The 72,089-nt window shown below is 33.3% G+C and overlaps 2 protein-coding genes across 2 annotated transcripts; both read right to left on the bottom strand.

The window, feature by feature from the left end:
• Positions 1-19,585: 19,585 nt before the first annotated feature.
• LOC110038715 (myb-related protein 308-like) lies at positions 19,586-20,600 on the bottom strand. The gene is made up of 2 exons (XM_020743613.1): positions 20,227-20,600; positions 19,586-20,133 (listed from the first exon to the last, which is right to left on the bottom strand). Exons 1-2 carry the CDS (start codon positions 20,487-20,489, stop codon positions 19,647-19,649), a joined length of 750 nt encoding a protein of 249 aa, XP_020599272.1. The 5' UTR covers positions 20,490-20,600; the 3' UTR covers positions 19,586-19,646.
• Positions 20,601-31,421: 10,821 nt separating this feature from the next.
• On the bottom strand, positions 31,422-66,751 carry LOC110028768 (synaptotagmin-2). Its single transcript, XM_020730755.1, has 12 exons — positions 66,181-66,751; positions 50,437-50,535; positions 50,294-50,344; positions 49,813-49,936; positions 40,630-40,748; positions 40,164-40,265; positions 40,000-40,074; positions 33,249-33,325; positions 32,902-33,148; positions 32,177-32,527; positions 31,866-31,994; positions 31,422-31,788 (listed from the first exon to the last, which is right to left on the bottom strand). Exons 1-12 carry the CDS (start codon positions 66,289-66,291, stop codon positions 31,660-31,662), a joined length of 1,614 nt encoding a protein of 537 aa, XP_020586414.1. The 5' UTR covers positions 66,292-66,751; the 3' UTR covers positions 31,422-31,659.
• Between the last annotated feature and the right edge of the window lie 5,338 nt (positions 66,752-72,089).

Raw genomic sequence — 72,089 nt, 5'->3', positions numbered from 1 at the left:
ATCTTCTCCGTTCGAAGCCACATATTCTCCGTTCGAAGTCGTTGCTTCCTCGCTCTCGTCACCCTTCTGTATCCCGGCTTCTCCTTTCGAAGCCGGATCTCCTCTGTTCGAACTTGTTGCTAGACGCAGAAGGGAAAGGTCTTGCGGATCCCGGCCTCGCTTCGATTGCACACCGTTGAGGTTCTTGGTAATGTTGTTTGGTTGAGTACTACATATGTAAATGCACGAAGAATTGGATGGCATGCCTGCAAGTGTGTGTTGAGGTTCTTCTCAATCTTGTTTTATGGAAATCTGAGAGAATATGCTCATTATGTGGAAAACTGAAATCTCTATTTATTGGGTTGGTGAAATTATGAAGCTTATGCTCATAATAGCTGTCTTGATGCAGTCATTTTATAGAAATGTGAAAATTTATTTTGTTCCACTTGCGAAAATATGAGAAGTGCATTTGAAAGTTGCTACTTGGAATTTGGAAGTCCTTGAAGTAGTTCCTTTAAGCAGTTTACACGCATACCACATAAATTCTTATATATTTACATGTTCAAAACATAAACTTCTATTTTTACATACATGCTACCTCTTGGATGAAAAGGCATATTTCACTTTTAAAGTTAAAGTAGCAGTTTACGGTAAGAAAGATTTATCTGGAATTTAGGTATTACATATCTAAGCACATATGGGTTGGATAGTAAGCATGCAAACATCCGGAATTTGCTCGTGCTACAAACTCACATTTGCGGTGTTGTACCCATATAGTCGACAAGTTGTTTTGCTGAAATTATCATCATATGAGATTGGGACATTTGTGCATTGATTTACGAATCTTGAATTTCGTTTGATTGTTTCTTGTTATAATAACTCATCAATTGCCGCCGAACTCATTTTTTTTTGGCATACCACCTGTCTCTATGTGCTTACATATTTAATATCTAATTCCTAAAAGTTGATATTCATATTCATGTGTTAGATGTGTAAGTAAATGAGAATATTATGGTAAGTGAGTAATTTTCCCCTCTATATGCATAGCACCTTTCATGTGCCTTGTATTTTTTTTCAACTAACTGCTTTGTCTTCAAAAGGTAACAGTAAAAGATATTTTAAGAGTTTTGAAGTTGTAATTCCAATTACAGGTTTAACATAAATTTTTTATTACAAATAAGGGATGTACCATTTGCTAAATTGTTTAGGCAGAGTTTTGTACCATTTGCTAAATTGTTTAAGAAGAACAGATTCTGCTGCACAGATTATATAATGAAAAAAAAATCCAAATAAGCTGTTTACAAAACGCACTAACAAAACAACTAAACTGCTTATTCAGAACAGGGGCAAAATGAGAACAGGGGCAAAATATAAGCGCCAACCAAACAGTCAGACAGCTTATCCGGATCAGCTGCTCATCAGCAGATTATCAGGATAAATTGCTTATCAGCAGAAGCTGGATAAGCTGCAGCTGCCCCAAACAGACCCTTAGTGGGATAAAGGCTTGTTGTGTTGTTGTTGTTGTTGTTTTAGAATGAGCTTCTATTAGGAGAATAAATGGGTGTCTTTGACTTTCCATATTGAGAGAGCCATTACAATTTGTCTTTGTAGTTGGTAATCCTTGGAAAATTTTGTTGTCCGATATTGCATCATGGATTTTCATATTTTGGATATGGATTTTCCATTGCGTTGAAGTTTTCAACTTTTTGTCTGCTGGTTTCTTCATGGAAGTTACCAATGTCTTTTTTCTCAGCAGGATCTTTTATGTATATTTTAGCCGGCCTTCACACACGAAGATTGGCTTTCACTGTTTGTGAAAACTTACTGGTTTAGAGGAGATTCCATTTTGAAGGATTGTCAGCCTCACTTTAAGTGCTTAAGCCTCTAACACCATATTAAAAATTAGAATAATAAGATTGAACAGTAGAAAATGAGAGATTTTATGACCGAATTTTATTTTCTTACTAGGCCTTAAGAAAAAATAAGTTGTATTTAAATAGGCGAATCAGCGGTTATTATGGACATAAACAAATCTGGAAATCATCAAGGAATCCATAATCAACTTCACCAAAAATAGAATGCTACCATCAACATATTTGATTGTTGTCAATAAAAGGCTGCTTTCCATAAATCGTTGGATTGCTGTAGTTGAAACGTTGTTGTCCATGAATTATTGGGTTGTTGTAGATAGAGACGTACTGATCATCGATTCAATAATATTTCTACACAGAAGGAAGTACCTGAACTTTTTTTATAAAATTTTATATAAATGGATTGGATCACTGAAGCTTTTGAGTTGCCTCTTTTTATTCAATTTTTTTTTGCTTTAGTGACAAAAATGCCAGACTATTTCATGACTATTTGTAAACATGCCTTTGGATTATAAAGTGAATTAAATATTGCTTCATGTTGTGCACGTTATTGTAATTATCATTTTTATTATAATAATTTTTATTTTTGCATATTTATGTTATGCGCACATTCATGATTGTTATATTAGCTATGTAAAAGAATCATCTGCCTTTAATGTTATGGGCATGTTAATCAATATCCTTTATATTTGAAGTGATATCATGCGCCATGAAGATTGAATTTGAATATTGAATGTTAGGTGCTCTTGCATGCCATGTCTATTTCTGTTATGGACATATTAATCGTTCTGATGATTGTTATGTCAGCCATGTAAGAGAATCCTCCATGTTTAAAGAGATACTTTGAATGAACGTGAATGTTTAAGTGTTCGTGCATGTAACCTCTTCTTTCTTCTCTCCTATTTACTTTTTAGAAGTTAAAATAGCGGTATTTTTTATGTGACGTGAAAGATTTGGTTTGGTATTAATGTAAAAATTTGAGTGTTAGATATATAAATACATACGAATTGAGCAGCATGTATGTAAATACCACTTGTATTTTTTCATGAGCTTCAGTGCCTGAAACTGGGCAACCGACACATCTGATAGTTATGATATTTTATTTATGCTCAGGTGGTTGAGAGTGGAGGTAAGAACATAGAGGTTGTTGTGATGGCAAAAAGAGCACGGTCTTCGCCGAGCGGCGGACCTCGTCCAGAAATGCGTGCAGTTCGATCTTACGCAAGGATAGAATCCCCGACCCGAGGGACTTACATCAAAGGTTGTAACCAATGAGCCCTCAGCTACCCTCATATTCCAAACCACTCGATCACGCATTGCATGGTAGATGTGCTCAGCTGGGATCGAACCTATAACCCCAGGAGACTTACGCTAGGCCGCACTACCAAAGAATTATGATGATCGGTGTGCACGCACACACCAAAACGAGTCGAACGAACAAATCTTTGTTCATGTTCGTCTCGTTTGTATATCGAGCGCAAAAAAATGTCTTCGTGTTCGGCTCGTTAACTTTGCGAACGAGTCGAATATGAGCTTCTTAACGAGCTGAACACAAGCTGTTCATGAACAACGAACCGTTTTTACAGCCCTAAAAGCAAATCTTTATTCTATATACGAAGAACTAAAATTTGATTTAATTTAATATAAATTAATTTTAAATCATGTTTTAATTAAATTTATTCACAAGCTTTAAATCATGTTTTAAATGATCTTATTCACAAGCATTTAATTGATCTTACTCCTGAACTTTAAATGAAACTATTCATCGAGCTTCTTAACGAACTTATTTGTGAACTTTAAATGATATTTTTCATAAACATAAATTAATTGAACAAAGAATTGTTTAAGCTTTGTTTATTTAACACTTAAAACATTTACAAAATTGCTAAAATTCATTCACTTGTGATTGTTAAGGATTTTTTTCTGGTTCTTATTTTTTGTTCATGTTTTAATTTGAGATGGAAACATATTTGATATATTATAATTTATTTACTTTATATTAAAGACACCCCCAAATAAAAATTTAAGTTTTAGATGGTAGATATGTAAATACATAATAAATAATGTTATTCTTTCTTTTACAAAAGCACATCTAACTTAACAGCTTTAGAGACTGAAGGTTTAATTCTAGACCATTACTTCATGACTTCATTGGTGGGTTGGTAGCCATTGCATTTATCTCTTTTGTTCGGCTTTGACGTCTCCTTTCCTTTTCTTATTCTGCGAAGGATTCCTTCAGCTGATTATATATTAAAAATAAGAATTTTACACAGAAGTTGATATATGATTTAGTTTATTATGAATCAATACAGTCATAGTGTAAGACAAATGAAATGAGCCGAATGTGTATGTGAGGCCATTAGAGGTTGTCTGCCATCCCAGCTTCAATTATGTTAAAACATATAGATGTATGGGGAAATTTGCATAAATGCCACATAATTTTTTATGTTTTTTTTTTTTTTATATCTAACATATAAAATTTGATATTTACATTTATAACATTTTTTTTTTTGGGATAAACTCATGCACAGAAATGTATGTTCGCTTTAAAAAGTTAATATTGGTGATATGATTTAGGTAATCTAAGTTATTTAGTGCTATTCTTGGAAATGTTAAAGTTTAATTGTTGTATTTATAAATACATAGCTGATGCGTGTTGGAAGATTTGTGGTTGTAGATTAATAATTTAGCGCCTTTGCGTTGGGCGAAGATTCAAGTCACAGATAAAAGAGAAGTAAACAATAAGGACACGTCGACTTTTTTAATTGGAAAAAAAATCTGGAAATGAGAAAAATTCATGATGTCTAGCCCAGTTCTAATAATCTATTATGTAATTGTGTGTACATAGATGCACTCTTTTTCATAATTAGAGAAGATAAAGTTAAAAAAGTTGATCATCATAGATGTACAATAGTAATTTAGTAATAATAGTGATGACGAGTCGTGAAGGTCGTAGTCAATTGTTATGGAGACAGTTGTCGACCATGAATGTTATAGACGATGATTGTAATGTCAGCTTATCGTAGAGATCATAGTTGAAAGACGGGGTAGTAGCTGGTCATGTAGGTTGTAAGTGCTAGCTTTAAGAGCATCAGTTCGCCACAACAACAGTAGTAGAGAGTTGCGATAGCGTTTGCATGCTACATAAGCTAGAGTTGGGAGCTGCATCAGTCATGAACTATGTAGGCCATAGTGGCGAGTTGTAAAAACAATTGTGGGTCGTTGAGGACAAAGTTGGGAGTTGCATTAGTCGTGAGCCATATAGGGCACCGTAATTGGTCATATAGCAGGTAGTTGTAATAACGTTCATAGGCTGTAAAGGCTGTGTGAGCTGTAAGCTATATAGACTGTAGTTAGTCACATAAGCCATATAGGTGAGCTGTAGTAGTGTCAGTTGGTTGCCAAGGCTGTAATAAGAGGATGCAGTTGTAGGAACCACATAAGTGGTAAGTCGTAGTAGGTATGGCTATGAATTTATCCTAAAGATTGTTAATCTTTTGAAAATCAAATCAAATTTTGGCTCGGATCGAGATCGAATTGAAACAAATGAGTCGAGCATTGGCCAAAACATTGGATTTTTTTTTTTGCGTTATACATGGAACAGCTTGAATTGTCTCGAAGTATTTTTTTATTTATTTAAATAATATATAATGCTAAATAAACTTGAATATAACGATCCATGAGCCAATTTCATGCCGATTTCAAGCTGGAATATATCCAAATAACTCAATTTGAGCCAGCTAGTTTCAATTTTGAGCTAGATCAAGTTTATTTCGAGCTTAAACAAATCCAAATAACTCAATTTGAGCCAGCTCATTTCGATTTCAACAATCATCTAGCTCGATTCAATTTTGACCCGAGCTTACTCGAAATAGAATATAACAAACCATGAGCTGATTTCAAGCCACACTCAATCCATTCAAGTCGATTTCGAGCTAAGCCCAGCTCGGATCAAAATCTGACCGTTAACAACCCTGATAATAGGGAGCTGTGAGGAATTAACATCAGGAGTTTGAAAAAGGTCATCATGTTCCGAGCATGACAATTAGGGCTGTCAAAACGGCTCGTTGTTCGCGAACAGCTCGTGTTCGGCTCATTCGCTAAGTTAACGAGCCGAACACGAACAACACAAACAAATATTTGGTCGTTCGTGTTCGGCTCATTTTGGCTCGAAATACTACTAATCAATTATATATATATCTTTGATGAGTAGTATCTTAAAAAAAATTAATTGACTATAAGGCTATAAAGATTTATAATCAATTAAAAGTATTAATTAAGAAAATAAAATAAAAATTATTATATTAGATTCAAGTGATGTTTTAAATCTTATCTCAATCCTTAACATCTTATGACTACGCCATTAGGGTTGTCAAAATGACTTTGTTGGTTAAAGGCTCGGCTCGTGTTCGGCTCACTAAGCAAACGAGCCGAACACGAACACACTTTCTGAGCTCGAAATATAAACGAGCCAAACAGGAGCTGAGCCTGGGCTCGCTCGTGTTCGGCTCGTTTACACCCCTAATGACAATTATAAACAGTTTTTAGAGGGAGTTATACCATTTTCGAGGTATATCATTACACAATCTTTAGCTGCGTCGTTATGTCATCTTCCAAGTGCGACGTTACATTGTCTTCGGGTGCGTCATCTCACCATCTTCGAGGTGCGTCGATACACCGTCTTTTAATGCATCGTTACACCATCTTTGGGCTACTTTGTTACACCATCTTTAGGTTTGTCGTTACACAACAACGTGCGCCGAGATTCCATAGTGTACATATTGATTTCGTATGGGGGTTTCTTGTGACAAGCAGGGGGCGACTGATAGTGGTTAATAATAGTTGGTGAGCAGTGCTCGACTGTGGTCGGCAATTGCATGAGTGAGTGACATTCGGTGGAGTTCAGCTCCTTCTCGTAGCCCCACTCCAAGTTCAAGTTTTTGTCTTCTGTTATGAGTGGGTAGGGCTTTATTTATAGAGTGTAGGAGATGCATCCTTACAAATAAAAAAGAAATTCAGACAACTACATCGGATGACCCAGAGAGGTTCTCTCGATTGAACGATATTCTATATACATTCGAGCACCTTAATAATGTTGAAATTGAGTGATCTTGGGCTTTTTGGATTTGTCTCATCGAGACACTCTATTAAATTTTAAGCTTATTAGATTTAGAATCCATTTGATATTCCAACTAACCACCCGAAGTTTTGAAAACTAGTTTAATGGCTTGATTTTGGCTTGATCACACTTAATTAATTGAACTTAGAGAGGGAGAGAGAATTAGATAGTAATGAATAATGCATATTACATTTTTTACATTTTTTCACCTCGGCTTGGCGGGGGCAAGGATTCGTACTAGTATATTTTCTAGTATTTTATAATGTGGGCTCCAACTGCATTCTAGCCCTGCCTTCAAGTTTAGTTGATTTCGTGTCAGTAGGATCAGCTTGGTCCACTGAGCTTGGCCGGTATGGTTCAATCATCTAATCTAGCCTATTTGACTATCTGCGATCTCTGGTGAAGAGTTTTTGGGGTCTCAACGAGATGTTCTTACGATACTTTGAAGAATTAGATCTTCCTTTGAATCAGCTCTACTAAGGGATAAACTATTTCATCAAGCCGGCTTTCTTGCAGTGCATGTCTCGATGCTCTCTTGTCTTGTTTCCGATTGAACGACTCAAGCTCAGATCAATCGGTCGTCTGTTTGTCCGCCTCGTGACTTGATCGGTTATGATCTTATTGGCTTGGCTTGTTCGGTTAGGTGGGGTTCACTTCTCCCTACACTGGGACTCCATTCGTCATATTTTTCTCTTCTGGACCGTTTGATCTCTTTAAGATCAATACATACATATTTTTTATATACAATGATGATATTAAATTTTATGTAAATAAGTAAAAATTATGTAGCATTTATGGAAATTCCCATAATCAAGGAAGATGAATGTTTAAAAATTGGGGAGATTTACATAAAAATTTTCATTATTATAAATAAATAAATAAATAAATAAGCAACCAATGGTAAGAGTATGAAAATAACCGTATGTCGGGGTATGTCAACCTGTGATTCTGCGCATCCTCTGACATCAAAATACTTCATTATTATCGATGATGTGGACGTATCGATAGCCACTCTATTTATTATAAAATATAAAGTAAATAAACCGAAGTTGGTTCAACAACCCGCACATAGCATTACATGTCTTTTTCGCCTCAATTCACCGGGACAAATATTTAATTTCTCTTATATATATATATAGAGTTAGAATTTGTAATTTATAAAATACAAGCTCATGACCCAAAATTCATAAAGTTAAATAACCAAGATCTTTGAGTTTATGATTTTCACATACTCATAAATAAGATATACGTAATTTCTCTCTCTAATCCTTATTTCTTTCATTATTTTTCAATGGAGAGAAAAAATACATTTCATCTTGGGAGAGGGATAACTCTTCTTTTATTTATAAGAGAAAAGACAAGTCTCTTGGGAAGAGACACATATTTCTCTTAATTATTGATTATTAACCACCATTCATCATGATGATTATTGAACAATATGATTTATGATATTTTAATTAATTAATTTAAGTGAAAGAATAATATGTCTTTTGGGAAGAAACATGACTCTTCATTTCGGATAATTGAATAAATTAATTAAAACGAAAAGATGCGGTGTCTATTGGGAAGAGACATTACCCTTTTTTTTAATTAATTAATTAATTACTATATAAATAAATTAGAGTGGGCCACATAAATAAAATAATGAAACACTAATATATATATATATATATATATATATATTGACATTGACCTTCATGATATAAGATCCCTCATATCGAAGGTTCGAATACACTCACGCAATTGGGCTGAAGGAGGTGATAATCGAATTGTTAGACTCATTAGATGTGATTGGAGGCTTGTATAATAACTTCGGATCATTCTTGATATATATATGTCTGTGCATTACTACTTATTTAAATTAGTGATGGTATTATTTTTAATGTGATGCCAAATATTTGAGCATTAGGTATGTAAATATGAAAATTAGTGTTAGGTAAATATTTAAGATTGTGTGGTATGTTTGTAAATGTCTATTTTTTGCTTGGTGATATATATGAAAATTAGTGATATATATATGTTGTATGACGTGCTTCTATTTTTTAAATAATTACTGTAATTTTCAAAAATTAAAAAAGGATATAAAATTTTGTGTTAATTTGCATTAATAATTCTTTTTCTTTGTTTATTATGATAATGATATTTATGTCATATATATTTTCAATTTGGTGAAGTTTGTTTTTACTTGAATTCGGGTCTGTTTGGGGCAGCTTGTGAAACGCGACCCGCGGGAGTCGACCAATGGCCTGCGTTTAGTGTAAAAAACCTAAACGCGACAAGTATCGTTTTTAAAAACGCCGCCCCACTTATAAGCTCTCCCAAACGGGCCCGAAGACTTTTTATTTTTGCTTTTAGGGTTAAAATAAATGTGTATGCAAATTTGATTGTTTAAATTCATAGCTTGTGAGTTCAAAATAAAATTATTATTATTTATTGTTAGAGTTTAACATATTAAACATAATACTTAAGAATATCACTATTATTAATATTTTTTAAAGTGAAAAACATCTTTTCATGCATTAGTGTTCATGTAAATACGTTACAAATGTAAATATCAGAGTTTGGAGTTAATATGTAAATACGTAACATTGTGTAGTATCTATGTAAATTTTCATTAAGTTCTCTTTCAACTTAACTATTACCTTTAAAAGAGATCATTAACATGCATTATTAATGATCTTCTATTTTAAAATAGTTCTTATATGGAAGATTAATATAGCTTACTGCCAAAATCATTTTCATGTTTAACTCATTCTTATAATTACCAATGATATTGAGATGCATTTTGATGTTTAGGAATTGTCCTTTTAAAGGTTTATAAAGTTTTTTACATGGAAAATATGTCAAAGCTGATCTCGAGGAGATCTAACAGTCCAGAAGGAAGAAATTACGATAAAAAAGGGACCACCGATAGAAAATCAGGAGGCTCGCTTATTCAATTCCATGCAACCGCCAGAGCCAAGGTCAAAGGCTGATCGAGCAAGGAGAAGGACAAAAAGATGACCAATCAATTTGAATCCAAACCAATCAGAGTAAAACAATATAGATAAACATTCAAGCTAACCAGTATAAGAAAACTGACCAAAGACAACAATTTGCTTTATGGCAGCTTCAACCTAAAGGCAGACCCAATTTCTCAATTCACCAACCGTCCCACAGATGTCGCCGAGGCTTTTCATCAAGAGTCAAGAATTGAAAATACAATAGTAATAATCATCCCATCATTTTTTCTCAATGAGGAACGAGCTACCTGTTAGGTTATGATGATTCACCCTATATCCGATAGTCTAATCTCGCTCGCTGGACATGAACTCCTCATTCAGGGGTCGAGGATGATACACCAAAATAACGTGTCGTTTTAAGTATACGTTTAATGCTTATTTTTGGTGATATTGCACTTTAAAGAATGGTAGTTTCATATTTTTGTTGTAGGTATATCAATTTTAGGCATTTGGAGCAAAAATAACAAAAATGACGAAATTTGGAGCCAAAACAACGAATTTCATGATTCTAAAACGCCACTTTACAGAGAGCTGGCGCCTGAAGCGCCACTTTACAGATAGCTGACGCCTGAAGCAGCAGATTTAGCGCCTGAAGCTCCAAAACCCAAAACAACGCATAATTAAGCAACTTGGCACCTGAACTTGAGGCGCCAAAGACTACTTTTTATGAATCAAGGCAATTCAGGACGAATTTTGCATGAATTTCGAAGGGACCACTTGTTCTAAACGCCCTGTGGAGTGATTCAATTTATCTAGACACTTTGGAAGGTTCTTTTATGAAGGGATATGTCTCTTGGATCAATAGACATATATGTTAGAATTCAAAAGGGTTGTCTTTTAGACAAAATTTTGGAGGGAATTTTGAATTCTTTTTGGAGGGAGGCAACCTCTAATAAAAGAGAGCCGAGCCTATGACATGGTGAGAGATTTCTTCTTAATTACACTTCTAAGAGAGAATTAAGAGTGCTTGTAAAGAGGGAAATTGCTTGAAGAGAACTTCTAGGATTTGCTTGGGAAGGATTGTGATATAAGTTGTGTCTTTTATTTCTTTATTTTTGTAAATTTGTTTTTATATATGAAATTCGTGTTCTATTGTTTCCTTCTCATGAATTCTGAGTGATCTTCTTTATCCTTCTCAATACAATGAAATTTGGTTTTGTGAAGAATTGATTTTGTTTTTATACGGTTTTAAAAGTTAATAATTTATGATGATTTGAACTTTGATCTTCATTTACTTTTCGATCTATCTATTACTTTTCGATCTAGCCAATTGAAATATTAAAATGTGTTGAGAAACATATGATCTGAAAGGGCTATGATTTCTACAACATAGTGAGAATCACATTCGATCCCATGGGAGATGATGTCATCAATGGGGTTGAATGCAAATAAATAAGGAAATATACCTTGTTGGATGCAGAATTCGAGATTTTAAGGTGACAGATTAAAATCCCCAATTTGGTCTAGTGGATTGGAAACTAATATTTGGAAACTAATGCGAGATTGTTAGCCCTCAGGGGAGGGAGTAGTGAGAGCTCTGGAGTGGCAGCCGGTATTCTCCTAGCATAAACACGAAATTAGGGACCAAACTCTGGATTAGTCAATGTTTTTTATGCACTTGAAAGAGGGTAAAGAATAGAATTGTTCCTATTTGGAACAAAATAATTTTTATATATTTTAAAATGATTTTAATTTCTTCACAATCCATATACTCATTGTAAAAAGGAATAATGCTTTCTTAAATTTGAACTCTTCGTCATAAAAACTTTGTTTAAATTTCATAAGTTTGTTTTTGAAAGTTTAACAATTAGTTTAATTAAACTGGTTCCTTTTGTCTGCATTTTATTTAGCATACACTTAATTATTTTAGATTAAAATTTCGTACTTCTGTTTCATAGTTTGAATTGTGTTTTACGTTATAGTCATAAGAATTTACCTATAAGCATTTCCAACTTCATTGTGGGATTGATATCTTGAGCGATACGTGTACTTACGTTATTATTAGGGGATTTGACATTTTAAAGATTCTTAAAATATATAATTAATTTTATTAAAGTTATTTTTGTTGGACTTACATTGCATATTTATTGTTATAACTGCTATGTGTATTTTGTAATACTGAAAAATATTTGCAAAAGTAAAACACAAAAATTCGCCTTATCAGAGGGTCAACAATCAAACTAGATCAATCAATTGAGAAATCATAATCGATCAAATAAGTCCTATCAATCTAAAATCAATAAAACTTAACCAATCGACAACGTTGGCTCAGCTTACCCAAGGGGATCAACCACACTAATACGATAACAAACAAGCTAAGTCGACCGAGATAGAAAGCAGCTGAGTGATGGGCTTATATATGTAAAATGCCTAGAATACTCTTTATAACACAGATTAAAATAGGGGCAAACTGTAATATTATTATATTGTACCCACTTCCCAATAAGGAGATCATTTTATGAGAAAGAGATTAATAAAATGTATTATTGTTCATTATTGTTTACTCCTTTATTTATCTCTCTCTATCTCTATCTCCTTCCTTACATTCTATTCTCTGGGGAGTGATTCAGGTTCAATCAAAATTTAGCATCTCAAAAGGTGTCGCTAGTGTAGATCATTTCACAGTCAAGAGAAAGAGCATCATATGGAGAAGGAACTCATAACAAAGACAATGACAATGTGGAGTGCACGAGAGATTTTGTGAACCATCAAATCCAGGAGCGAAAGGATCGGATGTTAGATGTCATTCGAGAGAAATTGGCTCGAGAAAAAGGGTAGTACACTACAGGAAAAAAATTTTAAAATCGACCGCAAAGCTCACGACTTACCTTTACGTCGCAAAAAATGTTTCATTTCTAAGGTTATATCAACATTTTATGATTTGGGTTTTTTGTCACGGCTTAATAAAATTTTTCCCGGCGATTTTACTCATTATCGACGCTTTATGTCGTTGGTCAAACGTAAATATTAACTGACGACCATATTGTGTCAGTTATCCATGAACCCACCATTTGATGGGTATTAACCGAAGCACTTTTTTAATAAGTGGCAGTTTTATTTGTCAGTAATAATGTAAATTGCTGACGGTCTAGCGGCAGTTTATGTTTGAGTTATTTGCGACATCATATTTATAGAAGACCACGACCATAACATAGAGGAAAGCCAACCCCTCTGAAGTATAATTGATTATTTGATCATGGCTTGAAATATTAAGGAGTTGGTAGCTCCAGGAGCAACAAACCAGAGGCAAGAAAAAACTCTGGTATAAGAAATTTTGGACGAGCTAGTTTGAGCCCACGTTGTTTATATTGATGGTATAATTCCTGCGGCCCTGCCATCTTCAAAGGAGAAGGAGACTCAATCCATCGAGCCAGTATGAAGAGTCTTTGGTTGGGAGAACTTTGCATAACCACCGTCGTTCCTAAATACAACTCGCATCCTCCTTCACCTTCACCGATGAAGCTTTGCTCCTCTGGACCCTTACAATTATTCCATTGTTATCACGATCAACAAGTACCATATTGGTAGCATTCTTATCGACACTGGCAACTCAATGAACATTTTGTTAAAAACAGTGTTCGATGATATGGGACTTAGAAATGACCAGTTGCCTGCAATAACAAGCCCGTTCTATGGTTTCTCCAGTGAGAGGAAAGAAGCTTCGAGAACTATCACCCTACCAATTATGTGGTGGGAAATTGATAAATAATTTGCAAATATTGAGGAATTCTTAGTGGTTGAATCACCACCCACTTATAATTCCATCTTCAACCACCCATTGCTCAACTCTTTTAAGGTTGTTACCTCGATGTATCTTGCAGGGGTGAAATTTCTGGGTGATGGGGAAGTAATCACCATTCGAGGAAACTTGGAGAGATCTTGCACCTGCTATCTCCGAGCCCTTGTAAGTGTTGAACAAGAGCCATTCTAGCTTTGAAATTTGTAATTTGTTTGGTGGGGGGGGGGGGGGGGGGGGGGGGGGAGCAATGAGACCACTCATCAAATTTTGATGACCGAAGATGAGCTCGATAATTTCTTTCTAATAAGTGACATTTTTTTATGCATGTTTGAAGAATACGTTGAACATAACTGCTTGATTAGTATCCCATTGTTGTTCAAACATCCTACATTGTGAGACTTAATTAGTTTCCCCCTTGATTATTCTTACACTTATTCTCAATTCACTCAAACTTCTTCTTGTGTGCGTTGATAGTCTCATATGCAATGATTTAAGCTTCAACGTGATGAATGAGATCAGCATATTAACGATTTTTCTCTCGCATCAATGATGAGTAGAAAAGTCCTTGTCTCTCGCAGTGATTTAAGCATTTGGTGTCGGACCTCACATAAGAGTTGAAAGATCTTATGTTGAGACTCTTCCATCCCACACACTTGATCCTTCAGAGAGAGACCTAAAATGTCTTTGACGGCGAGATAACACCTTTCAAGGTGGGAAGAGGTGGAGACTTGACATCCTTGGCTTCACAACTACCCTTGGAATTGTGAGTGTTTGAGTGGAATGATTCATTGTTGTGAATGTTATGTCTGGTAGCAATTTAATAAGTTTCACAAGTCATTTAGTGGTGAGATTGCCTTTCCAAAAGACGAGACCAAATTGATGTGTGTTGGAAGATATATGACAGTAGAGTGATAATTTAACATCTTAGCATTAAATGAAAGTCCACTATACAAATACGTAACTGAAGTGACATATAGACATCAGAAGTTTTTATATGAAAAATCAATAATAATAATAATAATAATAACATTATGATATCTAGCCTAATCAAAATGATATAAAATAAGTTGATGAGTACACGTTCAAACCCTTGTCCCATAGGTGAGAAAGAGTTACAATGTTTCTCGAAGTACAACAATCGTATGCAAAAGCATACGCTGCCCAACGGTCGAAAGCAATTGTATTTGTGATTAGTTGTTGAAACTTTAGTACATTGTCCTCGAAATTCATTGTGGTGCGGTTTTCAGTAAAATGAACTGCATTTTAAGGTGCCTCATTACTCTATGACGTTCATCTTGACTCCACATAGTTTTTCGCTACTCCACAACATTTGTCGACGTGGCTCTGCATGTTTCTTTCTTACTTTGTAGAATACATCACGACTCTGTGAGAGGATTCGTTGTGACAAGCAAGAGAGTCAAATGGTATTCGTTGAGTGGTGGTTAGCGGTTGCAGGAGCGGGAAGCATTCACTGAGCCTTCGATCTGGAACGGCACTAGAAGTTAGCTCCTTCTTCTCCCAATCCAGCTCTTCCTACGGTTCAAGGCCTAGGTATCCTATCTTGAAGGAGGTAGGACTTTATTTATTGAGTCCGAGAGAGGCATCCCTACAAATAAGGAATGAATCCAGACAGCTCCATCAAAAGGCCCAAAGCGATTCTCTTGTTTGAGTGATTTTAGGCTCGTTGGTTTCTTCTTATCGAGATACTCAATGTAGCTATAAAAACTTATCAAATTTGGAATCTATTTGACCTTTCAATTATACATCGAAAGCTTCAAGAGTAGCTTAACGACTTATTCCAGGCCTGATTTGATTCGGATTGGGTTAATTTTGGTGTCATTTGGTCTGTCTCATCGAGCCCGTCCGTTAAACTGTAAGTTTGCGAGCCCGTCCGTTAAACTGTAAATTTTTTTTTTTTTTTTTTTTGAGATTGAAGTTATGAATAATTTTAAATTTGAATTTAAATATTTTTTATTTACAAATATTTCAAAATGTATGTTATATTTCTTAAGATTTATGTCAAATAATAAAATTTGTTGATGATATATTAGAAATTATATTATATCCACTCAATTAGGTCCATAACTCACACTATCTTATATATTAAAAAAAAATGGACTGTTATGAGTGAGTGATAGTAGATATACTGATTTTTTAATATTAAAATTACTGCATTAATTAAATTTGTTATTTTGGAAAAAAAAAGTACCATATAATATAGTGGCTCTTTTGTTATATTTAAAATTATTGATAAAAAAAAACTATGATAAATCGTTTGGGCAAATATTTATTGTAAGCAAAGTATTTTCAGTATTGTCTTAATCGCCAAATTTTCGCCTCTATATTCTTAAGCTCCTTAGCTGGGGAAAAATTTGCGTACGTAAGACGTACGCAATGCTGAGTACATAATGGAAGTTATATTCACGTTATATCCGTACTACATCCGCATTATATCGTCTGTAATCTCGATGTAACATCTATATAACCTACTTGAATTTACAAATAAGTTTCGTACTTCTGTTTTCACATATCTGTAAATTACATGGAAGTTATATGGAGGTTACAGAGAATATAACGAGAATATAATGCCGATATAACACAAATATAACCTCCATTATGAAACACTTATGTAAGCAATATTATGTACAGCTTACGTACGCAAATTTCAACCCCCAGCGCCCGAGCTGGATGGCATATTTAAATATGTAGACATTTCTGTACTATGCATTATATTCAATAAAAAGTAGCCCTTTTATAGAAATTATATATATATATATATATAATCTTTCATCCTTTTAAAAAATTTAAAATATTATAAATATTATTATTAAAAACCACTTAACTTTGAAACTATGGCCCCAATCATTCACTCCACCCTAAAAAATATTATTATTATTCAGGAATTTTTTAGTCAATTTACGAGACTTTTCAGTGAGAAAAAATATCGAACCACCAAACCATCATCTCATATTAACCAAAACATTCTCTTATTCAAATATCTCTCTTCTCTGTACCATTTAAAAATCATAATAATAGTAATAATTGTAATTAAATTATAAATTTTTATTTACTTTTTTCTAAAATGTTTTCTAATAGTAATTGCTAATTGTGACTATTATCAATAGTGATCACCACTAATGATGATAATTGACATTGTTGACTCGCGAAAGTGAAGAGTGACTGGTAGTGTTCGTGCTGACTGTCAATATTGATTTATGAATGCAATTAATATTGATCATCAATAATGATCACTAATATCAACAACTGATAAAATCAGCCTGCGATCGCAACAACCAATATTGATTGTAACGATTGCAACAAATTGTTAGTAATTTAAAAAAAAAAAAAACATATAAAACATCTAAGAAATGTTTTAAATAAATCAACTTTAAAAAAGGTAAAATAATCAACAATATTAAACAAATATGTTCAACTAAAAGGTACAAATAGAATGACAAAGGCAATGGCAAAATTGTTAATTTGTGCCAATCAAGGGGAGGATTCTTATGTGTTGCCTACTTGAAAAAGAAGGCGATGGGGCCCACCACCATTGTCATGCATGTGATTTTGGGTTGGTTTCATGTTTTTAATTAAAGCTTAAAAATCATAATTAGAGAGAGAGAGAGAGAGAGAGAGAGAGAGAGGCTCTTAAATAAGCCAGTCATAACTATACCATTATTTTCCTACTCTAATGGAGAAGAGGGATTGACCATGGAAGCTTCTTCTGCCTACCAAAGCGAAGGGTAGGTGAGTTTGGGAAAGTGATTTTTATTTATTTATTATTTTTTTTTTTAAATGGAGAAAGTGACTTGCTAGCCAATCATAACTTTTCTGTGGGGCCCACCATGCATTCTCTCATTAAATTTTTGACATCATTAATGACCAGTTAACTTTATTTGAAATGATAAAAAATGTTTTTTTTTTAATTTAAATAATAATTATCTATTTATTTTTTTTTTGAAAATTATAAGAAAATTTATTGGATTATTAATGTATCATACACTCCTCAAGCAGAAAATAAAAATTAATTCCTTATTAATTTAATAAGATATAAAAAAAATATATGTTTTTTAATTAGTTAAATTTTTATATCATTTCTATTTTTAGTTTATTTTCATCCCCACAACTCCATTCATTCCAACCAAACGCAGCCTAAGATTTTCTGTTCTATTCGGCGCACATGGCAGGAATTCTAACCATGTGCAGCAGTATAGATTCTAAGATTCAAAATTAAATAATTATGAGATGAAATGGTGTCTTGATAGTGAAAAATTAATGGTGTCTTAACCACGTCTACCTTTCCTAAATGATGATCTGACGTTTTGGTGAGACGCGAGGTTTAATTTTTGGGTACTGAGGCCAGATTAGGGCCGTGTCGTGCAGTAAGGAAATAGAAATTTAATTTTTTTTTTAATGTGGGGCCTGCAGTTTCATGTTTCACGTTTTAATTGGACACCGCACGTAGACTTGGGTGTGGTATTCACACAGAATAAACGCTCCTTAATAGTTAGGCGCATCTCCTCCTGCGCAGAAATGTCTTTTACCAAAATAATAAATAAATAACCCGGACCCCTCACTCCGCTGAAAGAGTCTTTACCTCGGTTTGTTGGTTGGAATCCTTGGTGTAAGACCCCTCAGGTCGGGTGTTCGAATCTCTCTCTGAGCCTTGATAAGGGTGGTACTCGAAATATTTGACACATTAGAAGTGGTTGGAGGCTCGTATATATAGCCCATTTGATATTTTCAATAGTAAAAAAATTCTATTTTCAATCATTTCAAGTAAAAACTTAAATTTCGATTAAATAAATTGTTTTACTCCACCACAACATATACAAAACTGAAAGATTTAACAAGCAAGACATTATTAGAGAACAATATCCTATCTAACAAACATATTATAAAATGATTAGATTAATAATATATATATATTGATATATTCAATCAATCATGCGCAATAAATTAAAGATAAAATTTTTGAAATATTCTTCATAGAAAAATATTAATTTGGTACACATATGCTTGAGTTAAGAAGCAAAGGACCCATGTGAACATGGATCACTCAATTTTCAAGAGAAAAACATCCCATATAGGAATTTCAATGATTCTCTCTAGCTTGTGCCCAATAATTGAGTACCTACCACATAATCCATGCATATATATGTATATATATATATATAGATAGATAGATAATTATGAAAATACAATATTAATCCATATGCATCTCATTAAATTAAGTTTTGGTTACAACTACCCTCTACCTACCTGATTCATCATGTGCCAAATTGCAACTAATGCTATGCTGTTTTCATGATAGTCCTATGGATAGAAACCTCCATAGAAATTTTATGAAGTAAGCCTCATTTTGAGACATGTGATACCTTGCTACCTACCCTCCTAATTTCTTTTTATTTATTTATTTGGCCTTTTCTCTTCTCCATTGTTCTTATCCATTTTCTCACATGCATTCAGTCCACTTAGCCACACAAATTATATATATATATATAAAAAAACTTATTAAAGTTGATGAGAATTCATTATTAATTATTATTTTTTTAAGAAAATAAAGTGAAAAAAAAACTTTAATTTGCCCTCAGAATTTAGCATATGTGTGGAGAAAAAGTGAAATAGGTGACCATGTCATTATAATTTAATTTAAATTTAAATATTATTTCTGCTCATACTTACAAAATATGTAATATTTTCTGAAAAGAAGAAGATTATTTAGATGATATGATATAGTATCTAATTACATATGTCAATAATTATACAAACTACAAAATCAGATAGAAGGATGACTGCATGCAAAGAAGGGAGGAAAATACTAATTAGTGCTAAATTACAGCATTAATACAGCATAAATCTCACTAATCCCACCATTTCTAAGAAAAAAAAAAAGAAAAGAAAGAAACAAATTAAATAACTATATGAAAACTCTCTCAATTACTCTCCAGACTTCTGTAATCCAGCACACCACTGCTGAGACCAAGAAAACTGCCACCACACTTGCACTCTGAGCTCCTCTTCACGCCCAATCTACAGTTAAAGCAAAGCCTCAATTCTTCGTTCTTCGCAGTTTCCTGACACAAAACTTGCTGCATTTGTGAAGGAGGAGTACTGATGCATAACTCTAAATTCAAATCAGGACATCTCCACTTCTTCTTCTCTCCCTCCGGCCGCCGCTGAAGCCTTACAGACATCTCTTCACCGCCACTTTTCTTCCCTTCCCCTCTCCCCTCAAACTCCACACCTTTCTCCTCTGCTTTAATGAAGGATATCGTCGTCTTCCCCTGTTGCTCCAGCAGAGGCCGGTGAGTTGCAGGGTCTATCCCACTGCTCATCAACTTCCGCCTGATATGCGTGTTCCAGTAGTTCTTTATCTCGTTATCGGTTCTCCCCGGTAACCTCGCAGCTATCAGAGACCATCTGCATCAACAATCAAAAACCTCAAACATAAAAACTTCACCTTTCGCGATTAAACTGAAGCGAAAATGGACTTAGAGATCAAAAGACACTAACTTGTTGCCCAACAGACTGTGGAGTTTGATGATGAGCTCATCTTCTTCTTCCGTAAAGTTCCCTCTTTTGAGATCGGGACGGAGGTAATTGATCCATCGAAGGCGGCAGCTTTTGCCACAACGAAGAAGACCGGCGGCCTTGGGGAGGGAACGCCAACAGCCCTCACCGTGAGCCTTGATGTGTGCGGTGAGGCGCTCGTCTTCTTCCTTGGTCCATGCTCCCTTGTTGGTGTGAGCTTTCTCGCAACAAGGAGATCTCCCCATGGATCCTGATTACCTATCTTCTTCAATTACTTGCAGCTCTGGAGCAAGAATGGAGGAGTTTGGAAGATATATAAGAGTTTGACCCTTTGGGGAGAAAGGAGGTGGAAGTTAAAACTCTGGGACTTCTAGAAGCGAGTTGGTGAGAAAAAGGTTGAGGGAGGGTGGTTGCATTGTAGGCTCTTGGTACAAATGACATCAGCCCATGTTACCTGTTTGGAAAAATTTAAGAGACATAATCATGATATATGTTAATTAGAACTATGTTAGGTATGAGGATGGGGTAACTAATTATTTGGAGTTGGAAGATGGAGCATAAATCAGGTGTTGCTTTGTTCTAAGTTTGGACCGTTTGGTGTGTATGGAAGAGTAGGATCGAATTATATATATATTGTGTGTTTGGTGCACCAATTTTTGTGTATAGTGGATGTAAAATGAGAGAATATATTTTGTTTGGTGTTTATCTGTTTTGACAGCGGCGATAATTCGACCACGTGAAATGCAAGGTGACGTGTCTTGACAACCACGATGATCCGTTCAGTTGAAATGCACAGTTTATTATTCGAATTTTATGTAAAGGCCTTTGGTGAACAACATATCCAAATAAAATTTTTCATCATTGTTCCAAAAACTTGGGTTTAAGATTAGAATTTTAAGTTTTATATCGTTATATATTTGGTAGTATGTGTAAAAACTGATTATTGGTTAGGTTTTCGTTTTTAATTAATTAAAATTTGAAAATTATAAACAATATTTATGGGGTTAAAACTGTTTATAATATAAGATAATTATTTATATTTCTTCATGTAAGAATTGATGGGCATGAAGGGCACACGAAATACTTAATTTCTTTCATTCTCCGGTTTGACTAAACGTTTACTTTAAATTAGAATTTAAATAAATATAATTAAAACTAATGCTTAACTATATATTTCACATAATGTATGAGTTCTATAACTAAAAACTATAATTAAGTAGCACCAACAATCTTATTGTTGAGAGAGAGAGAGAGAGAGAGAGAGAGAGAGAGGTCCCCATCCTCCCACTTCTTATTTATATATTAAAGAGCATGAGTACTGAGGTCTAGAGAATAAAACTTAAGATTATGTCAGACTCGTTGTCGATAAGACTGCACGTGTTTATTGTCATGCTATTAATAAATGATGGATGCTAATGAATGGGAATTTTCTTACTTCTACCTTGGGGAGCTGCTTGTCCAGCTTGATGGTGTAGTCAGTTAGTTGTCAGTGACTTTGGTGAGAGGTTACAAACAACTTGTTCGAGTATGGCATAGGAACTCGGTAGTCGGGGTGAATTTAGCTGGAAGAGCTTGATTGCTTGACTATCAAGGTTGGGTAGACAATCCTGAGGAACTAGTTGTAATGCCAAAGTACTTTGGAGATATTCATAAAATCCTTCTAAATAATGAGTTATGCAACTAGTCACTTCCAAAGGTATGTCTAACAAGTCGATTGATTTGGTTAGCATTGGACCATTAAATGCACAATTTGGTGGACTCAGTTCATTAAGCCCATGAGGCTCGTTTAAGATTTGGGCTTTCTTATTGCTTAAAGAAACTCATTTTTGGATATACATTTGGTTTTTCGATTCTTTTAACTCTTCGACGGGATGTTGTAAAAGGAACGAGAGAATTAAAGAATAAAAGAATACACCGCCTTGGTGCATGGCTCAATGAATGAAAAAACTATAGCAAGCGATATACCCTGTCTGCTTTGTCTATAGACATATCTATTCATATTTGATCGAAGTGATGCTTCCACCACAAATAAGCTTTGTGAGCTATGCCTTGAAGAGTAATCATGAGATTTTACCAATGAGTTTGAACTTTCCTTCCTCTAGAGGCTTGGATGCTACACATGTAGAAAGTAATCACAAGCACTCTCTAGTAATTGTGTATTATTTCTCTTTCAGGAGCCTTCACTTTCTAAGTGATGGAAGCAACTCATTCCGTGATTATGAATCATAGATGCTTGGGGAGGATTTTTCTTGCCTTGTTACCCAGGGCATAAGCACATATTATTATGGGAGATATGACTTATTACAGTCACTTAGGAGGTGTGCACTCCTAAGAAATGTTAGAGTAGAATGTGAAATTTTCAAAACTTCCCTTTTTATGAGGTGTGTTGATGTTGAGTTTTTATATTGTCAGAGAGTAAACATCAAATTATTTTAGAGCAAGTACTTAAGAGAACAATGGTTGCACCGATACGCTTCTACTCAATGAATGATATTTAGGATGCGTGCATGTCCTTGCTGAACATTGCGAGTCGGAAGCTTTGTTATTGTGAGTTGGAAGCTTATGAAATCAACATCATACTGTGAATGATGATGTCGTATATAATTATAGAGAGTTATTGTTGCAGCAATAATTTTAACTTAATTTTCAAATGAATATATTGGAATATCTCTTAGAATGACCATATTTTTCTTCCAAGCACCAAACGCCTTCTCAATCACATCACATAATGATGAGTTACACTTATTGAACATCTCTTTTCTTCCTCCTACCACTTGACTTCCCCTTATAAAGACTGGTATGTGATATTTTGTGTTTAGAAATGACTTGAGAAAATAGTCAACATCCACCAAATAATACTTTCCTACAAGATTTGTTCACTATTAGCAAGTATGACTCAAATTACTGAACTACATGATTGAATGTTGACTACCTTGAGGCATATGTGAAAAATGATGCAAACGAGATCGAGTGGCAAACTTGAAGGTCTGGTTGTCGTATGCTACCCTCCCACCTTGCCATGATGAAGGTGAAACACATATTGAAGTTGCATTCTGTCATTATATTTCATGTGGGTAGACCCATCATCCAATATTCTCAATATTACCAGCATTTGATGCACATGCATTAACATGTGTCTCGTTAATAAGACCAACACAATCCTATATCACATCTGCATTAGCCCATATTTCATAATCTTTGTTATTGGAAAATGAATATGCACAAAACATATCTTGAAGTATGGCATATACCAATGATCACATGAAATTTGTCTAGTTGAAAAGTTGGATTTTTAAGTATGATGATATTTGAGGACATTTATTGATGGTTTTGAACGAGTGTTGAAATCTCTCACAATCTGCTATTATAGATTGATTATGTGACATGATTTATAATCTTATGGCTAATACCTCCCGTGCAATCATTCTTAAAGAGCCATGAAGACCATAATTAGTGTGAAGATAACTCAGAAGATCGGTGAAGTTCACTTGACTCATACGAAACATGTTTTGAAATTTTGTTGGATAATCCTCAAGTATTTCAACAATCCATTGTCACCTGTAAAAGTCGAGGTCATGTATGGAGTCCGAGAAATGTATGACCCGTAGTACTCAGTTGGTAGACAAACAAATACTGCAATAATTTGTTTGCAATGCTTTCTACGTTCTCGATTGGTAGCATCCATTATTGAAAAACGTAATTAAGCACACTACCACATGACAAGTTATATAAGCTACTAACCTTTCAACAAGTTATGTTATGATCACAACATTGCAGTACAAAATAAAACGAACATGTGATCTAATTGCAACGTAAATCAAAACTAGTACAATAATTGATTGTTCAACCATTAAAATGAAAAAGATGAACAACAACATAATATTTAATTGACAATACATTAGCTACAATAATGTTTAGTTGACATAAGAATTAGCTATCATGGTTTTCGTAGAAAAAATGCAGGCATGAATTCTCCGCTTAGGTGTCATAGATATGAAGAACTCTCTCTTCACAGGATCTTCAAGTAACTTCATGGAGCATCTTCATAAACCTTTGTAGTTTGCGCTAAAATCTTTACCACATCTGGAATAGATGAAGAAGATTTTACGGTGTTAGATTCGGAAGATAAATTAGTACATGTCGTTACTATGATATTTAACTCTTCATGTACACACGGACAATTTTTTATTGCAAGCTATCCTTGCTTTTAAAGAGGGTTGCGTCCTAACATGACTGGATTCACTGTGTTCATTAATGTCAAGTGATGATTTTTGAATTGGTTCACTTGGGCTATCTTTTTGTTCTTGAGATACCAGAGGAGTCCATACATTATCACCCGTTGCAAAAAATGCCACTAAACATTAGATTAGGTTTCTCCTCTTGCTCGGATTCAATGCCATCATATCAAAATTTCTTAGTGTTTGGCACAACTTGTCATTCATACAACATAAAAGAAAAAGACATTTACACAAATTTTGTGTATAATTAAAATAGAATTATAGTTGATTTAAAATTCAATTCACCTCTAATTTCTCCTTCCACCAATCTATGGATGCATCAATGGTATGTTTAATCGAATCACAACCAAGTCAGATAGATCCTCTTTTGAACTCTTTCAAAAATTTTCAATTTTTCTTTAACTGATCCTATTTGTTATTTAATTCCGTTTAATTGTAAAGTTTACCGGTTCTTTCTTGAATTTTTTTTATAATATTTTACCAACCTGCTTTGTTGAAATGGGTGGTTGGTCTTTTTGCTAACTCGTTTCTCTCAAGCAAATGTCACAAAAAATCCTTTTTGTTTCTTTCTCTCAAATAGCAGAATATATGTTGTCCTTTGTATTGCACATTTTTAATCATATCTAGGAGGTCGTTATGTGATTTCAAATGTTATATGATAAGTAAGGAGTATGCTAAACACTAGTACACTAAGTTTGCATAATTGTCAAATAACATGAGAAATTGGGTAGCCAACTATTGGCATACATACCGCTAAATTCTTATGTCAAATTTTATATATCGAACGCCTAGTTATTCATATGTTCATTCACAACAATCAAGTCCTTAACATCTCATTAAAAAAAAATAATAATAACTACCATCATTATGTTTTTACGTGTATGAATGCCTCCACCCTTCTCAAACCGGAACAAAATGTATATTTCTGTGAAACTGAAATAATAGTGACTGGTTTTATATTTTCACATGGACGTGCATATATAAAAGTATGGATACGTCAAATTAAGTCTTCTACCAAATGACCTAAAGGCATCCTGAAATTCAGAAAGTAAATGCCAATGTCTTTGAAAAAGAACAGCTAACAAAAGTTCATTAAACTTAAAATGTAATCAAAATAGTTCATTTACCTTAATTGTATAGAGCTACTAAAAGCCCAAAACCTCGAACTGGGAGATGCATTCCTCGTTCTGATTTAATAAGAATAAAACTCGTGAAGTAAGCATACAATTCAATAACTTCGCAAAAATTAACCCAAGTATTGTTGTCAAGCAAGCATCAATATCATCAATGCTTTCAAAATGAGCTAAAGTAAGGAAATTGAAGCCATATTGAAACAATTCTCTCTGATCCATAGGTTAGAGTGTTCTAAACTGAAGCACTACAAAAAGAATTCAGAGTATACTAAACTGAAGCCTTCCTTCCAGAAAATTCAATGGATAAACAACAGCTTAATACCATTAATCATTCACATCATCATTTTACATACAATGACTGTTCTAGTACAAAACCAACTGATTTCATTATCTCATATATGCACAGATTCTTTAGGAATTTGTATATGCAGTAAGTTTTCGAGAACCAGAGAACAACCCAAAGAAAATTTCATTTCTGTGAAGGAGAAAGTAATGAGAAATAAATCAGCAAGTTCATAAACAACTTCATAAGCAAGCCCCAACTACAAACAACTTCATAAACAACTTCATAAGCAAAGCAATGATCTCATTGTTCCATTCTTTAGTTCTACTTTGGTATTAAAAAGATGGAAGATTTGCATACGCACCACTTAACTCCTATGTTCTTACATATGGAACACTTAAAACTTAATTTTTTACATTTATGTGTCCTTAGCTTCACATGCAAATATGTATTTCATATTTAGATGGTATAAATGTAAAATGTAGGGTTTATTTGTTATAAATGTAAATGGCACCAATAAAATTATCCATAAAGAGTTTATTATATTTTTATGAAATTGTAGATAGTGATATTTTAATATGATGTTAAAATTTTAAGTGTTATCATGATATGCATGTAAATATAAAAGTTTTATATGTTAGATATTTAAATATGTTAAAAATATGTGGTATTTACGTAAATACACTTAATTAAGGGGGAAAAATGCCACCTACCATTTAGAATTGGGGCCCATTTTTAGTGAAGAGGATGAGCATGAGCATTATTTAGTCTTAAATTGTTGATAACTATTTTTAAATATTTATTTATTTTTTTAAATCATTAGAATAAAGAAATATATTTTCAAAATAAGGAATATTTCTTCTTTTAGCACTAGGGCTGTCAAAAAGGCTCATTGTTCGCGAACAGTTCGTGTTCGGTTCGTCAATGAGTTCGTGTTTGATTCGTTCGATAAGTAAACGAGACGAATGTGAACAAAATTTTTTCGTTCGGTTAGTTAAACGAACAAAACACGAACAGTGATGCGTTCGTTCGTGTTCGAATCATTATTGTTCGAAATAAAAAATAACTTAAAATAATTATATATAAAAATTTTATGATATTTTAAAAAATTAAATTTTACAAATTATAATATAAAATAAATTAATAATAATAATATATTAATATACTATATTAGTAATATACTAATAGAGTTGTAAACGGTGTTCGAAATCGGCTCGTGTTCGAAATCGGCTCGTGAACAACGTGTTCGTGTTTGGCTCGATTAAAATATTTGTGTTCTTGTTCGGATCATGTTCGGCTCAAAATTGGCTCGTTAAACTTGAATTAAGAAAAATTGATGTAAAGTGTGGGATTCGAACCTGGATCAAATATATACAAAAAAATGCACTAACCACATTGTCACATAAGTTGTTATGATTTAAACTTAGACATAAATATATATAATATATTGTTATATAAATAATATATGTAATATATTGTTATATAAAAAGTTATAAAAAAAATTTTCGATTCATTTCGAGCCGAATACGAGCGAACAAACTGTTATTTGTGTTCGGCTCATTTACATTTTGAGCTTAAAAATTTGTTCGTGTTCAGCTCGTTAGGCTAATTTATTTGTGTTCGGCTCGTTTACTTAACGAACGAGCCGTAACACGGGCTACTTAACAAGTCGAACATGAGCTGTTCGCGAACAAAGAGCTTTTTTGAAAGCCCTATATACTAATATAGATATTATATATTTATATAATATAAGTTATATAATTAATATAATATAATATAATATTTATATATATTAATATTAGGGATGTCAAACTGGCTCATCGTTCGCGAACAGCTCGTGTTCAACTCATTGAGAAACGAACACGAACAATGAGTTCATGAACAATTTCGATCACGAGCTTATTTCAAACAAACTAAAATTTCAAACGAATCGAACATGAACAAAAGCTCTGTCCATTCGTGTTCGGTTCGTTTACACCCCTATTTAGCACAGTCCTTAAAATACTATAAAGTCTCGATGTAGTAAATCTGGTTAAGTTTGCACTACGTAAATAAATTTTAATAATATATTTTTAAAAAGGCAACTATATCTTAAACCTAATAATCTCTTAAAAATACAAAGATTTCTAAAATTTCAAATTATATTTTTTAATAAACTTGTGCCGAAATAATTTTTGCACTTCAAAAAAATTCCAAAGGCAATATTAATAATCATACTTTAGCAAAAAATAAATTCTCTTTAAAAATAAATTCATTTTATTCATAATTTTTAGGAAAATATAAGGAATGGCCGGAGCCTATTATACGAGCCTCCAGCCATCCTTAATGTGTCTAACAATTCAAGTGTCACATTCTTACGGCCAACTGTGCAAGACGGGGTTCGAACCCCCGACCTGATGGGTCTTATACTGTGAATTCCAACCAACAGATAAATAAATGCAATATAATTAAAGTTTAATTAACACAAAATAATTAATTAATTATTCTTGTAATGAACACCTAGGGTTAATTATTCAAAAAAACAGAACAACATGATAAATTAATTTTTTAAGTTCAAACCTACCTTTCTCTTTTTGTCAGTGAGCCCCCTCCAACTATTATTCTTCACTAATTTTAAGAAGGAAGGTAGTGGCTGCCATGTTGCTTGGTGGTTGTCTAGTACACAACCAGTCGTTAGGTATGAGTCATATAATTATAAAAATATCCTCATCCACCTTATTCTTCCATGTAGCTATAATTGATATCACATATAATTTGATACTATCCTTACACCTAATTATTTAATAGCTATAGCTACTTATTCCTAAGTTCCTAATGTAATAATTAGTCTCGTAATTAGGAGCGGGTTTAGGAGAGTGAAAGGTTGGAATATCGAACAAGAAATTTATTACTGTCATATTATCGTTCATTTTGTGTGATCGGATCGTCACTGACGTCCAGCCGTGCAGACACCAGACGTAATAATTTTAATATGTTTTCATTACATGAATCTACAGAGTATATTTTTCTTCTAGAGTAACTTAATATATAAAAATAAATGACCAATAACATAACTTTACAAATAGCATTAAAAATATATTTATTTAAGTGAATGATAATAATATCATTTCCCATTATATTGATATTGTAATATAGAGCTAGACCCAAATTCTAAAAGGAGGTTGGGAGAATGATTAGTTATACAAAAGCAATAATTATGATATGAAGAAGGGGATATATGAAAATATAGGTTCTAGAAGCAATCAATAGGGTGATGAGTTGGGATTTAGGTTAGAGAAAAAGGTAGGTAGTGAGGTATTAGTTCTGGTCCTCACCCTACTTGTTTATGTTGAGTGTCATTTTGTTGCAACATGAGAGGCAATAAAGGAGTGGGGTTAGTGAGGAGGTTGGTTGGTGTTTTTGTTGCGTTCTCTGCCCACTCAGTGTATGGAGTGCCCCATGTAAATAAAATAATAAAATAAATAAAATGGGCAATTACGTACAGACCCGCCAGAAACTTGTTATTTACGAATCAACCTCCCCTTCCATTCATTTTTCATATTTTTTTTCGAATTCTCAGTAGTTTTATCGTGGCACGTGTAAAACAAATCACTTCGGGGGTTAGTTTGTAAATATTAATGTTTCGGGTGGTTCGTATGCTTATAGTGGCTCTATCTGAGTTGTATGAAATAGATTAAATTAATGTAAATTTCATTTTCATGGTCTTATATTGTTTATTGACTTGGAAAATATTGGTTGAATGTTGAAAAAAAGGAATGATGGTTGGTTTAAAGGGTAAATGAAGTGATTGTTGTTAGGTAGAAAGCAATGGATAGAGCTAATTACTTTGATGTTCCTTTTAGTTAAGCTTTTGGATGTGAGCATTAAAAAGTTATTATTATTATATTCATTTATTTTAAAACATTTAGAAGGAAAATTTTGAGGTTGAAATTAAGAACTTTTGTTTTGAAATATAATTAGATTTATCATTAAACTTATCATTAATTTGCTAGGATTAAATTAAATGATTTTTTTAAATATAAATCTCTTAAGACACTCTCAAATAAAGCTGGCTTGATTAGTCTATCACTCGTCATTTCGTTGAATTTTCCAGCGAGCTGCTACTGACTCCTGCTCCTCCTTCGGCCACCAATCTATTCTCCGGCGAGCTCCCGTGAAAGTTGAGCTTAACTCGACTCGTTTGCACCCGTAGAAGCAAGTGAGCTAGAAGAGAGATTTATTTTCTTAATGTCAGTATATATGCAGGTAAAATTACATTAAGAATCAATGATAATAAGTGCTTCAGAAAATATTTTTTAAAAATATCCCTTATTAATATTATATTTACATATTATATTCTTATGTATTTACATACCTAACACCTAAATTTTAGTTTTACACTTATTCCACCCAAATCTTCCATATCACATAAAAAATGTCAATATATTAACTTCTACAAAAATAAAATATAACTTCTCATGCATAACTAAGGAGTTATATATGTAAAGTTTAAATGTTAGATATGTAAATATATAAGAATTGAGTGGTATGTTTGTTAATCTTCCATGGAAGTAAATAATTAATGTACATTTGAAACTTGTCATCATTCACTTCGATCAGGCTCATCAGTCATACACCTTCAGCGAGCTACCTCAGCCGAGTGCGCTCATACTTCTTAAGTTCGTTTACTAAGCTTGTCAATACTTGTAAAGCTCTTCTATCAGGCTCGTCGGTAAATATCTAGTTGCATCACCAGGCTCAAGGAACAACTCTTAGAAACAAAAGAAAGTAAACTTTGTTTCATGGCCGCCGGGTATCTCCTGGCCTCATATATTACGACCTACAATATAGTCTTTTATTTATTCTTTAGAGGAGCACATATGCTCTATGTTGTATAAATAGGGTATAAAGGGAGAGAGACAAGGACTTGAACTGCCTCTTCTCTTTAAATGTAAAATATATCTTTCATGTATAGATTTATAGCTACAAAATGATATAATTATGACTATCAAACATTAGGTGTTATGTAAATATATATGAATTGTGTGGTATGTATGCGTAAGTTTCACATAAATTCAATAAATAAAAGTTCAAATACTCGAGCATTATTTAAATAATTTCACAGTTAGAGAAATAAGAGTACCAAATAAAAAGTAGGTGCAATTTCACAGTTAGATAAGGCAATACATAGGAATTAGGTGGTATGTGTGTGAATGCCTCATTTATTTAATAAGTGATTATGTGAGAGTTGTATTTTTTTTTTTTATATATTAAATTACTTTTGTTAATGAACACTTGAGTCGAGCTTAATCGTGAGTTGGCTCATGCTCGACCAGATAAGTAGCGTGCGAGTCAAGAGCACCGAGCATATCTCAAAATCACGTTTCCTCTTTCATGATAAATGAGCCATGAGTGAGTTGACTCAAAATCACATAGACTCAAATCCAAGCTCAAAGTCAAGCTAATGTTGACTAAGGCCTGGCTCGACTCAGTTACACCCCCTACGACCAATCTTCTTTGACGACTCGGTCCCAACATGAAATATTTTCAAAAGTTCTACTGTGCCTTTCACAAATGCAGTTCAAAGGTTTAATTTCAAATTTTAAAAAGAAAAAAAATGCAAACATTCACCCAAAGCATACAATAACATGAAATCACACAGCCATTATATGTACAGAAGATACAATATTTATTAAAACAAAAAAAAAATGAAAATAAAGCCAGAATAAAAGTTTCCTCTTTCTTTGATTTGCAGTTTGCTGACTGAAGCTGCTGCTGCTGTCTATGAAGGCCGCCATTGCAATTCAATCTGGATTCTGCCATTTTTGGAATCAATGAGATTATATTTCTCATTGATTCTCTTGTTTGTGATGACGTCTGCAAGGCTGATGACAACATAACCCAAATTTTCCTGCAATATATATATATATATAATAGAATATATAATCTTGAACAATTCATGATTAATTAGAATTAAACATATTTCACCTTAGAGTGTATGCCAATAGTTGATGGCTTGCTATGGACATCCACTTGCAATTTATCATTCACAGGGGGCTCCTCGCAAACAAACTGAAACTCTTCTTCCCACCGTGGATCCCTATTTTTCTTAATGTGCTACATGAGAAGAAAAATCACCTCAATATAAGCTAAACTGAAACTCTTCTTCCCACCGTGGATCCCTATTTTTCTTAATGTGCTACATGAGAAGAAAAATCACCTCAATATAAGCTGAAAATCAAAAAAAAAAAAAAAAAAAAAAAAAATTGCAATAGAAAAAAAAAAGCAACTTTTAAAACCTTAGTCTTCCTCTCTTCGCCTTTGAAGATGATTCGTGCATACGGGTTTGTGTGGTGTTTACCCTCGAGATCTTCGGCTTCATGAATCGTGATAACCAATAAACCTCCGCCGGCAGGAGTGCCTTCGGGAGCCTTCTCTAAACCGTCGGCATCCTCGACAACTTCATTGGGCAAAGCATCTTCCTTGAAAGGACTATATAGCAACTCAACCACAATTTGGCCCCGTGATTTATCATCGGTTTCGGATAGATCCATCGTTTTTACCAACTCGAGAGTCAAAGTTTTGGGTTCGTCGGGAGAAAGTTGTTTCAATGGAATAACTTGCATGCCAATCTTATCATGTTTCCCAACCTAAAAAGAGAAAATGAAACTAAGAAGATTGTAATTACAAACCTCTTGCAAGAATTTGCAGGTGATTCATCATGGTGGAGTCCCAATAATAAATAAAAATGAAACATACCCTTTATGTATTTACATATCTTACACCTAAACTTCCATATTTACATGCTTAGAACTCGATTCTTTAACATCGCATAAAAAGTACCGCTTTTTCTAACTTTTTAAAAAGTGCAATACACATTTTCAAGCATAGGTTTATTAAGCCACCAAAGCTTTATAAATGTAAATAACAAATTTTAGGTATTTTATATGTAAATGCATACAAAATATGTAGTGCGTCTTCACATTTTTGTAAATAAAAGGTATCCAAATAGAAAAAAACATACCTTCTCCCAATCGAAAACAAGAAGCTCCAAAGCTTGAGAATTTGGGTCTTTGACAACCAATCGGAATTCCTCGTTCCATTCAGGATTAAGATTATTGTGCTTCACTTTGGTTTTCTTCGATGGGAGTTTCTCTTCTGTAAGCTTTAGCTTTACATAAGGATCTGATTTGCCCAAAAGGTCTTTCTTTTTTAGTTTATATGCTCTGATTACTTTTACATGAAGTATTCCAACGGGCTTCTTCATGGCGCTAAAAGGCCCAGAAAAAAATCCCAAGTCAAAATGTCATCAAATTCGTAAAAAAAGATAATAATAATAATAAATCGGGTTTTAAATTGATATATTATCACCTTGAAAGATCCATGATTGGAATTTCAAGAGTTTTTGGCCAAAGATACATGCTTGCAACCTGATTTTTTATTATTTCCTGCGTGCATGATAGCATTAGAAGCGTCAATATCAAAAGAAGCAAAAGTGGTGCAAAATCTCGATCATTAGGGGCAATTTGGAATCACTTCTATTTTCTATTTTCTATTTTTTATTTTTATTTGATTTTGTTTACGTTTTGATTTGAAACAAAACATGTTTAACATATTTAATTAAGATGTGATTGTTTAAAAAATGTTAATTTGTTTCTATCAACAAGAAATAAAAATATGTAAAAAACGTATAAACAGACATTTAAAAAACAAAAGAAAAAAACAAAGATAGAAATAAATTGAACCCAAATAAGTCATTAATTAATGCAACAAGAGTCATAAATGGGGGTGGCAAATGATCCTAAGAAGTCAAGTAAGAACGAATTTTCTCGGCTTAAGAGTAAGAAAAGATGAGTTTTGCTCACTTCGAACTTGAATAAGCCTTCATGTTTAACTACATTTGAAAAATACAAGTAGATTTGTTTTATAGATGATTTAATTTTCAGACAAAAAGATCAGTTTTAGCCCTTGGTTTAGTTTAAACTATATGGCATTGATTTTCACAAAAGTCGATCACATTTGCAGAATTTAACAAGTTCACCAAATATGGATATATCAGTCAAAATAGATAGGTTCCAACCTGTATTGATCAAAATGTGCAACAAAGGTTGGAAGCTATAGCAGAAGATTAAAAGGCAGGCTTGGGAGTAGAAAACTTAGGTTGAAGTAAAACATGCAAAATAAGGGCATTTACATACATACCACCCAATTCTTATGTTTTAACATATCGAACACCTAATTAAACTTAGCTTTTTTACATTAATATCACCCAAATCTTTCATAACACATCAAATATAACACTATTCTAATTTTTAAGAAGTGAAATACAGCTTTTCATGCAACGTTAGGTGGCATATATGTAAATATTGAAGTTTAGGTGTTAGATATGAAATACATAAGAATTAAGTGGAATGTATGTAGATCTTCCAAAAAAAAAAAAAAAGCTGAAAATGTGATTTGAACTTGCCTAGCTTAAGGCTTTAAATAAAAAGCCTAGTAATCAAAGCAACTTTTAGACTATATCCAAAGTAATCATTAATTCAGCTCATGTTAATCTTAGTCTTACAAGGGCACACGCCTGTATGAATGCAAAGATAATCAATGCATTAAAAGCAATTAATGTTATGTTAGCCTTTTAAAGCAAATGATTTGCAATATTAAGATCTACATGGTTTGAAACTTCACTACTAACCATAAAAACCATTTCTAAAGGTGGCAATTTATAATCTTCGATACCTAAATATATGCTATTCAAATGATGTAATCAATACTATCATAATTATCTTTATTTAAATCACTTAAGGCTTTTCTTTATGAATGATTCCTTCAATACACCTAACGTGTCAAATGCGGCCATCATCATAAGTTAGCCCGCAAATTTGGGAAAGCATTAAGCCTTCATGAATCATTAGCCGCATCAAAAAATAATTTTGACATAATCTCAGACCTAATCAAAAGTTGATTGAATAAACTTTAACTAGAGTTAATTAGATATTGCAAGGCCTACTTAATCATTTACAACCTTGTTTTTTATTAAATAATTTATTTTAAAATTTTAAATTATAAATATTTCATTAAAAATTGATGCACATGTTGACTTGCCATTATTCCTCCTCCAATTGGGAAGAGAGTGAGAACTCAAATCTACAATCATTTTCATTGCCTTCACTCCAATTAGCTAATCATCTTACCATTTCCTTTCTAATTTTCTAACATTTTTTCCATCTAGCCACAAGTATGTGTTATGTTCTGTATTTTAGTTGATCAAACTAAGTCTACTTTCTGCTGCCTTTATCATTAATAGTTACTACTAATATTATTTCCTCATAAATATATCTTAATCTATTATTCCTAACTGTCAAATATCTATCCCACAAGCCTCATTTTTTATCACACTTGACTATTGGGGCTCAAAACACCCATAACAAGAAGGCAAAACAACAACCCTTATATAATAGTTACATGAACCTACAACGATTAAGCATCACATAATTCTTCAATAATGCTAAGTTGCTAACAAATAATCATGAATTTTCATGCATTAAAATTATACATGATAGATTTAAACCATTACTTTTAGTCAATTGTCCTTTAAGATTGAATAAAGTGTTAAGCTTGATTTGTGTAATATCTTACCAAAATCACTAGTATTACCTTTGGTTTATATTTTTCTTCTATTGATTCTTTTAAATAAGTTTATATACCTTCATATTGAACATTTTTCTTTTTTCATGTTATACTTGCTCAAAATATCCATATCTATTGCTCTAACATTCTCTTCAAGAAGTTTTGCATGTATACTCTCGAGTGGGATTATCCTGTCTGTCATTCTGCACAAATTTACCATATATCAACCTTACATTTCATCCCCCTCAAAATGAACTTAGAAAAAAATAATATCTTCTTTGCTTAACACTAGATTGCATGCCATATATCCTACAATAAGTGCTAGGCCTTGTTATTTATGTGCTATATATTAAGCATATAATAATTTATATTTTATTAATTAATTTGATGATAACAATTTTTGTCTGATGGCATCTAATAGTTTGCTAAGTATTAGTTGAAACCTTAGAGATGATAAAGATAAATGAAACATTTACTAAGCCAGTATGGACCATTTTCCACTTGGCTGATGAAGATCGTAGTGTCTCTTACATAAATAATTCAAGTGAATGATTTTAACGAGTGGAGATTTCAAAGGTATAAGTCTAAGTATAGGTACCTTAGTAGTTCTCATTGTTACCAAATCTCAAGAATGATCAAAACATGAATAAAATTGGCTAAAGAACTTCAGTTTTACTTTTTACCAAATTTATTTTATAATTATTCGGAAGTTATTTGGATTAGATTTGAATATATTTCATTAAGTTCATATTTATCAACATGTGAAAATTATTTTAAATTTTATTTATTTTGTAATTATGGCCAAAATTTTTTCATATTCATGATAACAATCACTCATGTTTGTGGAGAATTTTTTCATCCAAAATTATACAGCCTATTGAATATTTTTTGCTTAATAATTACATCATTAATTGCTTAATTTGAAAATTAAGAATAACTAAAGTATTTCAATTATTCCTAATTATGTATCTCGTGTGTTGGCAAGTTCAATTGAATTTATATGTATCATTTGATCATTTAAATATGCTAAAAAATGCTTAATTAAATTAAGCATGTCAATTATATGCTGATTAACTGGTTCATAACATAACTATGTTATAGAGTGAAGACTAGATCTTAATTTCATCACCATTCAATTTGACACATCTTATCGTATATATATATAATTATTTAAGATAATCTTTAAAGATATTAAAATATTTAAAAATTACAAAATTGTCATCAGCCCCTTCCAGTGGAACTTTTTATTATAGAAATTTACTATGGAATTGAGAGCATCTATTGGGTTTAATGGGCACCTACTAATGGGTTATCGAACCTTTGTTACAGTTTTAAAATCTCCGTTAAGTCCAAAGTCTAGAAGTAAAAACTAGTTTTGTTAGCGGCAGGGAAATTCATTTGAGGGTTGTTTTGGGAGAGTTTTTCTGAAATTTAAAAAAAAAAAAAAAATTTGAATTAAAATAAGCTAAATTTAAGGCTATTAGAACCACCATATTATGAATAAAAGGAAATTAATACAACTAAATGTTTTGGACCTTTCAGTGTACAATCTTCTAATAACTTTCAAGTCTTCAAGCAAATCATTTCTGAGTTTTTCATTATTGTTTATATTTTTTGCACAAACTTTTAGGATATTTTGAGATAAGGATTATGTTTATTTTGATGTTTTCACAGTACAATTACAATCAAGTTTGGATGATTGCGTGAGATATTAGAAGGTAAAAGTGGTTGATTTACCATTAAAATTTCAAAAAAGTTTGTTTAAAATATTATCTAGCAAAGGAAAGAGACTCGGCCAAAATAAAAGAGTATGTTGGGTTGCACTCACCTGTAAGAATAGTGTTTGATGCTAGAATTATGATAAAGAGAGAGAACGCAGGGCAAACTTCGGCCAGTGGAATTATAGTCCTACAATTGGCTAGGTGTGCGCATAAGGCCATGAGAATTGCGAATCATATAAATATTTTAAGAGTTCTTAAAGCTCTATAGTTTTCACAATTTGCACTTCACATTCAATTTACATACTTACAATTCCTTACAATTAAATGTTTATCTGATGAATGCCATCATTGCTATTTTGCTTAACTTTGTAGAGGGACATTTATAAATTTATGGATACAAATGTTAGACCACTCTATAGATTAGCTTCAATAATTTTAGATATCAATATACCTAGTAGTGTGAACGGAGTTTTGTGGTTGACACGTGAAGTTGAGTGAATTTCTCATAATATGCTTAATAGTCATATTTCTCATAGAGATTAATTATTTAGAATATGAAATTGTCTAACCTGTGAGTTTTTTAGCATTAGTTTATTTGTTAAGTTTTTTTTTCTTAAATTTTATTTGGATTGGATTTTTTATACTACTACTTTTTATACTACTACTACAACAACAACAAAAACAACAAGCCTTTATTCCACTAAGTGTGGTCGGCTACCTGAATATTTTTTCTCCACTATGTCCTATTGAGTGTCATATTTTCATTTAACTCTAATAAACTAAGATCATTTTTTATACAATCTGCCCAAGTCTTTTTAGGCCTACCCTGTCTTTCTTAAGTTAAGTCGAATCTAGAACATCGACTCTCCTAACCAGATCATCAGATGGTCAACGTTTAATGTGACCAAACCATCTAAGAATACTCTCTCAAATCTTGCTCGACACTGGAGCTACACCAACCCTATCACGGATAAATTCATTTCGCATTTTGTCTCTAAGTGTCAAGCCACTCATCAACTTAAGCATTCTCATCTCAGCAACACTTAACTTTATTTTATGCTTCTCTTTTAAAGGCCAACATTCAGTGTCATAGAGCATTGCAGGCCTCGCCACCATCTTATAAAACTTTCCTTTCACTTTAAAAGGTACTTTTCTATCACACAATAGGCCCGATGCATTCCTCCGCTTCAACTAACCAGCTTGAATTCAACTAATAACATCCCCATCTATATCACCATCACTTTTAACAATAGACTCAAGATTTCTAAAAAGTTCACACCTTTTAATGATTTGATCACCCATAGTTACAACTCTACCACTAGAGCTACTTCTACTAAAATTCATACCATATATTCAATTTTAGTTCTACTCAAATGAAGGCCTTTAGACTCCAATATTGACCTCTATAATTCAAATTTTGAAGCATATCATCAGCAAAAAACATACACCAAGGAACATCCTCTTGTAAATGTCCAGTAAGAGCATCCATAACTAAAGCAAAAAAAATATGAAGTCGACCCGTGATGTAATCCAACTGAAATAGGAAAACACTTGGTCAATTCTCCTGTTAAAACACAAGTAATAGCTATAGTATACATAATAGTGATAAAATTAATCCTCCTTAATATTTGGATTGTTTATGATGGTGATTAAATTAAAATCCAACACATGGTTTTAAGTCTACATCCACCATCAAATCTACAATGAGGCAATGGCTTTGCTGAATCTCTTCTGCTTACTTTAATAGTATATATTACTTAAGAAAAGATAACCCACTGATTACCTTGGTAATTGCTACACAGCAAAAAGTTAATTCCTAGCCTTTATGCTGCACTATATTCATCATATTATTCTCCATCTCTGCTATTATCGCTGAAGCCCCCACAATACAAAACAAACAATTCAGCACTGCTGGAAAAAATTTCTTTTAATGTTTTATTTCTAGTAGTTTTTCCTCAATTTTAATGAGATTCTTTTTTTTCAAGACCTACTACATATGTCAACGAGGGGTAAAAGATGCACAATAAAATGGGTGAATAGATTTAATATGGAAAGATTAGAAAGAAAACGAAGTAGCCAAAAAAAAAATGATGGCTAGTTGTGCAAATAAAAGTGACAGAAAATACGATTAATATCTAATGTAACACCCAAGAGAATGAACAAAGGAGAATTTGCTTAATGACAATGATTACCATGTCATCATTGGGTTCGTCTGTGAAATTACATCCACAAGTAAACAAAGTAAAAAATCCTATGATTATAAATTCCAAGTGAACAACAATGTTATATAGTGAGAATCAAAGGACACTAAACTCATTTTCAATCCCAAGATTAAAATTGTGAGGGACAGACTAACCATTTTTTATTTCTACAACATTAATTTCACCTATATGATGTGGAGCTCTAACTTAATACTCTCAAGTTCATTGATACTAACAGCTCTCGGCATAACACTCTAAAAAGCGTTCTCGATATAAAATGCCATACACCAAAAACTCATTTGACAACGATGCATCACTGTGGGAGTCTCCCGTTGTTTAACCTTGCTCAATTATGGTTAAAGTTGGCAAAAACCAACAGAAACCATAAATAGAATAAATCACACTTGTCGTGTAAAGACCAAACCTCTACACTTCATCCAACAAAGCGAAGAGAAATTCGAGCAAAAATTGCATATTTAATGAATTATCACATTCAAGTACAGTAGTAGTCAGAATGTTCAAATCATAAGCACTAAAAAATTACTGTTTGGAGTTCTTAAAGGCTAGACGTACCTGGACGACGGTATAGATGCCAGGAATTGACATAAGATCAGCTCCAAGAAGCCTTAAACCAAAGTCAACATGTGGCTGCAAGACAAAGACATAAACTTAAATTTTAAAAGAAATTTGCATATTCAAACATAAAAGGTAAAAAGAAATAATTTTTCAGAGTTTACCTTCTCCATCAAAGAGACGTATATTTTTGCAAAACAGGGAAAACTAGGAACAAGTGGCTTTAATGTGATTCGTGGTATGGCAAAGACCTGTAAATCTATGACCTGAAATTCCCCAGAAGGGCAGCAATATAGTGACTATACCACCTCAAATGCATTTCAAAAAATATGATGCTAAAAGGAGGGGAGGTGCCTTTATTCATACGTAGCACACAACTCTTATATATTTACCTATCGCAACATCAAAACTTTCATATTTGCACACATAGCAATCAAATCTTTAATCTCACATCAAAATAGCATTATCACTTTTTAAGAGTGAAATACACCTTTTCATGTGTAGGTTTAAAACACTATATGTAAATGTGAAAGTTTAGGTGTGATTTATGTAAAGCACATAAAATAGTGTGCTACGTATGTAAATTCATCCCCCCCCCCCCAAAAAAAAAAAAAAAAAAAAAAAAAAAACCTGTGCAGATGCTTTTAATCCGAAAGCTTTAACAACAACAGTTATATTAGGATTTCCAGCCCATTTCAGTACAGGTTCCAAAATCAACTCCTTTTCATCAGTAATATAAACTTTTATTCCTGCCATGCATAAACATTTAGTGCTATAACAAAAATTCAATAAAATTAATCAACACAACACAAAAACAAATTTTAGCTAGAAAAAACTCAAGCCCCTAGAACCACATAAAATACAGAAATCAGTTGGCATCTAAGATAACGAGGAAGAAGAAAATAGAAAATAAAAATTTTCTTTCACTTATTAAAGAGTACAGGAATCTAGTGAAAAAAATTATAGCATTTTTAATAATCTGTGGCTCCTTCAACGACATTACTTGCAGAGCAAGAAAATAAGATGAATTTTACATATTTAGCAATTCTTAATTCAAATGCAAACAGACCCAAACTTGGATACCTACATACATACATACATACATATGAGTGAAAGCAACGAAGCCAAGAATATGATGTTATTCATCATGGGTGAAAAAACACATGTTATTAAGCTCAAAGGTACCTCCAACTTGTTTGACTCTAAGATTACTTAGTATTCATCTAAGTAATAGCAAAAACCCAAATCTCATACAAAGGTTACTTCTAACCAAGCCCTTAAAGATAGACTATAACTTTCGCCAGTTCAGTCAATTACTATTCCACTAAACCATTTGAGGATTTCGCAAAAGCATCAGCTACTTGAACTGTAGCATATTCCAATCCTACATTGTTATTTTATTGTCAAAAGAATTTAAACCAATATACATGTTATGACTAGTTTTGATCGTTGTGTGAGTGTTACGGCGTCCCCTGGAAGAGACGCGTTGTATAACCTGAATACAGTGAAAAGTGTGCAATGACCGCTACACCGGCGCCCGGGTGTAGTGTCAAATAAGCAAGGGTTCCCACATTACGGATGAATGCGGGTAAAGAAGTTAGTCCATAAAACTAATATTAGGATAAGATATTAGAATATAGGTACTCTCGATGATAAATTAATGAAATTAATTGATATTATGATTCATAGAAAAATTAATATCTTATGCATTCAAGAAACTAAATGAGTTGGAGAAAAGGCTAAGGAGATTGATAATTGAGGTTTTAAACTTTAGTATTCTAGTAAGAGTCGCACTAGAAATGGTGTAGTTGTAATTATAGATATGAGTTTAAAAGATGATGTTGTAAAGATTAATAAAGTTGGAGATAGAATTATAGCCCTTGAGATTATGAATGATACTAAGATTTTTAATATTATAAGTGTTTATGCTCCTCAAGTAGGTTTAGATACAGGATTTAAAGATAAATTTTGGAATGACTTCGAAGACTTAATACAGATGATACCTGTTGAAGAAAAAATTTTTATTGGAGAAGATTTAAATGAACATGTCGGTAGAGTGGTAGAAGACTTCAGAAATACTCATGGTGGCTACAATTTTGGAGTAACTAATGAAAAAGGTAGAGTTATTTTAAATTTTATTTTAGCGTATGATTTTGTTATTACTAACACTTTATTCAAGGAAAGACATGAGCATCTTATTACTGATAAAAGTGGATCTAATAAAACACGTGATTATTTTCTTATGAGATTATTTTCTTATGAGAGGAAGAGATCGTCGCGATTGTAAAGATTGTAAGATCATTCCAAGTGAGAATTTAAGTACCCAACATCGTTTATTAAATCTAGATTTTACGATTAAGAGTTGTAAAATAAATAATACTATGACTCATCATCGTAGAATTAGATGAAGAAACTTAAAAGACACAAATAAAATTATTTTTATAAGTAAAATTCAAGATTTCAAAATTTGGGATATTCATGAAAAAGCAAATGTTATGTGGGATAAAGTAACAAACACTATTAAACAAGTAGCAAAAGATGTGCTTGGAGAATCAAAAGAAGATTTTTTTATAAATAAAAATAATTGGTGGTGGAATAATAATGTGCAAGAAAAGATAAAATATAAGAAGTTATGTTATTAAAATTAGTTTAAATGTAAAAGCATTGAGAACTGGAAAAAATATCAAACGACCCACAGGGGGTAAAAAAACAATCTGTGACGCTAAAAATTCTGTTTTTAATGATCTTTATAATATATTAGATACTAAGGAGGGTGAATATATTAGATACTAAGATATATTAGATACTAAGGAGGGTGAAATATATATGTATAAACTAGCCAAACAAAAAGAAAAGTAAAGATTTGACTCAAGTAAAGTGTATTAAAGAAGAAGATCAAAAAATACTTTTCTTAGAAAAAAATATTCAACATAGGTGGGTGTTATTTTGGTAAACTTTTTAATAAAGTTTCTGAAAATACGATTGACCTTAATGATCTTAATATCGTGAATAATAATAAAACGTTTCATTTTTACCGTCGCATTAGAAAAAAAGGTGTTGAGGAGGATTTAAAGAAAACCAAGGGTGGAATGTCTGTAGGACCTGATGATATCCCAATTGAAGTGTGGAAATATTTAGGAGATTTGGGAGTTTCTTGGCATACTAAACTCTTTAATATTATTTTAAAAACTAAAATATGTTTGAGGAGTGGAGAAAGAGTATTTTGGTCCCCATTTTTAAGAATAAAGGGGATGCACAAGAGTGTGGAAATTATAGAGGAATTAAGTTGATGTGTCATACTTTAAAGTTATGGGAGAGGGTAATTGAATATAGGTTAAGACGCATTTCAAAGATTTCTCATAATTAATTTGAATTTATGTCGGGCAGTTCTACTATGGAAACTATACATTTATTGAGAGGTTTGATGGAGAAGTTCAGAGATAATAAGGAGAATCTACATTTGATTTTTATTGATTTAAAAAAAGCTTACGATAAGGTTCCAAGAGATATCCTTTGGAGAGTTCTTTGAGAAGAAAGGTGTTGATATGACTTATATTCAAGTCATTAAAGATATGTATACTAGAGTTGTTACTTGTGTTCGAACTGAAGGAGGATTGACCAAATATTTTCCTATTTTTGTTGGATTACATCAGGGATTGGCTTTAAGCCCATATCTTTTTGCTTTAGTTATAGATGGTTTAGTGGACATCTACAGGAAGATGTACTTTGGTGTATGCTTTTTGCTGATGATATCATTCTCGTGGATAAAACGAGAGAAAAAACCCAAGAAAAACTTGAAATATAGAAGTCTACATTGGAGTTTAAAGGCCTTCATTTAAGTAGAACTAAAACTGAATACATGGAATGTAATTTTAGTAGTAGTAGCTCTAGTGACAAAAGTGTGACTTTGGGTGATCAAATTATTAAAATGTCTGAACGATTTAGATATCTTGGGTCCGTTGTTCAAAGCGATGGTAATATAGATGGGATGTTAATAGTAGAATTCATGTTAGTTGGTTGAAGTGGAGTAATGCTTCGGGCATTTTGTGAGATAGAAAAGTACTGTTTAGACTGAAAGGAAAATTTTATAAGACGGTAGTGAGGCCTACAATGCTCTATGGCGCTGAATGTTGGCCTTTAAAAGAGAGGCATAATAATAAGTGGCTTTACACTTGGAGACAAAATGCGAAATGAATATATCCGTGATAGGGTTGGTGTAGCTCCTGTGTCGGTCAAAATTAGAGAAAGTCGTCTTAGATGGTTTGGTCACATTAAACGTCAACCATCTGATGATCTGATTAGGAGAGTAGATGTTTTAGATTCGACTCCTGTTAAGAAAGGTAAAGGTAGACCTAGGAAGACTTGGGCTTATTGTATAAAAAATGATCTTTCTTTACTAGAACTAAATGAAAATATGACACTAAATAGGACGCAATGGAGAAAAAGGATTCATGTAACCGACCCCACGTAGTGGGATTAAGGCTTTGTTGTTGTTGTTGTTGTATACATGTTATGACTACTATAAATTTATCAAAATTTCAAGATATTATTGTTGGTTAAGTACCTACTGAGCTTCCTCTCATTCACGATATTAAACACGCCACAGATTTCATATTGATTTCCTAATATCAAATTTATCATTACAAGATGAACCCACAAATCATCATCTCAAACTTCAAGTACATAAACTAATATAAAAACTATTTATGTTAAAACATGAAGTCCGCCAGTTCCCCTTGTACAAGTGATGCAGAGTATATGTGTTGTTAGTTGCACAATAAGTAAATGCTTAGCATGAAATATAAGTCATTGTGCTTTCTGTAAAGTAATTTATGCGCAATTGGTACCATCAAATCCGAATTCATTTAGAAGGAAATGGAAGGCAGCATCTAAGACATGAAATAATGACTTGTTCGAAGGCATAGTACATAGCAAATAATAGCAAAGAAGAAAGTATTCATCTGAAGATAATAAGAAGCCCCATTAGCTCCTCATAAATCAAGAACACAAAGTAGTTATGCAAATTATTGTATCTTGCTTAAACTGAAGTAAATCTTGGGGGTAAGCAAAATGCTTTCGTAACTCGGCTAAAAATGGGATTTGATTTATTTTATCCGCTTCTGATTAGAAGTTTAAACCATTTAAATTTTAGGTCCTGGGCATCCGTAATAACATGATCATACAATATCTATGTCTTGATAACTTATGAATCAAAGCCAACACCCTTGCTTGAAGAGGAAGTTCACATCACATTCTTCAAACTTTGGCCATGTGCATCAGCAGCACAAAAGGCATAGAGTACCTTATAAGATATATAATTGGCACAAGATTCTAAGTACACCCCACATCTAAAGTTGGAGAAACAGCGAGTGTTAAGTTTGTTAGGAGATTGTTCATTAAATTTGATCACTTGCATTAAGTATTGTCTCAGTTTAGGGATATGAAGTACCGTAATCTCAAAACGTACATGTTTATGCAATCAAAAGTCAAATTTAATGGGTATCAGATTTCTCAAAAATATATCTATTTTTGATTAACCAACCCCTCTATCTATGATGTTTAGAGTTTTCATTAGTTAGCTATATTTATAGATAGGTCTATTCGAAACTTCAACAACTTCAATCTCATTGACAAATATATTTAAAAAATTTATATGTCATCCACTATCAAAGCCTTTGAACAGATAAGATATTAAGAAAGATTTACATACATACCACTCAATTCTTATGTATTTACATATCTGACACTTAAAGTTTGGTTTACATGTATGCCACCTTACCTATACATGAAAAGGTGCATTTCACTTCTTAAAGGTTAAAGAGTCATATTTTTTGTGAAATGAAAGAAATGGGACGTATATATGTAAAAAATGAAATTTAGGAGTTAGATATGTAAATATATAAGAATTGGCTGGCATGTATGTAAATGCCCTAAATATTAATTATTTCATCACCAAATCTAAAACTCAGTAATTTAGGGAATTTTTTTAATATCATTTTATATTATTGGTTTCAATATGCGGTGTTCTTCGCAAAAAAATCCACCCAACTGCTTAGTTAGTGAGAAGTTAATTCAAGTATTTTATTTTAATAAAAAAAAAAGTATGTCCTTGATGTATTAAGACATTGGCAACATTATTTGTCACCAAGAAATTCATCCGTACTTATGATCACTAGACCTTGAAATATTAAAATACTAAAATGAAGTTGGGCAATAGATAAGTTAAATGGATTGAGCACATTCAAAATTGCACCTATGTCTTATAAAAATAAACCTAACATCGAAATAAACTAGCTCATGCAATATCCCAGCTTTCCTTACTCTTACCAATATGCAAATTAATGTACCTAGTTTTGACTGAATACAAGTCTATAACTTGTCCTGACTTTCACTTGATTTATCCCGATCATGAGAATATCATATGTTCCCTTTGCTATTTGTATAATTCAAGATCGATATCTTTATAAAGGTAAAGAGTTTTGCATTTTAAAGTCATCTCTGTGTTTCCATGTTATTTGAAAAATGCATGTTGGTGGTAGGAAGGCAATGTATGTCAAGGTAGAAAAAGGTAAAAACAAAGTTAGATAGTCAATATACGTTACATAAAAGTTTTACTAGCCTTCATTAGGTAGAAATTGAGGAAGACAAAAAACTAGAAAGCCAATAGATAATGTTCCTTTGTCACTGCATGCATATTTGCGTCACTTGTATACCATATACATCATTTATATAGTGAGATTAAAATAGATTAAATATATATCATAAGAAACATTATAATGAAATAAATATTTAGAAAAGCTCTTGACGGTACACCGAAGGTTGCATTCACAGATCGAATCATTCCAATTTCATCACCAAAATGGATGCTGAATGTATCATTTCAAATGAAGTGATACTTAGAAAAATTGTTGCAGCGTAAGCTTCCGCTTTCTAGTTCAATGAATATGTGTGCCTTCATCAAATAATGCCTAGATGACCAAGTAAAAAATGCACAAGCATGCCCTAAACTCTTGGATGACTACGTCGATCTCAAATCTTTGATGGAGAGTTACTTGCACTCTAGGAAAGTTGGTGCAGTATAGACAATCAAATGGGTAAAATAATTCACAAAAACATAGTGACGTGCTTCGAACCATGGGGCCAAGACCCCCTTTGGCATCCTAGAAGTGGAACGACGGGGATCTCATGAGGGTTCGCGAGAGAGGGAGATCCCGCACGAGGGATGGAGGGATCACGCAAACTATTGAGATCCAGGTAGGGCATCACAAATCTGCTGCTCGAGGGAGTGTTTTCAGAATTTTTCTAGGCTTCCCACTCCCTTCGTTTGTGTAGAAGCTTCCTCGTCCAGGGAGAGCCTATAAATTGCCGTCCCCTATGAGTGGACAGTCGGTTCTAGAAGTGAGTGTGTTCAGTTTCAGATCTCTTTTCTTTCCCCTTTGTGTATTGTATCCAAGAAGCAGGTGGTGCTCCGGTTATATCCCCCTCAAATAGTGATTGTATCCTCCCCTTTACCTTCCTCAAACCTTCTCATCTCCACTCCTCAGCTGCCAAACTCTCCCTCTGTCACCCCGATGCTCAACCATCCCCCCTTCCTACAAATTATTACTATTGTCTCGTCTACCTAACTCATTTCAAGCTCCACCCAACCATCCCACAATCGTTGTCGACCACCTACAACCCTTTCCTACTTGTTTTCCCAACAGTTCTGCACCTTCCCTTCACTACTACCAGAGTTTCGTGGTGGTCGTCATCCCTCCCAATCATCTCAATCCCTCTAGCTGACCTCCACCACCCATGGGATGCATTAAGAGAATTTGTTGGTGTCGTCTTATGTTGTGTTGTTATTTTCGTTCAGGTTATGCCATAATCCTACTTTAAAATTAGTAAAAGTTTGTGTTTGTGTTTTTTACTGTTTCTCCTGCTAGTTTCGATATCACCTAGTTAATGATACGTTATTTACAAAAAAGTTAGATTAGACTATAATTGATATGAATTGAACTCATTTTTGGGCTTTTTAAGCTCATTTATATTATAGTCTTTTTACTTTTTTAAAAGTAGATATAATTTATTACGTTTTATCTTCTAGGATAAAAATAATTTAAATTTAAAATTTGTCAACATGGTATAGAATAAGATTTGCATTTAAACATTTGGTCAAATTGTAACCTTATCATATAAATAGAAATCCAAGATGTACATATTGGTTATTGATTAAAGACAGAATGAATGGAATCATTTGTGGTCAATTGAGTGCACTAAATTTAAGTTGTGTACATGAATCGCTTCCCACGCAAAGTTTTATTCTTCCCACACCAAATTCATAAATAGGAGTGCATCAAGAATCAATAATATGTCAATATATTTTTATTATAACAATGAAATTGCTTACAAAAGACATTAGAAGTAAGCAAGTTGGTGTTTTGCAAATGATGTTATTGTTAAATGAGACATCATGTTGAATCAAAAAATTGGAGCAATGGAGAAAAGTTTAAAGGAGTTTGAAAACAATATAAGCTTATAACAACCAATGCATATTAATTTCAGTAAAGGCCCATTTGGTTTGCTAAAAATAAAATGTTGTGTAAAAGATTTACATAATAGTTCGATTACAGTGTATATGAAATACTTTCGAGCTGTTTAGCTCATTGTAAATTAAAATTAGAATTTTTTTTATATTTGGTTTGAAGTAGATTGAAAATAATGTATTTACTTTGACAAATGGCACTGAGCGGCGTGTGGCGAGAGAAAGCGATGGCGACGGGTGGCAGCCCGCGAGCGGGGTAGGGCGGCGGGTGGCAGCCCGGCGGGTGAGCGAGCGAGCAGACGGGCGTCGGTGGCGAGCGGCAGCGGCGGCGGCAAGCGGCTGGCTACAGCAAGCTGCAAATTGCTTATAACATACATGAATGACGTAATTAAAATTCGGCCAAATCGGAAACTTCAAATTCATTAAAACCTTACATTATATTTATAAATTTTCATACCAAACACAAAATTCTTTCAAATCCCTGCAAAAGATTTACAGTACACCACTAATTTACTCAAACAAACGGCTCCTAAAAGTGAAATTGATAACCACCGCTCAACATTACATGCACATGTATGAGAGTAGTTTGACAATCTTAAATCTATTATACATATAAATGGAGATGTTAATGAGGGCATATAAAAGTTTAGCGACTGAATGGGGAAGTGCTTACGAAGTATATTATGTCATAATAGAATCTTTTGGAGACCTGAAAAGGTAAATTTTATCACATTGCAATAAGATTAGCAACATTATTTGGGAAAAAATTTTTGAGCGATAAATAAGTTTTTAGTAGCCCTCTTCGACTTTGATAAATGAGATTAATAAGAGGATACAAGGTAAAAGAAGAAAAAATGATAAATACTTGAATCTATGAAACTAATGGAGTTGCACCTTAAAAATTAGATAATATACGTTAAATGAAAATGGCCTCGGCATGGTCAGCATAAGAGTTGAAGAGATGAAACTGTTAGCAGAAAGAACAAACGAGAAACAACCGAGTGATAAACATGCTATGGCATGGCTACAAGTTATGCAAAGATTTATGCCGGTTAAACAACTAAAGATTTAGCAATCAATATAAAAGAATGAAAAAAATTATTCAAAAAGAGGACCTCAAAAAGCTAAGATAAAGCTAACGATCGGGATGAGACTTGCAAATCAATCTCAAAAATATTCTATTTTTTCCTCCTAGCCGGCACCCCACCCGCAAACCAACAAAAACAAAAATATTTGTGATAAAATCATAATGTAACTTTCAAAAAGAATTAATCTATAGAGATACCAACCTTGAAAGGTAGGTGGTAGTGAACCTAAGGTCAGTGTTTGAAATTCAACTGAATCAATTTTATACTTTGTAGTATTCTCAGCAATAATTGGCTTTGCAATCTCCTTTGCAGTTTTACATATTGCCTTCAATAAAAATAGCAAATGTTATTATTATGAGCAAAAAAAGTAGGGATAACTACAAACAGAGCACGCAAAACATTGTTATTTACAACTTAAGCATCTGGTGATTCTTTGAACAATGAAACTGATGTATTTAAGCATGCCACAATCAAACCATTATTAATTTGATAAAAATGAAAAATATGGGTTTGGGGTTATCATGACTTTCAATATTTGAGTAAGAGTTTCAAAAAAAGGAAGAAAGAGAGTGTTGGATTTGTAAAAACCAATGTTTTGGGTGCCCTGTATGCAATCACCCCAAAAAGTTAACAGTATGATATCACCCTTACCATGAAAAAAATTAAATTAATACAAAAGTACCTTATCCAGATATGGCCACATATTCTCTAGAAACTTGTTTAGCCAATCAACCTTAAAAAAATTTAAAAAAAAAACATTAGATAAATATGCATTTAGCTCCTTCATAATCCTTAACATACTTGAGCAATTAAACAAAAACATACCCTGTCAAAGTCCGGGTTTTTGACCCATAAAGGAATCTCAGGAAGCATGCGCTCCAAAGATTGCGAGTCATGTTCAACAAGTGGACGAAATTTAAGATCCTGAAAACAAAGATAGTGTATACATATCATCAGTGTAATCAACTAATCTTATAAAGGATCAATCATCATTGCTAGACATAAGCATGTAGCATCAAAATTTTGACTAAAGCAAATTTGAAAAATTCCACCAAACCACTAGCTAATATATTTTTACCAGTCATCCGAAGGGATTTAGATCTTAGAATATTAAAATATGATTCACGTCCAAATTCACAACTTGAACATTGTTTGCTTTGGCATACTCTCATATTCAAGAAACTTTAGGAAAAGTTAAGATATTTGGTATCATGGCAATCCAATACAATTAGCTCAGCCTAAAAATATTCTGAAAGGTAGTACTACAAGGAAAAAAAAAAGGACAAAAGGCATATTCTAGACTAAAAATAGAGTATAAGAACTCAATCAATATAATAAGGTGTGCAACTTTATAGCAGATAAATTTAATAGAGGCCAAGGATGACAAGAAAAAACCCACAGCTATAGAAAATATAACAAATAAATAGTGCACCAAGTTACATATGGTATTAAAGAATTTTAAAAAACTTCTTGCTGATTGAAGTGCAAAGTTGCCTCCTAGGATGTGCAAGTTTGACAATGGCACTGCGCTTCTGCTCTCAACTTTTCAATATACATACATACAAACATATATATTACTTCAAATAATTAATTGTGAAAATTTTCATATAGCACTCCAACGATGGGGATAGTTTGTTAAGTCATAAATGGTGAATATACAATATATTTACCCTTCATCTCATTTTCTTTAATATTATTCAACTTTCCCATGGAGAAAAAGGCCCTTTGACATGCCTAATTATAAATCTCATACCCATCCAAATAAAAAATATTTGTAGTTATCCTCATCAAAGCATCGCAGCAAATAATTATCTACAAACAGTTTATTTATATCCCACCATAACTAGTTTAACTAATTTTGCTATTAAGAACATGCTGACGATGGCCGAGAAAGGAAGATGTATTGTGTTTCCTAGTTTTAGATTTCAACAACAGCAACAAGCATGTATCTCACTAAGTGGGGTCGGCTACATGAATCATTTTTCTCCATTGTGTCCTATTGAGTGTGATATTTTCATTTAATTCTAATAGATGAAGATCATTTTTTACACAATATGCTCAAGTCTTTTTAGGTCTACCTCTGTCTTTTTTAACATAAGTCGAATCTAAATCATATACTCCCAACCGGATCAAAGTTTAATGTGACCAAACCATCAAAGACGACTCTCTAATTTTCTCCACCATTGTAGCTAGACAAACCCTATCACGGATAATATATTCATTTCACATTTTGTCTCTTCGTGTCAAGCCACTCACTCACCTAAGCATTCTCATCTACGCAAAACTTTTTTTTTTATGCTTCTCTTTTAAAGGCCAACATTCTGCACCATAGAGCATTGCAAGTTTGGTCATCTTACAAAATTTACATTTAAGTCAAAGTGATATATTTCTATCACACAATTGGTCTGATACATTCCTCCACTCATTCCTCCACTTCCTCCACTTCCACCAACCAACTTGAATTATACTAATAACATCCCCATTTATATCACCATCACTTTGAACAATAGACTCGAGATATCTACAACGTTCACACCTTTTAATGACTTGATTACCCATAATTACAACTATGCTACCATAGCTACTACTACCAAAATTACATATTCAGTTTTAAATCTACTCAAATGAAGACCTTTAGACTCCAATGCAGACCTCCATAATTTAGGTTGTTTCCTAAACTTTTTCCCTATTCTTATCCACAAGAAGGATATCATCTCTGAAAAACATACACCAAGACACATCCTTCTGTAAATATCTAGTAAGAGCATACATAACTAAAGCAAAAAGATATGGGCTTAAAGTCGATCCCTAATGTAATCCAACTAGAATAGAAAAATACTTGGTCAATCCTCCTATTCAAACACAAGTAATAGCTCTAGTATACATATTTTTAATGAATTGAATATAATTCATATCAACATCTTTCATCTCTAGAACTCTCCAAAGGACTTCTCTTAAAATCTTATTGTAAGCTTTTTCTAAATCAATAAAACCATATGTAGATCCTTCTTACTCTCTCTGTACTTCTCGATCAAGCCTCTCAATAAATATATAGCTTTCATAGTAGACTTGTTTGGCATAAATTTAAAAGGATTATGAGAAATCATTGTATCACATTTTAACCTATATTCAATTACCCACTCCCATAATTTTAAAGTATGACACATCAACTTAATTCTTTTATAATTTGCACACACTTGTGCATCCTCTTTTTTCTTAAAAATGAGAACCAACATACTCTTCCTCGACCTTTCAAGCATCTTATAAGTTTTTAAAATAAAAAAAAGTAGTAAACCAAAGAACTCTCAAATATCCTAAATTATTTCACACTTCAATTGGGATGTCATCAAGTCCTACAAATTTCCACCCTTGATTTTATTTTAAGCCAACTCAACTTCTTTTTTACTGATTCGACGATAAAAAAAAAAGTTTACTTATTATTAACGATATTAAAATCACTAAGGTTGATCTTATTTTCAAAAACTTTATTGAAAAGTTCATCAAAATAGCTCCCCGCCTCTGCTGAATATCTTCCTCTAAGAAAAATATTTTTTTTTATTTTCATCTTTGATGCACTTTACTTGAATTAAACCTTTATTTTTCCTTTCTCTTCATTCAACTAGTTTATACATATATTTTTTATCCTCTTTAATATATAATCTATTATAAAGATCACTAAAAATAAATTTTTTAGCATCACAAATTATTATCTTAAACTCCCTATGAGCCACCTTATATTTTTCTCAGTTCTCTAAGCTTTTACATTTAAACAAATTTTTATAGCACGACTTCTTATATTTTATCTTTTCTCGCACACTATTATTTCACCACTAACTAATTTTAATTATAAAATCTTTTCCTTTTGATTCTTTAAATATATCTTTCATCACTTGTTTAATAATGTTTGTTACTTTCATGAACATCCTAAATCTTGAAATCGTAAAGTTTACTTAACAAAATAATTTTATTTCTCTTTTAGGTGCCCCATCTAGTTTTATGACAATATTTCATTATATTATTTATCTTAGAACTCGTCTTAAAATTCAGAACTAACTATTGATGTTGAGTACTTAAATGTTCACTTGAAATAACCTTAAAAATATTTACATTCTCGACGATCATTTTTTCTCATAACAAAATAATCAATTTTTGTTATATTAGATCCATTCTTATGAGTAATAATATGTTTATTTTTTTAAGTATTAGCAATAAAAAAATCATATATTAAAACAAAATCTAATATTGTTCTGCTCATTAATCGCTCAAAAATCGTAGCAACCATGAATATTTATAAAATCTTCCACCGCTCTGCCAACATGTCCATTTAAACCTCCTCTAAAAAAATTCTTTCTTCATGAGATATTGTTTGTATTAATTCTTTTAGATCATTCCATAATTTTTCTTTTAAACTTGTATTTAAACCTACATGAGGAGCATTAGTACTTATAACATTAAAAACCCTAGTATGAACAATAATCTTTAAGGTTATAATTTTATCTATAATTCTATTAATTTTTACAACAACATCTTTCAAACTGTTATCTAGAATTACAACTACATTTCTAGTACGACTCCTATCTGAATACACCAAAGTTTAAAATCTAAGCTATCATTCTCATTAGTCTTTTCTCCAACTCATTTATTTTTTTGAATACATAACATATTTATATTTCAATGAACCATATTATCTACTAATTTTATTAATTTACTTGTGAGAGTACTTATATTCCAAGATTTTATCATAATATTAGTTTCATGGACTAACTTTTTTGTCTGCATCCATCCGTAAAATGGTAACCCTTATTTAACACTACACCCGGGCGCCGATATAGCAACTCTTGCATACTTTTCGCTATATTCAAGTCATGCAGTGCGTCTCTTTCAGGGGATACTCTAGTTTTAAATAAATTCATATAATTTGACATAGTTTTGATATTGACTCAATTTAGGTTAATTTTCGTAGCTTACTCTAATTGGGAGAAAGACGACAAGCTTACAAGTGAAAGAAAGTTATATGGGATCAGAAAATATTTAGTTAACAAACATCATGTGAAATTAACAATGATAGGCATTAGTTATCAGGATGCTCTTAATTGTACCTAGTGTGTGTATGTGGCGCATGAAAAATTACAAAGATATTTGGTAAACATCCTTGTGAGATATCAATAGAAAATTGATTTGACAGATAGTGTAACCCAAATTTATAGAAATTTTCAAGGAGTTCTCCTAATGCAACTCAATGAGTAAGCCCCAAAAAAAAACACAAAACATCAAAAATCTGCAATATATCAACTCTCAGTTTAGGGAAATTTTAGTCTCTTTTGCACAAAAATAGAAAAATACATGCAACTCACTTCAAAAAATAATTTAAATGTTGTCATAATGCAATAATATACAAAATCAAATGTTAATCAAACAATAATTAAAATTTATTGTGCAAAAGAGAAAACCAAATTGTAGCAGACTTGACCAAACTCCAATTACACATATAAACCAAAAATTAAAAAAATAATATGCAAGTCATGAAAATGTTGTAAGGAAAATGTTCAAACTTCCAAATCTAACTGTAATATTGAAGTTGTGAGCAAGAAGAGTGCAAACCCTCTATAAAATGAAAGAAACAATAAGAAACAAACAAAGCAATAGAGAAAGCAACCTGAAAGTAAAACGCTTAAAGCACAAGGACGAATTCCTAAATCAATGACAAGCTAGGCAATAACATGAGTTGAAATGTAGAGAATGACTAGTGCAAAATTACTAATAGAAAGGCACCAAATCAATCTACAATGCAGGTAACAACAACAACAAAATGATCAAAAGGATTCAAGTCATAATTTTTCGATAAATTTTATGTTGGCTATCGAATATCTAACGCAACCCTCCACTTCTCACATCCAGGGCTTGGGACCTGACAATGTAGGCAACCATAGAACAAAAGAATTCAAAATCGAAATAATATCCAGCAATAAGCCAAACAGATAAAGGTAACCAGAAAATCAAAGAACATGCCGCGTTCGAATAAGCATCATCATCATAGCATTTTTATAATGTGATGAGCTAAAAAACAAAAAAAACAAAACAATTCAAACAACATCAATGCATATAATTTGCAAATCCAATAACTATTGATTTATGCATATTTGAAGGAATCGGTGGTGGATTATATCTGCACACAATGGAATCACTGAGTGAGAAATGATTGAAAATTATACATGTACTTGCACATAAGGAAGTTGCATTTGTCGAGTATCAAGTCATTAGGCCTGTAAAAATAGAGCAAGAAAATAAATGAGAGCGGGAGTGGCCTGAGAGAGATGCACGATTAAAGTTGCACGTGAACCAGTAGTGTCAATAAACAACACAAGCCAACTCGGTTAATGCTTACTCAAGTTAATAATTAAACAAGTTAAAATACTTCTTAAAAATTTAAGGTTCAATGAACTAAATTTGAATATAGTCCAACTCATTTATATATATTCATGAATTGGTTTATCATTCAACATATAACTTATTAAAGGTGTGATATTCAGTTTGATAATAGCTCGTGTATTATTTAATTAAATTTTGGTTAAATATAACTTAATTATGTATTTAATAATATTATATTACAAGTTAATATCAATAATATTTTAGAATTACTATCAATTGCATATTTATTTATTTAATATGTGTCATTTATTGTATCTAATTATATAAATAACATATTTTTATTAACTAATTCAAATACATAATCTTCGAATTTTTATTCATTAATGTTAATATTTTTTTAAGAATATTGAAATACAGGTTTCAATTTTTTTTATTTTTTTAATCAACTAAATTAAATGCCAATTGCTATTATTAATTTGTCATTAATGAATCCACATATCGATTATTAGTAAGTATTTATATTTATTTTTAGTTTCCTATTTTCTTCAAATTAATTAATTCATTATTTGTGAATTCCCATATTGATTTAATGCAATTCTTTTCTTATATATTTTAATGAATACATTTACTAATATTTAATTATTTTATAAAATTGCAACGAAATTTGCTCGTGGCTTATTATTAACTTAGTGTTAAAAACTTGTTAGATACTTATTTTAATTAATTAAATAGTTGTTCATTTAAATTTGATAACTATTTATTAATATGAGAAGATCGGTGCATGTTCGAACATTTTAACTTGCTTATTAACTAAGTTTAAATGCTTATTTGATTAATTTAGGCAAGCAAAATATAATCCAAATACCATTAAAGGAAAATTAAACAAGTCAAGTACAAGCACATACGAGTACGATCAAGACAAGTTCAATCAATGATGCACTCAACTCAACTCAGTGTGATTGTAGCCCAATACATGAGTTGTACACTGGGTGAGCTTTGCATGTGTGATAGAGAAGGACAAAAATTACACGTGTTTGTTGTTGTTATGCGTGAATGTTGTGGCTCAAGTGGGGAGTGCAAGAGTGTGCGTGTGTTCATTCCCTTTTTTTAACATTATAGTCGCGACTTGGTGCTATAACTACCTTCCAAAATTGTAAGGGCCCGTTTGGGGCAGCTTATTGACATGAGGCGGCATTGTAAGGGCCCGTTTGGGGCAGCTTATTGACATGAGGCGGCGTTTTGAAAATGCCGCCACAGTGTTTGAATAAAACGTTTGTGTGGCGTTTTCCTGTCGCTCTGTAACGCCGATCCCAAATTTCTTCATAATGCGCGAAGTGGAAGGTGGCCCACTTCCCGCGTATGATTATCGCGTTAGGGTAAATTTTCCTCCTGTGTCCCTCGCTCGCTCTCCCCTTCTACTCTCACCCTCCTGTTCTTCCTTCCTCCTCCTGCAACTTCTCTCGCGGAGATCGAAATCGAGGTAACGAAAAGCCTCACTCTCGGCCTCCTTGATCTTCCTTCTCACCTGCAATGAGGTATCTTTTCACATTTTTTTTCATTTCTATGAGAAAAGAGATATGGTTTTCAATGCATTTTTAGGAATAGAGAAAAAAATTGCAACATTTTGCAAATAGAGAGAATTTTTTGGAAATAGATAAAAATTGTTCCATGTCACATCTCCCTTCGCATCACTGTTTCCTTCTTGCCCTCTATGATCATCTTAGATTTTTGCAAATAGAGAAAAATGACTATCAGGGATTGATTTGCTACAGAAATCTGGTTTCCAAATAAATTCCTATATGTCTCTTGTTATCTATATGTTGTTGGAGAAATAGGTGCAATTGACGGTGCTCACGTTGATGCCCGAATACCCAGCCATGATAAGGTGACTTATATTGGTCGAAGTGGTTCAGCTACTCAAAATGTCATGGCGATTAGTGACTTCAACATGTGTTTCACATATGTTATGGCGGACTGAGAATGGAGTGCACATGATAGTTGAATTTTCTCCTATGCTACTAAACATATATCGCAGGGTTTTCCTCATCCGCCTTCAGATATGTTTTAATTTATAAAATTCCTAGTTATAGGTACTTATTGCAAATAACAATATCTTCCATAACAAGAAAATACTATTTGGTTGATGCTAGATACGCTATGCAGAAGGGTTATCTGAAGTCATATTGAAGTCATATCCAGACACTAGTAGATATCATATTCCTAATTTTGAGCGAGCAAGTGGCACTATTCGTGGTAGGAAAGAAATGTTTAACAAATGTTACTCCTCTTTACGTGGGGTAATTGAAAGAACGTTTGGGGTTTGGAATAAGAAATGGGTAATCCTACGTGACATGTCGTCATATCCATTTTAGAAGCAGGTGTATATTGTGGTGGCGATAATGACACTTCATAACTTCATCTGACGCCACCATGCACGTTCAAATACGGACTTTAGTATGGCTGATAACGATGAGTTGAATGTCTATGAAGAACCATTAGAAATTATGATCGGACTTTCAGTTCTTGAGGATGAGAATGACCTTAATGAATTTGAAGTTCATGACGAGAAGGGCGTGGCTGAGATTGCTGCTTTGAGGGAGTCTATAACAGATGCTATATATAGCAACTAATCCAGCAAGTCTTCTTTTCTTCGTATATATGTAGATCAATTTTAATGTGTATTTTTGTTTTTTTTTTTTGGATAAGTTCTGACATTTGATTTTTTTTTTTTTCACAGTTATACAAATATGACTTCTAGGATATCAGTGACAGATAGAGTTGTTTTGTGTTATTGTGGACTACCGGGTCCGTTACTCACGTCGCGTCAGCCTCATAGTTATGGGAGACAATTTTACGGTTGTCGCAAGGGTGTTTCAGTTCGTTGTTGTTTCTTCCGATGGGCCGATAGTCTCACGTGTTACACTGCCAGCAGCGATGGAAATTCGATGTTTTGGAACTGATCTGAGATGATTTTATGTTTTTGCACTATTTGATTTTGTACTGTCAATAAGTTATTTTGAATATGCTGCCCCAAACAGTTTTACCAGACATGGGCAGAAATGTCATTTATACAGTCATAACTATCAATAAGCTATAATGAATAAACTGTCACAAACAACAAGTCATATTATTCTGATAATCTGTTTATCAGCAGATTATAAATAATCAACAGCTGCCGCAAACAGACCCTAAGTATAAAATTTAGATCACTATAAGTATCACCATCAACATTAGCCTCATCTCAACTATTTGAAATCAATTTTATGAATCCATATTCATGTTGTCGTCAATATGCTCTCTTTTTTTTCTTTTTAATCCTTCTAAATCATTCTTTATCCACCCACCTCATATGGATCTTTGGCTCATTATTATGCACACAAAAACTACATAAGTCTATTATTTATTATTTCTAATTCAATAAGGCTACTCCCAAGTTCAATCATTCCTTTTAACATTTCTAAATATATTCTCACTAGTTTTGACATATTCATCTTAGTATTCTCATGATGCCACACTCAATTTGGATATCAATAGCTTCTTAATCATCCAACACTAAGAGTCATATAAAGTCAGTCAATTTGAAGTTTAAAAAAATTAAATTTTTCAAGCCACCATGATATACTCCTGTCACAAAGCTAGAAATCAAAATATCTATCTATATTCATATTTTTTCAACATAATACACACAAATTACTCAAATCTATCATACTTCGGTGCCTTGGCATCTTTAGAAATAATGGCAAATTGTTACTAATAGCATGCCTATTAAAATTACAGAATTTATATTCAATTTGCATTCCACCAAGAATAGGCTCTTTGTTTTTATTCCAACCATTCCTCCGTTGCTCAAAATTTTCAATTATTTCATTAAAGATCTAACAAATAAAATTAATGCTAAATAAGAAAACATAAAATAAGTATCTTATTTTGAAGATCCTTCTTTGTAACAAATCGAGAAGATATAGACCTAATGTTGACCTTCAATACAATGTTATTGTGATTTTACATCCAATACTACTTAAGGCCTCATTTTATATACCTTTAATAGGTTCAATACCTTTGACAAAAATATTTTTCCTCCCCATTGTGCATTAAATTACTTATCATAGTCCTTGATCAAACCCCAAACCATCCAAAGATCATATGTATTTATGTTCCATATCATTATTTATTAAATACCATATAATAAAAGCCACCTAGTGGATCTTCCTATCATGAGATAAAAATGATTCTTCAACATCAATGCATTTTTTCTTCTATATTCCATTACTCTATACAAAAACTCATTGTAAGGGTCACAAGTTTGATTCCCTAATAACAGTTATAATATTGAACATCAAACTTAAAGCAATTTTTCTGATTATTTGTTATCCCTTAATATTCAAAATTTCATTGAAAATATTTGTCAATCAAATTACTTCAATATCATATATATCCCTTAATCAGAATGGCGGACGACTGCTCTGCTAGGGTTTCGAATGTTTTGGAGGGTGATCGTCATTGATTCTGTCTCTCGAAGCTTCCGCTCCTTTCTCCTTCATCGATTCGCGCTCGTCGGCATTCGTCTGTGTCTCGACGACGACGCGTTTGCGACTGACAGAGCCGCTCGATCTGGAGTCACGTCGTGCTCGGCTTTGCCTCTCAGCCCAGTTCACTATTTTTCCTGCCGCAGCAACTTTGCTGTAGTTTAACGCCGACAGCTCTCCTTGCTCTGATAGCGCCTCCTTCTTTGGTTGAGCCAGACAAAGTCTCATTTGCCCACGTGGTGGGTAATCCTCAGATGAAGTCCGTAGTGGGATTCCCCTCAAGTTATAAGAAATCTCGTGAGGGTACAAATGATTGTCCTTTTATTAAGAAGGGAAGTAGAAAAAAAAGCAGCAATTTTTTTTTCTCTGAATCAGAAATTTTTACCCTAACGAATAAATTCATATTTGCTCTTATTGAAAAATTTCAGTGGGGACCACCCTCCTATGGATGTTAAAAAAAAGAGTGTTGATGATCTTAAGCTAGTAGGCAAGTGGAAAGTGTGACTCATAGATAGGAGATATGTGTTGATCCAACTAACAGTGGCTGAAAACTACACCAGAATTTTCTCCAAGAAATATCTTAATATTGAAGACAAATCAATGAAGTTACTCAAGTGTTCTCCTAATTCCGACCCAAATCATGAAACTCCCAATGTACCGGTATGGTTTAGTTTACCTGGTCTCAAGCTGCATTTTTTTCACCATCAAGTTCTCTACTCTATCAGGGTCATCCTTGAAGATCCTTTGAAACTAGATCTGTCTACTTTCAACCTAACCAGACTCTCAGTGGCCAGAATACTTGTGAAAAGGGATATTACTTTACATGATGTTACTGAAGTTTGGCTGGGCACATCCCATAATGGTTATTGGCAACAAATCATCATAGAACACAAACCCTCATATTGTGTCTACTGTAACATGTTTGTTCATATCATTGCTAAATGCAACAAATTTCATCTTAATCTGAAATCTAAGGTTCTAGTTAATAAGGATGGGTCTAACCCCACTGCTGTGGAAATTTTAGTTCCACATGAGGATACTACTAGACAGGAGGTGTCTATTGCACCTGAGGACCCCCAATGACACTGTTGTTGATGTTATTGTTACTGCGAGTGATGCGATGCTGGCACCTACAAACTCCATACAAAACAATACATGGACTATTACTTATAAATGATAGTGTTCGGACTGATAATCAGGAGAGCTCGCAGCTCCACTTCTTCAAGAAGTATCCGGTCTAGCGATAAGTCATACTTCACATATTGTAGAACCTATTGTGGGTATTACTATTGGTAATCCTTCTGCTTCAGCTCTACCCCATCAAGCGAATTTTTCGGAGGAATGACAGGTTTACACTTCCAGGAGGAAGAAAGAAGAATGGAGATCTAATAGAGCTCAGGAGTCTTATGGATTATACTTTGGTTACTACGGATAATGGTCAGCACCTTACCAATCTGCTAGCTGGATCCCTACCGAGAACTGAAGTCAGAGGCAAGACTAGATTGGGATGACCCACACTTTTTCAGCACCCGGGTGATTTTTGGGTTCTTTTTATTTCTATATGTACCGATCTTTTACATTTTTTTATGTGTGGTGTACCGTGTGGGTTGAGTGTTTAGGTCCACCCATACAAACATATCTATATCTTTATCTTTAATATATCAGCCCTTGGGCTTTTTCATAAAATGTATAAATGTATGTATATATATGTCAATCAAATTACTTCAATATCAAATAAATATATGTATATGTGTGTGTATGTGCACACACACACACACACACACACACACACACATATCTTATCTAAACAAAAAGCTTTGCATTTATACATCTTCTTAAAAACTTAATTTGATAATTAAATTAATTGGTTTAGACCAATCAATAATATAACTTTTTGGGGTATAAAGAATTTTCATCTTCCCAAGCAAAATTTGGTGCAACGCATAAATCCCAGGAAAATTAAATCAACTCAAAAGAAATGAACTAACCACAAATTTATTTAGGAACCAAAAACTTCCAAGAAACACAAATTTAGAGTTCATATGATTGCCTTATCAAGACAATTCCAACAGCACGAGCATAAGAATTCGAGAATGTTTGGAGCTTGAACTAGTAAAACTAACCCAAAACAGTTAAGTGTGTTGAATGTATGTGAACCATCATAACCCCAATCAACTAGTCAAACGTGGCATCTTCTCTACAAGCCCGCATCCAAAATAATTCAAATTTGTAGATAATTCCCAAGCTCTATTCATCACTTAAGAGTTTCCATCGAGGGATATGATGCTCCCAAATCTCCCTACATCATTATTGTAAGGTTGTATAATCCCGTTGTTACAAGAAGATAAATTACTCTTCCCCTCTTTTATCACAAGTTTAAAATAGTATAGCCCTCCTCTTCCCAAGAAGGAGATTATTCTTTCCCCTTGTCGCCAACTTCAAGCAGCCTGGTCCATCCCCCATTATTTAAAGGAAAGAATATCATGATTTGTCTCAAGTCAGCTAATTCACCCCTTTCTATTCATGAGAAAGACTAGCCACCGCCAATTGATTGCTAACGCAAGGTCATCACCGGCTCATATCCATAAGATTCATGTGTTATCTTGTATTCCGCCTCAAGATCATGTCACTTTCACCTCTAAGAGAATGACTAATGCATTTACATTACTGACCTTCTTGCACCACGATAGTAGTGTTAGCCAATTTTTTATCTGCTTGAATTAATGTCTACTTTAAGTTCAAGGAGAGGCGTCCATTGTAACTCATACCCACTATTAGTGGAGATTGTTCCAACAACGCAAGGCCCCATTGATACCAGCAAAAGGGGGTTACTAAATTTAACAAAAATAGGGGAAAGAACTGGGAAAAACAATTAATAACATGAAGAACAAGATAATGGCTAAACATCACCTGGTTGCCAATCCAGGGTTCAACTGCAGGGGCTAGATTTGGATGGACCGAAGCCTTTGAAGAAAAAACAAACACAAGTCCAAAAACCCCTCTTCCCAACCCACACAAAACAGCCCCTATTTATAAAGACTAGGCTCTCTTAATTACAAGTAGGTCATGCTAAAACAAAGAGACAAATAACAAACAAAAACACATAAATCAAGACATATACACTGAAATAAATCTCTAACTCCTGCGTCATTCTCCCAAGGTTAGAAAGTTTCCCTCATTTTGAGCAATTCTAGAATCTATTTCATAATGAACACTCAACTCAAAAACATTGAAAGGGATGGTGTCGCTCAAATCCCCTGATAGGTTAAATCCAATGAAATAAGCATTTTCTAACATTATCGATGTTGAAACTGAATCAATGGGTTTCTAGCTCCAATTTTGAAGAATCTCAATCCACTTGGCATCAATTTCTTGAAAACCAGAACTAATAAGTGCAGTTCTTACTCTAAGATATTCAGTTGTCTCATATCAAAGTCAGAATGCAAAGACTAAGCTTTCAAACTTAGTTGTTATCGAAGTAATGATGTCTGATCCATACTATCATGTATATCAGTATGATATTGATAGCTGCGAGAAGTAGAATTAGCATATCATCTAGTTTGATCATTCTGCAAATCCCTTCCAGCATGAGAAACTTCACCATCAACTCTTCTATCAACTGCAAATTCAATTTTTTTCACTCCAGAAAATTGCTCTCCCTAATATCTTCTGAGCATATCCACTATTAGAGCCCAAAAATATTCATTATCATACACACCGTACACATGCATCGACAATGATTCCAACATCAAATCTTCAAACCCAATGAAATTTGTGGTCTCTTTCCTCAAGAATTTCATTTTCTTGATTTGTCCAATTTTCTTGATGGAATGGGTTAACTTCTTCCTCGTTTATCACCTTATTTTCAGATTCATTTTAGGGTTCTTCGGGATCCCGCTGTTCAGAAACAGACAATCTGTGTCACCCGTGGCTTTTCTTTGAAAAATTTCCATAAAAAAATCATGAGTTTCCTACTCGCTTAGCAAAGAATGCAAGGATGTCATTCATAGTTAAGATAATTAAAACATCTCTCATTATCAACATGAATTCTGGCACGTAACATGACTAAGTATTTTGCCCAGTATGCTCTTATTAAAAGACTATTCCTCAAAGCTCTCATATAATGTTTATAAAAGTATATGAATATTTTCCCTCAATTTCATCATTTGATTAATGCATATTGTCATCACTTTTGATGCATCCAACTTGATCAAAAACGAAATACCTATTGTCACCTACCTCAACTAACTTATGACTTCTTTTATCGCTCCTTGGTACTAAACGCATTATATAAATCATCAAAAGATTTTGTACATATTTTGTTTATTAACCTCTTTACAACACTTCATAATTCTTCATATCCTTTTAACTCTCAATGTAATCAATGAAAGAAAATTTAACCAAAAAAATTATATATAATGCATTTACAAAGCGATTAATCAAGTGTGTTAGTGTTAATTTCCTCGAGTTATATGTAGAGCGGTGCTAAAAAATAGTCGACCACTGATAGAACCTAAGCAACTTTAAATTTGCAAAACAAGGTCCAAGCATGACAAAAAAGACCTCGAAAAAATTCAAGTTGAGCATGAAAATACAAACACCATACAATCATTTATTTCAAATATTTCTAAGTAAATACATTTAATAAATTCACCCCATGGCAAGGTACTAACCAAAATGGTGGTAACTATGATCTATTGCAAATCAAAATTTTAATTGTTGGTTTTTCTTATAGGTAGCGGTTGTCGGTATATAGTTAATGTGATCGCAATAATTTTTTAGCTATTTTTGTTAATTATCAAGCATCCCCTACAGCTAACACACATCACCTTCTAACAAAAGAAATTTCCATATTTAATGCCAAAAATATGTTAACCTTCAAAACCAACACAACTTGAGCCTATAGTTTGAAACTTTGACACTAATAGATAACATTGCACATACATAGCCATAAATTTATTTTATTTTATCTCATAGAGCCTAAAACTGTCTAGAACAGCATTCCATGATGATGAAGTAACTAAACAACCTTCTAATTTGACCATTTAAGGAATCCACGTTACATGAATGACCAAAATCATGTGCAAGAGGAACATTAAATCCAAAAGTATAGCTAACCACTAGAATATCAATAACTACCAATTCCAAATCCTTAATGTAGGATTGTCCCAAATAATCTCAGGTGATTTAAAATAATGTAAAACCTACTGAAAGCTCAGCATGGTCTCCATTCACTGACTCAAAAGAATTAGACTATTGTTTCCAACCATAATTTTTTTTTCCTGAATTACGAGGATGCCCACTCATAACCAATAAAAAAAAATTCATCAATATAGTAAAGAAATATGAAATTTTCAGCTATAAACACCACAAAGAATTCAGTTTCCCACTCAGAAATCAAGTGAGATGTATCATTTTCCTTCAAGTTTGTAAACTATTGCAAGGGCCAATGCTTGCGCCAAATATATGCCTTCAACCATAAATATCACAACTAAATCCTTATTTCCCCATAATCATTCGTTGCAGATAAATATCTATCAAATTAAGAGTTTTCAAATAAGCAGTAAACACGCACCGAGAAATAATACACAACCGAATTGATGCATTTCAAAACAAAAAAACAAACAAATAAATAGCCAAAAAAAAAAAAAATTTGAGTAGCAGAACAGCATACCTTGACATCAGTGGAGTGGAAGTAGATGAAGAGATAATAGCCGATGACAATCCCAGCAGAAACTCCAATCCCAAATCCGAAAGTACCCAACAAAGTGCTCACGAAGCCCATCCCAAATCCCTCCCTAGACTGGTCAAAACAGTCACCTTTACCCGAATTCCCTCAAACAAGAAAGAACCACTCAAATCCCAAAAGCTAAGAAAAGAACAAAACTTTTTCCCCGTACCACCGAGAAACCCTAGCCAAACCCTTTAAATAATCAGAAAAATAAAAGTGTGAAAAAGGTAAAATCTTTCGAAATTACTCGTACTTCGCTATCACTCTCCCTTGATATTTTCCCGGCGTTATCAAAAAAAACAGATCATAGAACGGAAGAGAATAGGAAAAAATCACAGCCGTCTGCAATAAAGAAGAGCTCGTGAGCAGAAACGGATGGAAGAGTGTCGGTAACGCTCCCACATGACGTGGGACCGATGAAGAGGCGATCAATTGATGGCTTCGATTCGGATTCAGGCCACAAAATAAATAAAAAAAAACAATTTTTTCTGCTATTCAATTCGCCCAAATAGTGACGACGATTTATCTTTTTTAATCCCTACATCTGGCAGATCAATAATAATGGCATTGGAGGAGGAAGAGGTGGAGCGGCATCTGTCTGGCATTCGAGGAGCATTTAATTCCTTTCTATGCGTTAAGGCCGCTTAACCGCTGTAGAAAAGAACCGGTCGATGAAAAAGAAAGAATTCAGCCTGCGATAAAAGCCAAGATGGTGCTTTTATCCTCTTAATTATTTAAATGGGGGCAAAAGTTTCCTTCCTAGATTTTAGCATCCATTTTCCAATGTCCGTAGGCCTTTTAGGGTTTTTGGATGCTCACGACAATGAGAATCTTAAAAAACACTATTGTGTTAAAACATTCGAATTTGTTAGTGTTGTTGTACACGAAAAAAATCAGAACACTTATAAATAATAAGAAAAAATGAGTCAACAAAATTTTCATGTGAAAATTTTTGCAAAAAAAAAAAAACATGAGATTTGGCGCGATTAAAATAGTTTATTATATGATTATAAGTGAGAATATGTAATTATAATGTTAATAGTTACAAGTGTACAATCATCATTCAACTTTAATTATTATAATTATGCTACAACAAATACAGTTGTTGTTGACAATAGCAAGGGTGAGCCGCAAAAGTCATAGTGGTTGCTTTAAAGGCAATAATTAGCCATAAATGTTGTAGTCAGTTGTTGAAGACTACAACAATGTTATTTGGCCTCGGATGTCATAGTTGGAAGTTGTAATAGTAAATGAACGCGCAAACGTAGTTAATTACATAGGTCGTGATTGGTAGTTGCAATAACATCAGTTGGTTATAGAGATCGTAGTGGGAAGTTGTGGTACTAATTGGTGACATAGATCGGAGTTAGTACTTGAAGGAGAATCAGTTGGCCGCATAGAACACATTGAACGGTTGCATAGCTGACCGGTCGCACGGGTCAAAGCTAGTAGCAAGACAATCAATTGGTCACAGAGAACATAGTGAGAAGTTATAGTAGTAACTTATCATATAGGTCGTAATTGGAGGTTGCAGTAGCAGTTAGCTAGATAGGTCATAACTGGTCTCATTGGTCATGGTTGGCAACTGCAGTAGCATTAATTAGCCTGAGAGGTCGTCAAAATTGGTAATTATAAGAGCATTGGTTGGTCGCATAAGTGTACTAGAAGGTTTTAATGCCAAAAGTTGACCATACAGGTCGTAATGGGAAACTACAGCAGTAGCTGGCCAAATAGGGCGTGGTGGGTCGTTGCAAGAGTGTCGGTTGGTCACAGAGGTCTTGATGTGAAGCTACAATAATAAATGGTTATAGGTTGTAATTGGTCACTTTAGTCATGGTTGGTAACTGAAATAGTGTTAGTTGACCTGAGAGGTTGTTGTAATTGACAATTATAAAAGTGTTGGTTGGCCATAGATATTGTAGTGAAATGTTGATAACAGTTGATCACATAGATCTTAGTAGGAAACTATAGCGGTAACTGGTCACATAGGTCATTGTGGGTCTCTACAAGAGTGTAAGTTGGTCATAAAGGCTACGGTGGAAGATTATAATGATAACAGTTAGCCAAAGTTTGTTGTAGGCATCTATAACAATAATTAGCCACATAGGTCGCAGTGGCCCAATGCAAGAGCGCCAATTGTCCGCAGTCGTTGTAATGATAGCAGTTAGTCATGTAGGTCGTATTGGTATCTATAGTAGTAATTAGCTACATAAGTCATAACAAGTTGTTGCAAGAGCATTAGTTAGTCATATAGATTGTAGAGGGAAGTTGTAATGACAACACATAGTCATGTAAGTCATAGTGGGCAGTTACAGTATTAACAAATTAAATAGGTAATAGTGGGTCAGTACAAGATCTTTAATTAACAACAAAAACTATAGCGAAATGTTGTAATGATAGCAATTGGGCATGTAAGTCGTAGTGGGTAGATGTGATAGTAATTGATCACATAGACCATAGTAAGTTGTTGCAAGAATGTCAGTTGGCCACATAATTTGTAGCATAACATTATAATGAGAAAAGTTAGCCAATAGAGCATTGTGAGAAGTTACAATAGTATCCGGTCACATGTGTAGTAGCAGATCACTACAAGAGAGTTAGTTGATTAAAGAGGTTACAGCTGGTGTTACACTTGTTGGTTGTTGCAACACTTCCCTTTCTCGAGTTTATTATTTTATGCTAAAGACAACACTTGTCAGTGTACGACATTTAGAAAAATTTAGGGGTCTGGAGAAAGCCTTTGTATTAAGAATAAACATTTATAAGTGGTTGTCACCAACAGTTATCGTATGATATGTAATGTGGTGTTGTATGCTGCATCATATTCAAGATGCTTAGCAACACCTCATTCAAGATTCTTCATCACACCATATTCCAGATACTTTGTTTCACAATATAATTCACTAACAATGGTGAGCAGGGGCAGCAGAGTGTGATCGATGACAAGTGGTGATCGAGGGTGGTCGGCTGCTGTAGAGGTTGGAATTATCATTGAGACTTCAGTCCATGACAACACTAGAATTTGATTCATTCTTCTCTTCCCCTTTAAAGTGAATAAATGAGATTTATTTGGAATTATCGGTTGGATCACTTTGGCCGTTGAAGCTTTGACGAGGTTCGTGCCACTCATTCTCCAAAAAACAAAAAAGCTCTCCTTTAGAAGGAGAGTTCGACAAAACTCTGATGAAGTTTCAAGCTCCGGTGAAGTTTTGGTAGGGCTTTGGCGATCCCTTCCCAAGCTAGGATGAAGCGCTTCTTTAGCATAGGAGAAGAGAGACCTTACTCCCTTCCTATCCAAGCTCCTCCCGAAGAAGATCTCCTTTCTTGCTCAAGGTATGTGGTGGAGGAAGGAGGACGTGAGGAGGAGAAGGGTTTCTTGTGGGAAAAGAAGAAGGGCAAAGGAAGTAGAAGCTCTCGCTCTTACTTTTTCTTCAAGCTCTTCACCTTAAGGAAAGCTTCCCAAGCTTTCGCTTAAAAGTAGAAGAAGAATAAAGGAGCTACAAGCTCTTTCTCAAGGAAGAAGATGACCAGCTCTTGGAGGATGCCAAAAAATGCTCAGAATGAGGGGAAGAAAAGAGCTTAAACCAACCCCCTCCCATTCCCCCCTCACAGTCAATCTTCTATAGAAGAACCCAAGATGCCTTCGTTGGCAAGATAATGTCTTCCAGGGTGGGAAGATGAAGAAGCATGTCAGCCTTGGCTTCATAACTGCTTCCTATAACTATGAGTGTTGGAGCGAGATGCTCCTTTGTCAAGAATATTGTAAATGGTGACCATATATTAAGTCTCGCAAGTACTTTAGTAGTGGGATTGAAGTTTTCCACAGACGATGCCAAACTGATGCGTGCTAAAAAAATTTTGGTGGTAGAGTAGTAGATTGTTGTCTCAGCATCATAAGAAGATTCAACACACATTTAGAAAAAAAATAAATAATAATGACACCAGAAGTTTTTATGTGGAAAACTCGAAAAAGAAAAAACCACGGGGAGTGACCCAGCTGAAGAGTTCTACAATAAAAAGACGATAACAGTTGCAACCACTTGTTCTACAGGTGGGGAAGGGTTAGTAGGTTTTCCAAATTACAACGTTGACTGGTGGTGACTGATAGCGATTGGCGGCGTCGGGTCGGTGGTGGTCGACGGTGGTTGGCAGTGATCAACGACGGTCAGTGGTGGTTGACGACAACAGGAGTGCTCCACGGCGGTCGAAAACTGTCGGTAATGAACGATGGGGGTATGAGTGGTGTTGTACTTTAATTTCTTCTCAAAGCTTCAAGTTTTGTCTCAAAGCTCAAGCTATCCTCCCCACCTCACGAGAGGGGTGAGACTCTATTTATAGAGTTATGGGTGCAATAAATGTTGGAATATAAATTACATTGATCAAACAACTCAGAGCTTTCCTCAATTGAACGATATTTGATGAACATTTGATTGTCTTAATGATGTCAAAATTAAGTGATATTAAGTTTGTTGGATTTTTCTTGTCAAGACGTTCAATTTGACTATAGACTCGTCAGAATAGACATACGTCTGACATTCCAAATGTGTCAAAAAAACTACTAAAAACGGTTTAATTCCTTGATCTGGGCTTGATTTAGTTCAAATTGGGTCAATTTTGGTAACATTGAGTTTTTCTTATCGAGTCGATCAGTTTAACTGTAAGTTTGCTGAAATCAGAGTTCTTGATGATTTTTTACCGATGTTTGAATATTTCTTGCTCAAAAACTCACATTGAGATTCCTGTCATGTCTTAAAATTCATGTCAGATGATAAAATTTTATTGATAGCATATCAATAATAATAATAAATAACCCCTTTGTAAGGCGTATTGCATTGCAGTTGGTCATGAAGTCAAGAAAATGTTTTATACGCCAATTTGAATTCAATGGTCACCTAGAAACAAGAGAGCTATAGCCATCTAGTGTAGAATGTATGAGCTTAACTAATTTCATTAAATATATAATATATAAGAATTTTAAGATAACATTGTGTTTTTATCTCAAAAACATTTCCTTGATCATGTAAATTTTAATGCTATATTAGAAGGTCAGAATCATGTTTTGCTCATAAATTTTGATGGGTAATGAAATATTTAGGTTGTATAAATATAAAAAATAGAAGTTTAGTTTTTAGATATGTACATAAATTGGGTGGTATGCATGTAAACGCCCCGTTCTATTATTGATCTATGTGGGACTAAATTGAATGCTCTTAAATCGTTTTAAAACTTCGTCACATGAGAACTCTTCACGTCGATAATCACTCGACCTATAAATATCGTGAGATTATAGCTTCGTACTTCGATTCAAGATGAGGTGGAGGTCAAGAGACACTTTGTTCTAAAAAGTGTATTTTGGATTTTCGACTTCTTTTGAAGTAGCTTCGCCGTTCAAATCCTTTAAAAGTGGCCAGTTACGATCTGAAAAGACAAAAAAATTGACTTTATTACGAAAGAACTTCTAGAGACGTTCTCCTCCCACTGCTTCACCGAATGAAAAATTTTTCAGTCATGAATGTTTACTCCAAGGGAACTGAACTTCACCATCTTCTCAAATGAAGCCCGAGTCCCCCTTTGCGGTTATTGCATTTTCTTATTGGGGATTTTACATGCATACCACCCAATTCTTATGCGTTCATATATCAAACTCCTAAACTTTACCTTTTACATTTATAACATTCAAATCGTTCATATCGCATAAAAAATATTATTGTTATAATTTTTAAAAAGTGAAATACACCGTTTCATGCATAGATAAGATGACATATATGTAAAAATTAAAGTTTAGGGCGTTTAATATGTAAGTACATAGGAATTAAATGATATGTATGTAATTCTCCTTTCTTATATATATA

Source organism: Phalaenopsis equestris, unplaced genomic scaffold (assembly GCF_001263595.1).
Source record: "Phalaenopsis equestris unplaced genomic scaffold, ASM126359v1 Scaffold000002, whole genome shotgun sequence".
Taxonomy (NCBI): Eukaryota; Viridiplantae; Streptophyta; class Magnoliopsida; order Asparagales; family Orchidaceae; genus Phalaenopsis; species Phalaenopsis equestris.
The sequence above is the reverse complement of the archived record's forward strand: the minus strand, read 5'-3'. Positions and strand labels throughout refer to the sequence as shown.

Excerpts from the sequence above, each read along its gene's own strand:
- LOC110038715 (XM_020743613.1), bottom strand. The coding sequence starts at position 20,489 with ATGGGGAGATCTCCTTGTTGCGAGAAAGCTCACACCAACAAGGGAGCA. Across the intron at positions 20,134-20,226 it reads CACAGTCTGTTGGGCAACAA|ATGGTCTCTGATAGCTGCGA; the intron begins GTTAGTGTCTTT and ends TTGTTGATGCAG.
- LOC110028768 (XM_020730755.1), bottom strand. The coding sequence starts at position 66,291 with ATGGGCTTCGTGAGCACTTTGTTGGGTACTTTCGGATTTGGGATTGGA. Across the intron at positions 50,345-50,436 it reads AAAACCCGGACTTTGACAGG|GTTGATTGGCTAAACAAGTT; the intron begins GTATGTTTTTGT and ends AATTTTTTTAAG. Across the intron at positions 40,266-40,629 it reads GATTAAAAGCATCTGCACAG|GTCATAGATTTACAGGTCTT; the intron begins GTTTTTTTTTTT and ends GGGGAATTTCAG.